This window comes from Pristiophorus japonicus, chromosome 6 (assembly GCF_044704955.1).
Source record: "Pristiophorus japonicus isolate sPriJap1 chromosome 6, sPriJap1.hap1, whole genome shotgun sequence".
In the NCBI taxonomy this organism is placed as follows: domain Eukaryota; kingdom Metazoa; phylum Chordata; class Chondrichthyes; family Pristiophoridae; genus Pristiophorus; species Pristiophorus japonicus.
In genome coordinates this window covers 176,997,411-177,069,499 of record NC_091982.1, presented here as the reverse complement: position 1 = coordinate 177,069,499, position 72,089 = coordinate 176,997,411, and the positions used below count along the sequence as shown (strand labels likewise).

Below are 72,089 nucleotides of genomic sequence, written 5' to 3'. Positions count from 1 at the left end.
TGCTGGGATCCCTTGGGACTTCAGGGGATAAGCTCCCTGGTGGCGGAACATGAGAGTGCATGCTTTACAGATACAGAAGAAAAAGTATTTGCGAATTGCCCATTCAGAACAATGCAATTACGCAATGAAATGTTACTAAGTTCGTCAGATAGATCAGAAATGTATAAAGTGTATATTTTTGTTCAGTGATGAAGATATTTCTGGCTATCCAGCAGCTTAATTTCAGGTGCCTGCAGCATGCCGGTCACATGTAGGCCCAGGCTCAAGCCCAATATTGGGTGGTCATTTGGTCTACCAATTCCGGTACAGGGCTCACTCCCTGTGTCCAGTTTCTTGGCTAATGCTTTTAATTCACCAGTGGTAGTTACCACCAATGTGGAGTGGTTGCAATGCTGCAAAACTCTCCAGACTATTATTTTCCAATTCTAAACTTAAATCATTAGGGGGAAAAAACTGGACGACAAATTAATTGATGCAAAATTAATTGATTTTCAGCAAATTTATGTAAATAGTTCTGACAACAGCTAAGCATGTGTGTGTAGTTTTCTGCTGGTAACTCATACCAACTGGTTTGGGATTAGTGCCAAAATCACTTCCTGTCAGATGCTTAAATAAAGAGTTGCCATGGCGAGGGCAGACAGAAAACACCTTTATCTCCTTCACCTTATCTGTCTGGGCTCAATTTGAACTCTGGCTCTCAAATATATTGTACCACCCAGTCCCTTTCCACTCCCCAAATTCTAAATTGGCTCTGAAGTGGATGTGTGCATTAGTCTAAGGAGATCCGCAGAACACAATTCTATTTGGACGTCTATCTTATTTTGGAAAGGTTCAGCGTGAGTGTAGACCTCCACACCCACCTGCCTTTCTTTGGAGGTTGGTTTCATGCTGCATGCAAAGTATTCAAAACACCAGTGTTGCAGCATGTTTTTGTCTGGCTTTTAAGATTCCTCGGTGGGCCTTTGGGAAAGAATAAGACGACATGTTTGTCATTTTTTGAGTGTGGCGGTTAGGCTGTCATATTTACTTTGATTTCTTTATTAATAGGATTAGGTTTCCTGGCACAGAATTACAAGCTGGGTCTGGTAAAATTACCTGTACTGTGCAGGTTAGAAATCCTTCCTCTATCAGTGAGCAATCACAGCATTCCTCCTTTCTACCAGCAAATCCCTTCACCTGATCCTCTCTGCTTGCCTGCTCCACAGCTCACAACATTTCAAACCATTTACTCCTCCTTTGATTTCTTTAACCCTCAATGTACCAAAGCAGCATAATATCTGTAAAACACAATAAGCAGGAAGAGTTTAACTTTAAATAGGTTGACATTCTAAGATTAATTTCCTATTGCTCCATCTCTACACTCACCCAATTATAATGTGGCAAACTGCATTTTAAAATAAATGCTCCTACTTTTAGCAGTCCCATGGTCTGCAAACTAGTTCCTCTGTCGTCCATCCATTTTCATTATGAATAATAATAATAACATCATTCCTGAAGCAATTAATTCGTTGGATCTATTTGGTTTTCCCATGGCCCTTTTTATTCTGTTTTATAAATATAAGATGAAATCCTGATTCTACTGGAGCATGCAAGTTATTGTACTGTAAGATGGTCCTTTTACTCTGAGATTGCACATGATAACTGTGACTGTGACAATCACACCTATCAGTTTGGTGTTGAGTGGGCTGATGTCAACGGTCATGCAGAAATTCTTTTCTTATCTCCAAAGGTGAGAAATTGTGAATGAAAAAGCACAGAAACTAACCTGGTTATAAAAATGTGCATGTTGAAGAATTAATTACTACGTCCCTTCTGTTGCCTAGCCCCTAAGCTCTGGAACTCCCTGCCTAAACCTCTCCGCATCTCTACCTCTCTTTCCTCCTTTTAAGACGCTTCTTAAAAACTATCTCTTTGACCAAGCTTTTGGTCACCTGCCCTAATTTCTCCTTATGTGGTTCGGTGTCAAATTTTTCATCTCATAATACTCCTGTGAAGCACCTTGGGGTGTTTCACTATGTTAAAGGCTCTATATAAATACAAGTTGTTGCTGTTGCAGAGCTGGGTGTCATCAGCGTACATGTGGAAACTGATGCTGTGTTTTCAGATGATGTCGCCAAGGGGCAACACGTAGATGAGAAATAGGAGGAGCCAAGGATAGATCCTTGGGGAACACCAGAGGTAACGATGCGGGGGTGGGAAGAGAGCTGTTGCAGGTGATTCTCTGGCTACGATTAGATAGATAAGAGTGGAACCAGGCGAATGCAGTCCCATCCAGCTGGACAACGGTGGAGAGGGGTTGGAGATAGATGGTGTGGTCAACCGTGTCAAAGACTGCAGACAAGTCAAGAAGGGCAAGGAGGGATAATTTGCTTTTGTCACAGTCACAAAGGATATCCTTTGTGACTTTGCTGAGAGCCGTTTCGGTATTGTGGCAGGCACAGAAACCTTATTGGAGGGATTCAAACATGGAATTGCGGGAAATATGGGCACGGTCCAAATCCTTCAGTAGCTTAGAAATTGAGTGCTGTAGTTGTCATGTATGTACTTTCTGTTTGTAGCCACCAGATGGTGTAATTGTTGGAGGCCACTGAGCAGCACACACATGATGCTGCTCAGGTATAAAAGGCCAGCCATTTTGAGAGTCAGGCACTTTGGGCCTAAATCAGAGCCAAGGTTGTACCTTACTTAGTTAAACAGTATTCAGTTTGAACCTTTATTGCATTCATAACATTTGGAGACGAGAGTACAAGAACCTTTGTTCACAAAATGAGCACGATTGGATTTTTAGAGCGATTCCTGGAAGGAGATTGGGCAGACTTTGTAAGCAACAAAATGAATGGGGTCGATGATGTAGATCGTCACCGGGCCGTGTTCCTCACTGTGTGCAGTTCAAAGATCTACGGTCTGATAAAGAATCTACTTGTTCCTAGTGACCCAACAGAGAAAACGTACGAGGAGTTGTGCACATTGGTATGGGAGCACCTCAAGCCAGATGACGGCATCATCATCTCGAGATACAGATTTTATAAACGGGTTCGATTGGAGGGCCAGAGCGCGGCAGAATTCGTTGCCAACCTGAGACGTCTAGCGGGGCCGTGCAAGATTGGGACGGTGTTGGCAGACATGCTGCGGGACTTCTTTGTTATCGGTATCAACCATGAGGTGATCCTGCGCAAACTTCTGGTGGTGGAGGAGTTGAATTTAAAAAGGGCCATCCAGATCGCTCAATCATGTATAACGACAGACAGGAGTTTAAAGCAAATATCGGTGAAGAACCGAACCTCGGCAAGTACTGTAAATGCGATTGATTCGGTGCTCGGCAGAACGGCATATGGCAGGGCCTATCCGGCTGCGTTCGCGAAACCTGTGGCTGCCCAAAGTCCACCAATGGAAATGTATCCGACTTCTCCGTGTTGGCGTTATGGGGGAAATCATCGGCACCAGCAGTGCCGATTTAAGCAATATAGTTGCAATGGCTGTCTGAGAGTGGGGCATCTCCAGCACAAGTGTCCGCAGCTGAACAAGCGAGCTGCGACACACCACGTGGAGGATGAGAGTCAGACTAGCGCGGATCCGGATACGCAATCTGAGATGCCAGAGGAGGAAGTGTATGGACTGTGCTCCTTCATAACCAAGAATAAACCAATTTTGATTAATGTGAAGTTTAACGGGATACCGGTATCGATGGAACTAGACACAGGGCGAATCAATCGATCATGAACGAGAGGGCATTTAATAGGCTGTGGGATACTAAGACTGTGAGGCCCAGGCTGAGTCCTGTTAACGCCAAGCTGCGCACGTACACCAAAGAACTGATAAAGGTGATTGACAGTGCACAAATTAATGTGTCATATAACGGTGCGGTTCACGAGTTACCACTGTGGACTATTCGGCAGGAGCTGGTTGGAGAAAATCAGATGCGACTGGAACGACATAAAGGTGTTGTCATCGGTGGAAGATACATGTGCCCAAGTATTGAGCAAGTTCTCCTCGCTGTTCGAACCGGGTATTGGCAACTTCACGGCAGCCAAGATGCAGATCCACGTGGACTTAGATGCAAGACCCGTCCATCATAAAGCTCGGGCAGTGCCTTAAATGATGAGGGAGAAGGTCGAAATTGAACAGGACAGACTCCAGCGTGAAGAGATCATATCACCGGTCGAATTTAATGAATGGGCCAGCCCCATTGTTCCTGTGCTGAAAAGTGATGGCACAGTCAGAATCTGTGGAGACTACAAGGCTACGATCAACAGGGTTTCGAAGCAAGATCAGTACCCTTTAGCGAAGGCTGATGACTTGTTTGCGACGCTAGCCAGAGGGAAGTCGTTCACAAAACTGGACTTGACGTCGGTTTATATGGCACAGGAGTTGGTCGAGACGTCGAAGAGACTTACGTCCAGTAACACGCACAGAGGACTGTTTATTTACCACAGGTGCCCTTTCGGAATTTGCTCGGCTGCAGCAATATTCCAGAGGAACATGGAAAGTCTACTGAAGTCCGTTCCCAGAACCGTCGTGTTCCAAGATGACATCCTGATCACCGGCCATGACTCCAAGGAACATCTGAACATCTGAGGTTTTACTGCATTTGGATAGAGTGGGACTCAGACTTAAACGCTCGAAGAGCGTCTTCATGGCACCGGTGGTCGAATTCCTCGGGAGGCAAATCGCCGCTGATGGCATCAGACCTACTAACGTGAAAACCAAGGCCATCAAGAATGCACCCAAGCCGCAGAATGTGACGGAGCTGCGTTCGTTTCTGGGTCTACTCAACTATTTTGGTAGCTTCCTACGTAAATTGAGCACCTTACTAGAACCAATGCACATGCTATTGAGAAAAGGCGACAACTGGGTGTGGGGTGCATCGCAAGACAGAGCTTTCAAGAAAGCCACCAATCCGCTTTGCTCGAACAAGCTGCTGGTACATTATGACCCATGTAAATGATTAGTTTTGGCCTGTGATGCATCATCATATGGAATAGGTTGCGTACTCCAACAAGCCAATGAGTCGGGGAAACTTCAATCTGTCGCGTATGTATCCAAAAGTTTGTCTAAAGCAGAAAGAACCTACAGCATGGTAGAAAAAGAAGCTTTAGCGTGTGTGTATGGTGTTATAAAGATACATCAATACCTGTTTGGTCTGAGGTTCGAATTAGAGACTGATCACAAGCCGCTCATTTCATTGTTTTCAGAGAGCAAAGGTATCAATACCAATGCTTCACCCCGTATCCAAAGGTGGGCGCTGACATTATCTGCCTATGATTATGTCATTTGCCACAGACCTGGCACAGAGAATTGTGCCGATTCTTTGAGCCAGTTGCCGTTGCCCACACCGGAGGTGGAAAGGCCACAATCGGCAGATCTAATGTTAATCATGGATGATTTTGAGAGTGAAGGAATCCCTGTCACGGCTCAACAAGTTAAGACCTGGACCAGCCAGGGCCCAATTTTATCGGTGGTAAAGGGTTGCATCCTCAAAGGGGATTGGTCTGCCATACCTAAGCAAATGTGCGAGGAGGCCAAACCGTACACTTGTCGCAAGGACGAACTGTCTATTCAAGCAGATTGCATATTGTGGGACAATCGCATTTTAATGCCCAAGAAAGGGAGAGAGAAGTTCATGTGTGAGTTATACAGCACACATCCTGGTATAGTGATGATGAAGGCCATCGCCAGGTCCCATGTATGGTGGCCAGGAATTGATTCTGAGCTGGAAGCATGCGTGCATCAGTGCATCACCTGCATGCAGCTCAGCAAAGCACCAGCGGAATCGCCGCTGAGTCTGTGGTCGTGGCCATCCAAACCTTGGTCCAGGATCCATGTAGATTTTGCAGGTCCCTTCCTGGGCAAGATGTTTTTAGTGGTGGTGGACGCTTATTCGAAGTGGATAGAATGCATAATCATGTCATCCAGTACGTCCAGGGCAACCATAGAGAATCTCAATAGCCATGTTCGCGACACATGGTCTGCCTGACAAAGTGGTGAGCGACAATGGGTTGTGCTTCACCAGTCAGGAGTTTCAGGAGTTTGTGAAACTTAATGGCATAAAACATGTAAGGTCAGCATGGTTCAAGCCTGCGTCCAACGGACAAGCTGAACAAATTATCAAGTAAAGCATGAGGAGAGTAACCGAAGGGTCACTGCAGACCTGCTTGTCCTGCATACTGCTGAGTTACAGGACAAGACTCCGCACACTCACAGGGGTCTCGCCTGCTGAACTCATGATGAAAAGAGGTCTTAAGACCAAGCTATCTCTGGTACACCCGGATTTAAATAATCATGTTGAATACAGAAGACAAAGTCAACAAGGGTACCATGATCGCACAACTGTGTCACGCGAGATTTCTGTTAATGATCCTGTATATGTGTTGAACTATGGTCAGGGTCCCAAATGGATTGCTGGTACGGTCATGGCCAAGGAGGGCAACAGAGTATTTGTTATTAAGCTCAAGAATGGGCAAACTTGCAGGAAAAACATGGATCAGACATAGCTAAGGCACACAGACGAGCCAGAGCAGTCGGACAAAGAAACCATCAATGACCAACCAACCTACCAGCAGTCTTCAGAGGACTCAAGGGTCATCAGTGAACCTGGAATTTCCAGCACGGACCTGTTCAATAAAAATGGACTTGCAATTCCTGACATGGCCACTACCACCCCCAACAAGTCAGTCATCCAGCCATCAGCCACAACAGACCCTGCACACTCACCCAAGACTGGAATCGAACTGAGACGGTCAACCCGGGAGTGCAAAGCACCGGATCATCTCAACCTGTGAAAGACCGTGACAAGATCTCAGAGGGGGGTTATTGTCATGTAGGTAGATTCTGTTTGTAGCCACCAGATGGCGTCATTGTTGGAGGCCACTGAGCAGCAGGCACATGGTGCTGCTCAGGTATAAAAGGCCTGCCATTTTGAGAGTCAGACAATTTGGGCCTAAATAAAGCAGAGCCAAGGATGTACCTTGCTTAGTTAAACAGTACTCTGTTTGAACCTTTATTGCATATATAACAGTAGTGATCTTCACTGACACAGGCAGTGCAGTGGAAGATCAGTGCTGGGATTTCAGGCCTCCTCTAGTAGATGACATTGTTTTCTGAGGACTGTTATGTATGCAAACCTCACCAATGGTAAGAATTGCCACCAGGAGGCACACCTGTGGGAGACCTAAGGGTCACCTGTGCACCCTGGGCAAGCAGGTATAAAAGGCAATCCACCATGCTGCTTCCTCACTTTGGAGTTACATTAAAGAGACCAAACTCACATTGGTTTGAGCTTACAACATACTCTTGTGGAGTTATTCTGAACACAATAATGACCTTCCCACTAAAGCAGAGCTTCTAGAGACATTGCTCCTTACGAAGGTCGATGAATATTCTTCGAGGTCTATGGGCTAGCCTTTCCACTTCATATTGCCCATCTAAGGCCCATCTATCACCCAAAACGGACCTCTATCGCCCATTTTCATGAAAAAGTGGAAACTAGGCCCAAAGCATCGCTGGTAAAAAAGGTGCCCAAGTTTCCACTCCGATCGCAGAAATGATCGCCCACACAAGGCCCATTCCAAGTTTCGGCACCTAGCATGCACTTTGCTGGGCCGATGCAAGGCCCATAAGAGTGCTGAGAAATAGTTGCTTTTACTGGGCTTAACAGAAGGAAATGGGCACTACGGACGCCATTTTGAAGATCGGAGGAAGGGTGGAGGCAACAGAAAAGAAGGAGCTAAATAGTTGTGAGTTATTTAGAGAGTTAATTTAAAGATAATTCTACTCAGAATATTAGATCAGGGTATATAAAGTAGGTATTATCAAGTTATTTTGGAAATAGGTTTTATATCTTGACATTATTTTGGAAATAGCTTTTACATAGTGAAATTATTTACTGATATTGTTGGGGCCTATTAAACTGACTGGTATACAGCATAGAGAGTACCGAGAGTACAGAGTACAGTGATTAGAGAGTGTAGAGGAAAGAGATTATATTACATTAGTGAAAGTAATTATTGATAGTGATTATGGGGCCTATGCTTTCCCTGTCTTTAATTGCAACTGCTCACACACTGGTTACTGAAAGGATCAATCGAAGAGGTGGCAGAGGAATGCGTAGACGGAGACAAAGACAGAGGAGGAGACCATACAGCCAACGAAGGTACTTGGAAAAGCAATCTTACCTGAACTTGTCTGAAAATGCTTGCCTTAGGGGGCTGCGATTCTGGAAGGAGGTCATCGATGAGATATGCCACTCGTCAAGGGTGATTTACAGCCTTCCAACACCATTAGAACCGCACTGTCCGTTGAGATGAAGGTTACTGCTGCCCTAGCCTTCTACGCATCGGGATCTTTTCAGGCTTCAGCTGCCGACATCTGCCATATCTCTCAGCACGCTACACACTGCTGCATTCAACAGGTAACTGAAGCCCTTTACGCTCGCAGGATGGACTTCGTAAGCTTCCCAATGACCAGGGAGGCATGGACCGAAAGGGCTTTGGGTTTCTTCAGGATATCACAGTTCCCCAAGCTACAGGGAGCAATAGACTGTACGCACATTGCCCTGAAAGCACCCTTAAAGAATGCGGAGGTGTTTCATAAAAGAAAGGGGTTTCACTCCCTAAATGTGCAGCTTGTTGTCGACTGCAATCAAACAATTCTGACAGTAAATGCTACATTTCCTGGCAGCATCCATGATGCGCACATCCTACGTGAAAGTGTATCCCTGACTTGTTTGTCAATCAGCCAGAATGTCACGGTTGGATGCTGGGGGATAAAGGATATGGCCTTGCCAGTTGGCTGATGACCCCTCGGCGTAATCCCGTCACTGAAGCACAGAAATGTTATAATGAAAGTCACATAGCGACTCGCAACATCGTTGAAAAGACAATTGGAGTCCTAAAACAGCGCTTCAGATGCCTGGATCATTCTGGAGGCAGCCTACAGTATCACCCTGACCAGATCGCAGAGTTTATTGTGGTGTGTTGCATGCTGCATAACCAAGCTATAAGGAGAGGACAAGTAATGCCAGATCAGGCTGCAGGTCCACCTCCAGAAGGAGGGGAGACAGAAAAGCCAGCCAGTGAGGATGAAGAGGAGGAAGAGGCAGAAGAGGACGCAGGTGAGGACATAGAGGAGTGCAATCAGCCTGGCGATCTATCACCGGGACCACCACCCCCCTCCCGAAGACCAGTAGCCGGGGCAGTTACACGGCCGCTAAGCTGTTGCATCAGCAGCTCATTAATGAACATTTGCATGAACTATCATTATGGATTTTCAAATATTCATTTACAGTTATGGTTAATCAAAAGTTTCATTTGCATGGGGTTTCATTGTTGTCTTGCCTGTACTGGCCTATCATCGGCATTAATGCTTACTTTAAGTAAAGTTTAAGTAAAGTACTGCTACAATAAAAGAATAAACAAGTAAGGATGAACAACTGTAAATTTGTTAACTAAGAGAGAAGGCACAAAATTTGTTGAATTAAAGATTTTATTTTATTAACAAAGAGAACTATTTAAAAAAAACTAACACCCTCCCTCCACCCCGCCCCCCACTCCCAATCCACCTTTCTCTCAAATCCCAATGAACATTGAACAAAACTATATAACAATTTTCCAGCAACAACAAAAAGCAATGCAACAATTCAACAATTCAACAACGATAAACAAACCCCCCACCCTACCTGCAGCCACGTTTCCCTCCAGGTCCTTTCCCGCCCCGTGTTCTTACCCCATCCGCCCATTTTGGTCTATGTTGACTGACACAAAGACGTTGTGCAGTGTGGCATGGCAAGACTTCCTGCCGTGGTGGAGGTGAAGGAGGGGAAGTTGAAGCCTGACGCTCCACTTCCGAGTCCGGAGGAACTGTCTCCTCCGTACTCGCTTGCGTGCTCGGGGTCTCGCTGCGAGCTGACACGACATCTTGGGATACAGCGCCATGTGCAGCCATCAATGCATGCCGAAGGGCTTTGGTTGCTGCGGTTTGCTCATGAATTGCCTCCAATGTCTCCTCTACTGTCTGTGTTTGCACGGAAGACCAGTTGGAGAAGTTCATGCTGAACTCGCTCCAGGTTGCGGAGAACTGACTCCAGTTTGCTGATAAACCCGGGAAACCCTGGATAAGGTCGTGACCGATCTCGACCGTCTCCCTGCATAGGGATATAAAGTTCTCCGTCTGGCCCTCCATGGTAGGCGATTGCCCACCCTGCTGACCCGACCTCCATGGGGTCGGCGTTGGCAATAGTTCGCGCCTTGGCGTCACCACATGCACACCGCTTGGTCCCGGTGCCTCATCCATCTCAATTGAGATGGTCGCAGGTTGTTCCCCTCCACAAAAACAAGATCGTCCTCTTCCTCCTCCTCCTCCTCCTCCACTGCCTCCTCCTGCTCTTCCTCCACATTTGGAAACTGTTCCTCTTCTTCCTCCTGTGAGGTAGTTGACGTTCCAGGAGGAGTGGTAGATTCTAACGACACTTGACCTTAAAAAGACGAATGACATTTCTAAACATTTCTAAACATTTCAAGACAACTTATATGGACATTAACGGTGCTCATTATTATTAAACATACATATCAATACATATCAACTTTTCCATTACATAAGAATACTTTTCAATACCCCATATGCATAAGGGTTCACCAGGGCTGACATGATCTCATTCATGAATAAAAATTACCTCAAAAGCATATATCATATTGCATTATCATTGCAGGACATTACATGCGTAACTAAGATATTTTAAAGATGTATTTGATAATGTTTGATACATTGCATAGTTCCCATTACTCACGAGACTCGAGGGTGGTTGCGGCCACACCACGGGTTGTGACCGAATGGCTGTCAGGCCCCACTAAGGTGACCGCAAGCTCCTCGTATTCAGAAAGTTGTTGAACTTGAGCAGAGCCGCCGCCTGTCCTCCTCTGCTCGGCTCTATTCATACAAATCTTTTGATGTAAATGATAAGGTAACATTGCATGGCATAAGCTAATTGACTTGGTAATAAACATTTAAGATTGACATATTTAAATGTTCGATTAGAACCTTGCATTGCATTGCATATGAACAATATGAACAATATTCCATAATATAAAATTTAACTTAGTGTTAGGATGCATAAATTATTTCATAATTTAATTAATTAATACTATAATGAAATGACATTGAAAATTCCAATTAAAATTTCTATACAGCATTTAAATATTACATATGTATAATTTTAAATATGAAATGCAACTTACTCTGGCTGCTGCCAGCAGGCTGTTCCATCTTTTCCTGCACTGGTCAGGTGTATGCACTTCATTGGATGCCGATGTGACCACATCGGCAATCTCGGCCCAGATTCTCCTATATGCATGGGGTGGAGGTTTCCCATGCCCACCCCATGTTAAATCAGCCCACCTGCCACTCACTATATTCACCAACGACTCGTTGGCCTCCTCGCTAAAGGGTTTAGCCCTTTTACGTTCCATTTCTCCTTCCATTGTAATATATAGTTAAATATATTTTTAATTATATTTGATAATACATTGTATATTGTATATTATCTATATATTGGTCAAAAAATTAGTTAAAACACAACAAAAATGAATAATTAACAACAAGATTTAGATTTTCAATTGAATAGCTACTCCTCCCTTCCTTCCTCTCTTCCTCTCTCTCTCTGACCCTCCCTGTGCTTCTGAGCATGTGTGATGACCCCTGACCTCTCAAAACATGGCTAAGAACATAAGAACATAAGAACATAAGAATTAGGAACAGGAGTAGGCCATCTAGCCCCTCGAGCCTGCTCCGCCATTCAATAAGATCATGGCTGATCTGGCCGTGGACTCAGTTCCACTTACCCGCCCTCTCCCGTAACCCTTAATTCCCTTATTGGTTAAAAATCTATCTATCTGTGACTTGAATACATTCAATGAGCTAGCCTCAACTGCTTCCTTGGGCAGAGAATTCCACAGAATCACAACCCTCTGGGAGAAGAAATTCCTTCTCAACTCGGTTTTAAATTGGCTCCCCCTTATTTTGAGGCTGTGCCCCCTAGTTCTAGCCTCCCCTACCAGTGGAAACAACCTCTCTGCCTCTATCTTGTCTATCCCTTTCATGATTTTAAATGTTTCTATAAGATCACCCCTCATCCTTCTGAACTCCAACGAGTAAAGACCCAGTCTACTCAATCTATCATCATAAGGTAACCCCCTCATCTCCGGAATCAGCCGAGTGAATCGTCTCTGTACCCCCTCCAAAGCCAGTATATCCTTCCTTAAGTAAGGTGACCAACACTGCATGCAGTACTCCAGGTGCGGCCTTACCAATACCCTATACAGTTGCAGCAGGACCTCCCTGCTTTTGCACTCCATCCCTCTCGCAATGAAGGCCAACATTCCATTCGCCTTCCTGATTATCTGCTGCACCTGCAAACTAACTTTTTGGGATTCATGCACAAGGACCCCCAGGTCCCTCTGCATCTCAGCATGTTGTAATTTCTCCCCATTGAAATAATATTCCCTTTTACTGTTTTTTTTCCCCCAAGTTGGATGACCTCATACTTTCCGACATTGTATTCCATCTGCCAAACCTTTGCCCATTCGCTTAACCTATCCAAATCTCTTTGCAGCCTCTCTGTGTCCTCTACACAACCCGCTTTCCCACTAATCTTTGTGTCATCTGCAAATTTTATTACACTACACTCTGTCCCCTCTTCCAGGTCATCTATGTATATTGTAAACAGTTGTGGTCCCAGCACCGATCCCTGTGGCATACCACTAACCACCGATTTCCAACCCGAAAAGGACCCATTTATCCCGACTCTCTGCTTTCTGTTCGCCAGCCAATTCTCTATCCATGCTAATACATTTCCTCTGACTCCACGTACCTTTATCTTCTGCAGTAACCTTTTGTGTGGCACCTTATCGAATGCCTTTTGGAAATCTAAATACACCACATCCATCGGTACACCTCTATCCACCATGCTCGTTATATCCTCAAAGAATTCTAGTAAATTAGTTAAACATGATTTCCCTTTCATGAATCCATGCTGCGTCTGCTTGATTGCACTATTCCTATCTAGATGTCCCGCCATTTCTTCCTTAATGATAGTTTCAAGCATTTTCCGCACTACAGATGTTAAACTAATCGGTCTATAGTTACCTGCCTTTTGTCTGCCCCCTTTTTTAAACAGAGGCGTTACATTAGCTGCTTTCCAATCCGCTGGTACCTCCCCAGAGTCCAGAGAATTTTGATAGATTATAACGAATGCATCTGCTATAACTTCCGCCATCTCTTTTAATACCCTGGGATGCATTTCATCAGGACCAGGGGACTTTTCTACCTTGAGTCCCATTAGCCTGTCCAGCTCCCCTAGTGATAGTGATTGTCTCAAGGTCCTCCCTTCTCACATTCCCGTGACCAGAAATTTTTGGCATGGTTTTTGTGTCTTCCACTGTGAAGACCGAAGCAAAATAATTGTTTAAGGTCTCAGCCATTTCCACATTTCCCATTATTAAATCCCCCTTCTCATCTTCTAAGGGACCAACATTTACTTTAGTCACTCTTTTCCGTTTTATATATCTGTAAAAGCTTTTACTATCTGTTTTTATGTTTTGCGCAAGTTTACCTTCAAAATCTATCTTTCCTTTCTTTATTGCTTTTTTAGTCATTCTTTGCTGTTGTTTAAAATTTTCCCAATCCTCTAGTTTCCCACTAACCTTGGCCACCTTATACGCATTGGTCTTTGATTTGATACTCTCCTTTATTAAAGAAACTCAACTACAAAAAAAAATCTCACACATGCGCACAATAGCGTTGCTAGGGAAGCTTTTTTTTAACTTCTGTTTTCGGTGGGCGATCGTGAGATCGCTGAAAAATCACATCGCCCATTTGACATTGCTGGAGTAAGGCCGAGTGGAGAATCGCAAAAAAAAAAATGGGCGATGTGCCGGCGATCAGTAAGACCGAGACGTCCAACATCGCTGGAACATCGCCCACTTTTTTGGGCGATGGCCCCCTAGTGGAAAGTCTAAGTCTACTCAGCTAGGTACCTTTGAGTTGATGTTCTCCTCGGGTGCTACATTTCTGCTCATGCATCCAAAAGTGCGTCCTGCTCATCTTCATTCTCCTACTCCGGATGTACAGAGGGATTTCCAAATGGGACCCTGACTGGTATCCTCACTGTGGCCAACATTTGTAGGAGACGCAATCCCTTTAATGGCTAGAATAGCAAAAAAGCAAAGGAACTGTAAAATTCCTCTACCTCAAAGGTTTTGCTAACCCAAACCTTGCAGCACTCAAAATGTTCTTTGTTTTTTCACAGCGCAGTTTTTTATATGGGCAATGAGTAGAACATGCGTCCCATGCAAGACCAGGTAAATTGGATTGTAGGTCATTGTGACACCATAAATGTGACAAAATGGATTAATTTAAATACCTGCATCTGCTTCATGCACTGCAATACAGGCCTCAAAATAATATGACAAGAAGTTCCCTAATGCAGTGCGTACCTGGCGTTACAGATCTCTGCTCAAATTACCAGCCTCCCATTCAAACACTCCTGGAGTGCTATACCCAGGAAAATCTGCCCTATAAAGTTTAAATCAATATTCTCATTAATTCGTATATAAATCAAGCTGTGGATACTTCAGATCTCAGTGTTCTAATTTAGGAACTATCCCTCAATGAGAAAATAACACTAAGAACAAACCTTTCTAATCCACCAGGTCCATGAAATTCAAACAAGAGAAAGCAGTGAGTAAGAAATATAAGCAAAACTAGAATGGAGCTGCCTGGATTCTGAAGCCAGTTATAGCCCTGGGGTTATAGTTTGTCGATAATATGACCATTTATCTATTTCATGACAATTTCACTTGTGGTCTAAAGACATAATTCTGGCAGAACATGCACACATTAATGTGAAACTTTACAAACTATTTACTGCCATGGGCTTCAACCACAGTCTGGCTTTGAACATTACAGAAGACAAGGCTTTCAGTGATCTCAAGCTAGGGAGAGATATGAATCAGCCACAGTCCTTGCTCCAGTGACGCCTGCAGGAAAGTGTGTACGTGTGGGCATCAGGTAAGGATAGGATCAGCCTTACTTGCGGTGCCTTTTCCCATAGCTAAATAATCTACCAACACAATATCTGGGTTGTCATATTAGAGTGAGCCTCTGGAGGACTGTTGGCACCCATGTAACTTTATTCCAGCAAAGTTTAGCTCCTTCAAGAAAGGAAAAGGAAGGGGAGAAAATAAGTGAGCAGTACCTAAAATGCAGATCGGCAAGACAGCAGACCGAATGCTTCCAATTAGTTCTTCGAAGCTCTGAGAGATAGTTATCTGCAACCCACGTGAGACAGTCCTCTCCAATCTTTCACTCAGGACTCAATGGCAGCAGTATGAACATCCATGCCTGAACTAACACTGCACTTAGAGCCTCTTTATTGGAGGTGTCCACTGAAAAGAGGCCTGAATCTGCCACAAACACCAAGGTGGACTGCAGTGAGGAACAGTTATGACTGTAAGGGAAGGAACAGTTGAAAGCGAATGTTTATTCAGTATTTCCTGCACATTAATGGTCATATGGTGAAACACGTCAAAACAGTGATGGAAATGGTAGTTCTAAGAACCTTGCTTATTACATTGCTTTCTTACAAGCTGTCACAGCCTCCTCTTATCTTAGCAGCCCTGGTAAGTTCACTGAATTTCTTTTAGCTCTTGGTTGCAATGCAGAGATGGTGGAGATAGCACGAATTGCTATGGCCACCTGTTCCCATTGTGCCTTAGCACACCCTATGGATGGTCTACTGTGCCCATTTGTAAAGAGTAGATTCCTCATTTAATAAATTTGTACCAGTTATTCTCCACTGACAAATCAGAAAATCGAGGGACTTGGAGCATTGAGGCCCTGCTTTCTTGTTCAGGCAAAATGTTCAGCTAAAAATCAAAAAGTATTATTCCTGGGGCCTTCCCCTTAAGTTACTGCAGCACTTGAAATTCTGCAGTTGTGACCTCCCATTGGCAGGTGGTTTAATGCTGGGAGCCTGCCCAATATTATTATTAATGAGCTAACATCTGAAAATGGGCTGAGCTCAGAGCGGGATCATGGCAGCACGTGGAAGTTCGGCCTTGCCACCTTTCTAGGAGATAAAACGCCCCTGAGAAAATGCAGGTCAACTGTAGAAGCCGAATTGTTTTAAAGGACACGACTGCTGCCAGCGAACCGGACGTAGTTGTGCATGCGCAGCCTGTGCTTTTTTTGGTTGCTCGTTTCGGGACTCAGGGGGACTGGGGAAATATGGCAGGAACACGAAGCGGATCTGAAATGTCGGGAACACGGAGCTGATCTGGGGAAAAATGTCAGGAACACGGAGCAGGTCTGAAATGTCTGGAACACGGAGCGGGTCTGGGGAAAAATGTCGGGAACGTGGAGCAGGCCTGGGAAAAAATGTCAGGAACATGGAGTGGGCCTTTTGGTCTCACAGGCTCTGCAAAAAAAAGCAGAAACATCACAGAAATTTCCAGATTAATGCGCAGAATGCTTCTGCACAGTACATTGGCAGCAGTCACTCCGTTTTTTAAAATACGAAAAATGCCTCATTTTTTGTCTGAGATTTACCAATTCAAAGAAAATTTCAGAAATACACCATTTTTAAAAAAAAGTGCAATATCTGAACTGCAAGAAGCAAGTAGCAGCCAAACATGGCACACCTGCGATAATGATCCTTTAACCTTTCACCAGAAACTGATGAGCCAGTTAACCTGTGTAAATGTCAGAAATTCATTACTCTAGATGTGGAGTGTGTAATTGGAATAGAGAATGGCACAATGCCAGCAGAAAAAAATCTTTTAGTAATGAAGAGTTACAATTCCATATGGACTCCCGAAATTGAGGAGGTAAGTGTCGGAGTAAGACACAGAAATGATGAATGTGTTGTCATCATTTAGAAGGACCTGGACAGAATTGAAAAAAAAAATTGCACTATAAAGAGCACAATGATAAGGAATGAGCAGAGTATTAATAATCATGAAGGAAAATATTTGTATAAAGAAATGCAAAAAAGGATGTGCTGAAACAAATAAATGTTAGCAAGGATATATTAAATAAAGAAAGCACTTGCATTTAGATAATACCTTTCATGACCTCAGGACGTCCCAAAACACTTTACAGCCAATGAACTACTTTTGAAGTGTCGTCACTGTTGTAATGTAGGAAACATGGTGGCCAATTTGTGCATAGCAAGGTCCCACAAATAGCACTGCGATAAATGACCAGATCATCTGTCCTTAGATGTTGTTTGAGGAATACAATGTTGACCAGGCCACTGGGAAACTCCCCTGTGCTGTGGGATATTTTATGTCCATCTAACTGGGCAACTGAGGTTTTGGTTTAATGTCTCATCCAAAAGAGGCCACCTCCACCAGTGCGGCACTCCCTCAATGCTGCACTGAAATGCAAGCTTAGATTAACTGGTCATGTCTCTAGAGTGGGGCTTAATCCCAGGCCTTTCTGACTAAGAGGCAAGAGTGCTACCACTGAGCCAAGGCTAACACCTAAAAAAGGCACTGAAATGAAAATAGCCTGGTTATGCAAATTGCATTATACATTCCATAATGGGAAAATCAACCTGGCTCAGTCCTTATAACTCTTCTGTTTAAAGGCAAAACACACATGAGACAGGAGGGCACAGCATGGAACAATGGTGGACCCATGACATTTACAACTCACTGATATGAAGAAGCTAATGTTGATTTATTAGGCGAGGAGAGTCTGGACAGCATTATGACTGTGAAGATTGGAGGGGAATGTAGAACTATTGTCATATACTGTATTATTCATATAGTTATATACTTATATACATGATTTACTCCATTAACATGTCCATACACATTTATTGTGTATGTTTGCATAATAGTGCATGTACTATCAACACAGTACCAAAATTGATAAGTATGCTTATGCAATCATAATGTTCCTCTGCTCTCTTTCTAGAGCAAAGGGAGTCCAGTGGTCTACAAGATGCAAGCAAAAGCAGCGCTCACCAGAACACTAACATTATCACTTCCACTTGAAACATATACCAGACACAGATACAAACACTTGGAAGAAATAGAGTGTTACACCAAGCTGTGAGGCAAGTATAACCAGCTGTAAAAGGCAGGGGTCACTTGCCCCCCTGCATTCATTGGAAGGTGGTATGGATAGTATGGAGATGTTCTGTGCTAAGATATTCACTGCAACTCTCACATATGATGACATAAAGTACTGCAATCTGCCGTTGGATACTAGGATCTCAGCTATGTAAACCATTGGCACATTAGGACCATCCATCATGAATGTTCCTGCACTGCTATAGAGGCTTTTGGGTCCAAATTACAACTGTCGTCATGCCTAGCATCACCTCACTTGGAGAATTGTTACAAACAACCACGAGGGAAGTTTTCAAAATCTTATAGGTGCCCAGAGTGATCAATGGGCTTTATAAGGAGATACCCTTCAGTAGTGACATGCATGAAGCAGCACTGCAACAGCCAATTGGGACTCCTATTGGGAGCAGTTTTGTACTATCACGTACCCTTGTTTGAGTAGTAAGTTTTGCCAGTGTCAGCTGTGGCTCAGTGGGTAGCACACTCGCCTCTGAGTCAGAAGGTTGTGGGTTCAAAGGACTTGAGCACATAAAATCTAGGCTGACACTTCAGTGCAGTACTGAGGAAGTGCTGCACTGTCAAAGGTGCCGTCTTTTGGATGAGACGTCAAACCAAAAAGCCCATCTGTTCTCTCAGATGGACAGTAAAGATCTCATGGCACTATTTCGAAGAAGAGCAGGGTGCGTTATCCCCGGCGTCCTGGCCAATAGTTATCCCTCAATCAACACAGCAACAATCTGGTCATTATCACATTGCTGTTTGAGGGAATTTGCTGTGCGCAAATTGGCAGCCGCGTTTCCCACATTACAACAGTGGCTACACTCCAAAAAGTACTTCATTGGCTGTAAAGCACTTTGAGACGTCCAGTGGTCATGAAAGGTGCTATATAAATGTAAGTCTTTCTTTCTTTCTATCTCTGAAATTAATGAACCCACAATGACTCCAGCAAAGGTCCATCATATTTAGTCGCAGAATACAATGAATTCACTTTTTGTATCTCTTCCAATCTGCCATTCTTTCATTGCGCAGAAAGTAAATGTCAGTTGTCCAAAAGCCAAAGAAACAATGTTTGACTTATGTGAAGGTCCCTATCCTATGGCATAAATATTAAGTGATCACCATCATTGTCGATGGCCATGCATGGCAGATGATCAAACATCTGTGCAGGTCTTTGTGGTTCAGGCAAGTCTGAACCTCCTCATGTACTGCTCCTCTGTTGTTCCAAGGCAGTTTGATCTGTTGTGGTAGATGAATTGCCTGAGTCAGTGGTGTGGTAGATGAATTACCTGAGTCAGTGGTGTGAATTATCAGGCCTCCTGGGAAATGGGGTGGTAGAACCTCAAAAATGGTGGGCAATGACCTACCTCCCATTGCCGCCTTTGCTGTGGTCATGGCAAAGTTCTGCTGAGCTTCCCGCTGGGTGGGTGGGGCTGCCTCTGAATCAGGGGCCTATGATATATCTAGGACCCCGATTAACATTTTTCGACTGAACTGGACGAAGTGTGCTCTGTGCATTTTCCTCCCAGTATCAGCTGGCAGTCTAGCCTAAGGGAATCCCAAAGGTAAGTTCCTTCTTATTTTTGTGGGGCCACAAATCTAGCCTGGGCTCCACAAAAGTAGCCTGGGCCACTGCCCTCTCCAGACATCGAGCCCCCCACCCCCACAAACCTACTGTCCTCCCACCCACATGCCAGCTGGTGGGCTGCCCAGAGCTTGATCTCTGGCCGCAGCCCACTGTCCCTATGCTAATGAAGCCCAGGACTCAAAAGAGACTGGGCCTCCCACCGGGTCCACCATGTAGCCATGTTCTGCCATCTGAAGTCTGTTTGGGGGAAAATCCACCTATAAGAACATATGAATTTAAGAAATAAGAGCAGGAGTAGACCATTTAATAAGATCATGGCTGATCTGATCTTGGCCTCAACTCCACTTCCCTGCCCGCTCCCCATAACTCTTGACTGCCAATGTCTGCTGCAAGTCATTCTGTGCTGCAGGCCATCCTCACCTTCTGCTCTACTGTGATAGATGCACCACTGACTACAACACCCTCTATAAAACTCCTCTATATTTTGACTATTTTTACTTCTCTACTGATCTTTCAAGCTTTCCCCTTTGTTAAATTCATTGCATTCAGGATCAACCATTGGATTTAGCTCTTACAGTTGCAGAAAGTTGCATGAGTTTATCATTAATGATTTTTATCACGGCATTAGTGAGTGAAGATCAGCTATTTATCTGCCTTTTTGCTAACATTTTATGCTCCTTTCTTAGAAGAGTAGGAATCCTCGGTCCTGAACATGCCTAGTAGTTCACTTCTTATTCTCATCTTACTATTATCAAAGGTACAAATGTTGGGCCCTTTTAAAGATACCTTAACACGAAAAAGTCAATAAGTTTAATCTACTCAATCAAAACCGTACAGCATTCTCAAAAAATGTTAAAGTTCTAATCACGTAATAGTTATAGTCCTAACTTGAGGTAGGGGCAACAGAGCTGTTGCTTGATCTTTGCGGAGCTTTGATCCCAAAAAAAGCATATAGAGCATCCCCACTTAGGGGCTCCATTTTCCCCAATTTGGCCATTTTTAAAGAGCCAGTTGTGTGTGAGAACTTTAATTCTCAGTGGAAAAATTGGAGCTGCAATACAATATGCAACGCGGCTCAGGAACCAAAAATTTCTCACAGGATGAAGTGGAGACACTAGTTACTGTAATTGAGGCTAGATGGCATGAGCTGGACACCAGCAGAGGTCACATAAAAGTTTCACCAAAAGAAATGAAGAAACTCTGGAACCAACTTGCATGAGATTACTGTGCAATGGTGACCACCCTGAGGTCTGGAGGCCAGTGCAAAAAGAAATGGCAGGACCTTGGTCAAGTAGTTAAGGTAAGTAATATTTTCATTTATTTACTGGAATTGTATCTGTATGTCCCACCCAGCAGAAAGACACCTTCTCTAAAAAGTTATATTTTCATCTTTGCAGAGGAAGGTGGCACACAACAAAAGAGAAAGAACTGGGAGGAGGTCCGGCAAATCGGCACCCACTGACACCCTTGGAAGACAGGGTCGCTGCTTTGATGGGTCCTGCCTGGAGAAAAGCAACCACCACTGCACAAGCTGGGCCCACACTCAAGGGAGAGGGTAAGTCCTGAAAATTCCACAGTCTGGCTTTGCTAAATGTTAAGTACTGCGCGGGCTAGCCATGCTTCGGTTCATGGGGATGTCTTCGACAGCTACGCTTCGGTTGATGCAATGTGCTATCATTCATCGCGGTCCTTCAAATGAGCCTGCTGCCTGTGCTGTGTGAGCCTACTCATACCACCCACCCTGCCCCCTCCTCTGCTGCTAACCATTTGTCTATTCTGTTATGTTTTGCAGAACTTGAGGCCAACCCTAACGAGGCTGAAGCCGATGCAGAAGAAGATTCAGACGCGGACGAGCCTTAAGAGGAGAACATCTTCCAATCCCACCTTCCAGACCAACAGCATGGGGGTGAGGGGGAGGGTGGGGGGAAGGATGAAATCCCCACTCATGTACTCACTGTGGAGGAGGTGCAAGTGCCGCCCATTGAGGTGCCAGGCCCTTTCCTGAAAGGTGGAGTGTTGGGATATTCCATGGTTTCTCACAGTCCAAGGCTGGGGATTCCAGTGGGGTGCAGTGAGGTTCACCCAGGGCCCCACCGTCCGAGGCTGCAGGTCCCAGTGGGATGCAGTGAGCCACACCCAGGGTGAGGAGGGGAAGGAGAGCTCGACAACGCTCTCCTGAGGTGCAGGATCTAACAGATGTGGTTCAGATAATGGCAATGAGTGCAGAGAGCATTGATCTTACGCGATCACTCCTGGACGCCATCAGTGGGGTGGGTGATGAGGTATCAGAACTGTCAGGAGAAGTAACATCACTCTCATGTGAAATGGGAACACTGTGCGGGCACATAGGGAGGGAATGTCGCAAACAGTTGATACAATATTGGTGCATATGAGGGAGGGAATGTCGCAGATAGTTGAGACATTGTTGGTGAACATGAGGGAGGGAATGTCACAGGTAGCTGATACATTGTCAACGAACATGAGGGAGGGAATGTTGCAGGGAGTTGAGACACTGCCAGCGCACATGAGGGGGGGAATGTTGGAGTTAGCTGCTACAATAAGGGAACACGCCCAGACTCCGCGGCCATTGACAGAATCAACTGCCACCCCAACTCCAATCCCCAGACCAGCCTCTGGAGAGGCCCAAGCCGGGCCCTCCAAATTACCACCTGCCCATGCCCCCCCATCAAGAAGTGCGCATTACCCAAGATGCTCGAAAGAATAAGCTTGGTACCAAGCCGAGAAACGCTGCGCCACCGCCTGCGGGTAGAGGTGGAGTCAACAAGACCAAGCGCAGCGGGCGGTCTTAGAATAAGGTGGAGGAGAGATGGGTGCAGCCTTTCTTTGCTGCTGTTGTTGTTATTATTAATGTTGTTACTGTTGTAACTGTTCTCAAATTAAACGTTTTTTTAAGTTATGTAAATTTACAAGTTTAAAAGTTTGTAAGTGATCTTAAAGTTTTTAAGTGATCTTAGAGTTTGTAAGTGATCTTAACTGAAAATTTAAAAGTTTAATACAAGAATATTTTTATTAAAGTTAAGTACAAACAAGTGTTAAACTTTTGAATAAAATATATTTTAAATTATAACTAAATCATTTCCATTATTTGTTCCAGTATTAACACAATTTTTTGAACTAAAGAAGAATCATTTCCATTATTTGTTCCATTAACACTACACAATATTACGGAATAGGTCCAAACAGTAAACATGGCCCATTTGGAATAGTTGCCACTGAGCCTTCAGGTAGCAAAGCATTCACGAATGAACTGCTGGCGCAAGGCTCGAGCAATAGTTAAAGGGGCATGACGGCCCACCCTCTTCTGCCGTTGTGCTTCAGGTTCAGGTAATTGCATAGCTTCCTCCTCTTCCTCCTCATCTGCATCTTCCTCCTCAACATCAGCCACCCTCACCTCAGGGGGGCCTTCTACTACCAGCTGCTGCCTCATGATGGCTAAGTTATGCAGCATGCAGCACACAACAGTGAACTGACCGACAATCTCAGGGGAGTTTTGCAAGTAGCCTCTGGAATGGTCCAGGCATCGTAAACGCTGCTTCAAGATGCCAATGCTCCTCTTTATTGGGCTGCACGTCGCAATGTGCGACATGTTGTATTCCCAGTCAGCTTCCTTCCAGGCTACGCGTTCCTGGTCAAGAGCCAGGTGGCGAGGCTGTACTCTTTGTCTCCCAGTAGCCAGCTCTACCCTTCAGGCTGCTGCTGAAACATTGCAGATATCATCATCATCATCATCATAGGCAGTCCCTTGAAGAGAGGATGACTTGCTTCCATGCCAAAAAGGAATGAGTTCACAGGTGTTTCAATGAAGGGCCTAATAGTCCAGATCTCGAACTACATCGAGAGGTGGAAGACTTCCGGGCCGGGCTGCCACACACAATAATAGTACTGAACAGCTAAATCGCACTCCATTTCACTATTACCTCTCATCTAAGTTGGCTATTATATCATATTCATGTGTCAAACAACTCTGTCATGCCTCAAGCAGGAAATTTGCCATCTGTACAGCAATTATTGTTACAATTTCAGATACAGTGCTCTCGCATAGGATGAACGCATCATGGGTGCTCCCAAGATATCTCACATCAACTGACATGATACGATGCATGTTGTCACACACGAGCTGCACATTAATGGAGTGGAAGCCTTTTCTGTTCCTGTATATCTTGGAATCCTCCAAAGATGCTCGCAAGGCGATATGGGTACAATCAATGTAGCCCTGTACCTTTGGAAAGCCAGCAATCCTGGAGAAGCCCACAGTCCTGTCATGGATTGCCTGGATGGTCATGGGGAACTTTATGTCATCATGTAGAAATGGCGCACACATCCCCAGTTGTGGCCTGGAACGATCCAGATGCATAGAATGAAAGTGCAGCTGTAACCTTCACTTCAACTGACAAAGCAGTCCTCCTAACCCTTCTAGGTTGCAGGTTGCAGGGAATAGAATATGGCTAGGGTGATCTCCTGGACTAGTTTCGATCGCCTGGATGGGTCGGGAAGGAATTTTCCCGGATTGTTTTCTCCCTAAATTGGCCTGGGTTTTTATCTGGATTTTGCCTCTCCCAGGAGATCACATGGCTCTGGTGGGGGTGGAGTGTAGAATGTTTCAGTATAAGGGCTGTCGCAGTTGTGTGAGGCAGACTGGTTGGGCTGGGCGCTCTTTGCCTTTCTGTCATTGTTCATAGGTTTATATGTAATCTTTAGGGCTGCTGACCAAGGACCGTGCAGCTCTTAGTGTGGACACAGTGGGCCGGAATGGCCTCCTTCTGCGGTGTAAATTTCTATGTTTCTATGGGCCCAAGTTTCGGGCCGTGCCGCGAACAGCGCACCCTGACCTGGACGCCCATTTTTCGCACCCGAAGGTGCGCCTAAAAAATACCTGCAGATTCTCCGGCTCCCTGCAGGTCCTTTGGAGCTTGGCGTGGCACAGCACGAGCTGTGGGGGTTGGAGCCAGGCCCCTGCGCTGAAATCAGTGCCGGGACCTCTGCACAGGCGCACTACAGTGGACGCGCAGTAGCTGCAGGCGCCTGAAACTGTGTGGGAGGGGCCCGAAGCACGCAGCCCCTAGCCCTGGCCAAATGGGCTCACTGGGGCAGCGAAGATCAGGCTGCACCTCCCTCGTCCAGCTCCTGCTCTGGCTCCAGCTTCCTCCCCTGTTCAGCTGGCTCTCTCAACCACCCCACACCACCCCCCCCACCCAGCTCCCGCTCCTTTCCCCCTCCCCCCCCGCAGCTCCTGCTCCACTCCCCCCCCCCCAGCTCCCGCTCCGACTACCTCCCCCGCCAGCTCCCGCTCCGATGACCCAACCCTCAGCTCCCACTCTGACGACCCCCGCGCCCCCAGCTCCCACTCCGACGACCCCCCCCCACCCCCAGCTCCCGCTCCGACAACCCCCCCCTCCAGCTCCCACTCCGATGACCCCCTTCCACCCCCAGCTCCCACTCCGATGACCCCCTTCCACCCCCAGCTCCCACTCCGATGACCCGTCCCCTCCCACCCCCAGCTCCCGCTCCGACGATGCCCCCCGCCCCGCTCTGGCTTCCCCCGGCCACCTACCTTCAACTCCGGTCCATTCCCTCTTCCTTCGTTGGGGCCCGCCCGCTCGGCATCTTGCTGGGGGCGGATCTCACCCGAAGTCTTGGGCCTAGCTTTTTCACATTGGCCGGGCCTGTTCAGCCTCCTCCATCTCCCCCTCCCTCCCTCTCCCTCCCTCCCTCTCCTCTCCCCCTCCATCCCTCTCCTATCCCCCTCCCTCCCTCCCTCCCTCTATCCCCCTCCCTCTATCTCCCCCTCCCTCCCTCTCCTCTGCCCATCCCTCCATCTCCTATCCCCCTCCCTCCCTCCCTCTAGCCCACTCCCTCCCTCTTTCCCCCTCCCTCTATCTCCCCCTCCCTCCCTCCCTCTCCTCTTCCCCTCCCTCCCTCTCCTCTCCCCCTCCCCCTCTCCCTCTCCTCTCCCCCTCCCCCTCCCCCTCCCTCTCCCCCTCCCTCCCTTTCCTCTCCCCCTCCCTCTGTCTCCCTTCCTTCCCTCCCCCTCCCTCTCCCTTCCCTCCCCCCTTCCCTCCCTCTCCCCACTCTCCCCACTCCCCCCTCCTCCTACCCCTCCCCTCCTTCTCCCCCTCCTCCTCCCCCTCCTCCCCCCCCTCCTCCTCCCCTCGCTGTCAGAAACACAGACACTGACAGACACAGAGAGACACACCCTGGGGGGGTGGGGGGGGGGGGGCCGTCCCAGCACGCTGTTGGAGGGCTTCCGGTGCTGCAGTCGGTGAGTAGAAAATGTTTTATTCATTGATTTAAAAAAAAAATTTTTTCGATTGATTTATTGGTTGATTTATTGATGTATTTATCATTTATTATTGATGATGGGTCTTTATTTGTAAAACTGAAGTGTTTAATGTTTGTAAACTTCCCTTTCCCCCCCCCCCCATTCCCTACGCCTGATTTGTAACCTACGCCTGATTTCTAAGTGTAGGTAAGGTTTTTCTGAGCGTACAAAAATCTACACTTACTCCATTCTAAGTTAGTTTGGAGGAAGTTTTCACTGCCTAAACTTTCAAAATGGGCGTAAGTGGCCGGACACGCCCCCTTTTGAAAAAAAAAATCTGTTCCAAACTGAAACTGTTCTAACTGACTCGAACTGAAGCAAACTAAATGCCGAGAATTGCAATTTCTAAGATACTCCATTCTAAACCAGTTGCTCCAAAAAAAACAGGAGCAACTCAGACCGAAACTTGGCCCCAAAGTTTCTATGTCTGCTTTTATTAACTCACAGATCTTGGTTACAACGTCTTTGTGGAAACACAGCCTTCTCACACAGTCTGTATCACTCAGGTGCAAGTATGAACGCCTGTCTCAAGATACCTGATGTGGGTAAGGCCCCCTGCCCATCATCTTACGTGCTCTGAGGTTCCTCATGCAATGATGTCAACTCAATCACCTCCTCCGTAGCACCATCATGCAGATGGCTTGCACGAGGTAGGGCATTGGCAATATTGCCCCCATAATTAAATTGTAGCTTTGCAAGACGTTCAAAACAGCAGGACAAGGCATTAAAGCTTCTCTCCTCTCTCACTTCCCAAGGTCAACACCCTAGTATGGACCACACCTTGGTCTGCTCATGCGCAATAGGCTTGCTTAGAACAAGAAGCTAGGCATTCAATGAGGACATTTGGGGCAACGAAGTCTAATGCAATTCTTTCATTTTAGATTTTTTCAAAGTACCACCCCACCATTGACCGAATATCTCCTCACTGGGCTCGTGGGTCAGCCAGCAGAATCGCTCCCTCGCCCAGACACAGGGGTTCGGTGTCCACCCCCCCCATTCCCTCCCAGGCTTCTTTTGAAGCTGCTGCATAATGTAAGGCTTCTCATGCCTTCAGTTTGGCTTCCACCCCCACCCACCCCCGGGTTTCTTTTGAAGCCGAGCCCCTGTGTGTCCAGGCGAGAGAGCAAATCTGCCGGCCGATGCTCTGACCCTCGAGCCCGGTGAGGGGATGTTCGGTGGTGGTGTGGCACTTTGAAAAAAATCCAAAATTAAAGAATTGCATTAGACTTCCATTTTCTCTGTTTTGCGTTTGAAAAAAATTAAGCTTCTTGATGCATATTTAATGTCTTCTTGACTCCCTCCAAAACTTTGCATAAAAACAATGGCGTCTTTCTGCGTTGATTTTTTTAATGTGCACTGGTTTTTAAATGCCCAGATGGTTTTTTGGGAGTGGTCACATACGTTGTCCTAGGAAAAATGTAAATCGGCCAAACCTGTATAAATCTGAAAAACTGGCGCAGACATCAGATTACGCAAAAAAATACTAACCTAAAAAAATCATAACTAACTGAGTTACGCTGCCGCAGAAACTTTTGGGGAAACTTGGACATTTTAATTTACGCCAAAAAAAGCAGTGTAGATAACATGGGAAAATTGAGCCCATAATGCTTTCATTTTTGACTTTTCCGAAAAAAACAAAATTTCCACCTTGAATGTCCATCCCTAGAACCTTATTCTGCTGTGGTTGCACTTTACAGCTTTTGAAAAGGTCATGCACAACTCAAAGACCATTGACAATCTTAAGAACTGTGAGGTTTCAACCTAGGACCAGACTGCAGGAAATGTCCGTCTCCTTCATTACACAAAATCCATGTTCATTTAATTGGTTAAAAGTCAGTTGTAATCTACACAGGCTGGTTAGATGAGTACCCGTTTGTATTTCATCTACTGAGATCAAGATTCAGGTTGATTTATTTAAAGAAATGTTTTCCATTCCTTCTACCACTTAATAATTGATAAGAACAGGACATATTCAGCAGTGCGTGCAGTCAAGACAGTTGTGTTAGCTGTCATGGACCAGTCACCAGAATCAAATTGATCATTGGAGAAATGCTAATCATAATCTTATATAGAAGCTAAAGTATCACTTACTGACTAAAATAATATTGTGACAGAATAATTTAGATAGAAAACAACTAAGTGTATTACCTCATGCATGTTGTTCAATGCATACCAGATCATCAGGTTTTCACTGTAACATGCAATTCAAGTAATTTTTGTTTCCTTTCCCTCATTTTTTTGTAGGTTCTTTCTTAATAGTAGAATCTTGAGGAGGTATATTCTACACAATGACCAGATTGTACAGAATTGGGAAATCAGCTTATTTTAAAGATAGTCAGTCTTTTTCTGGCTGTAAGCCTGGAACTTATTTTTCAGGAATCCTATTTTCAGCCCAGTGCCCCTACAATGCATTCCAATGTCAGGACAAACAGCACAGGTCAGACACAGAGTAAAGCTTTCTTTACCTTGCCTCCATCAACGTGTCTGAATCTGAAGCTCAGTAGAACACCCCCTGTTACTGCAGCGTAATATCTTCATTTCTCACACCAGCCTTTCTTATTGACCTCTTTTAATGGACGGGGTAGGTTAATTTTAACTTTTATCACTGGGCGAAGAACAGGTGGTAGCGAATCAGCAGCCGCTTCCACACAACAGCCGATTTGAAAAGTGGGCGAGCTGTAAAACCGGCGGCTGCTTCACAATTACCTGTTTTTTGCCTCATGTTAAAGTTAAAATGATCCCAAGCGAGATTCGTCAACGTAATGAAAATAAGAAAATAAGTCATTTTGTACTTTGGAGATGTATTCAGTAAATACTGTGTTAACACTACTCAAACCTATTTCACGTAAGTCCCTTTCAGCTGGCAGAGAAAGATTTTCATCCCATTAGTCTGGTCCCAGAGGTGAAAGGACAGTGTGTTAACTTGCTGCATCACTCCATCCTACAGATTACTTTGCTTTTGGCATATCCTTTGTTCCAATTAACAGTCCTCACATTTCCTTTAATTGTTTCATTAATTAACAAAATATTTATTGACAAACAAAAACATGAATTCATCGAAACACTAGATCAAGCTGCAAAGGAAGCAATGCCCAATATACAGTTATATTTTGCTGTTTACAGTTAGGCTCTGATAGCACTAGCTGTAAAACACACAGATAAAAGGTGGCATCAGAGCATTTTATACCGTTATAGTAGCTACCAGTAATTGTTCAACACTGACAGCAGCAATTCAACTGATTATTTCTTTTTGCCCGAGGCTTACAACAGACACACACAATAGGCAAGCATTTTCTCTTACAGTTCTAAATTGTACTGAAACTCTTAACTTATTCATAACAGATAGATCTCCAGCTGAGACAGACACTTTACTATTGCACTGCCTGTCAGTTTTCTGTGTTCTTTTCAAACACCAGGGGATTTAATAAACATATCTGATAATCTCTCCTGCGCTAGAGGAGAAGATGACACTGTATACAAAATTATCTTACTTCCACGCTGAGGGAGGCAAAACTATAGAATCATTCAATCAAATCTTTTTCAAAAAATGAATACTGTGCTGTTCTTGTATGATGCATGCCCTTTCCACTTCTCACTAAACTAATACCATTTCCTAATATGAATAAAAAGTGCAATTGTGGCATGGCAATTAACAAAGAAATAAGTGATTCTTCCATAATATAATCCTGCTTTGGTGCTCAGTTTGTTCATGGATGCCAAAAGCCTGTTTATATCCTGTTGGTTTTCCATGAGTAAAGTTAGCCCACAGATTTATGGTTTTCGTGGAGATATGGATGAAATTGCAGAATAAAATCCCCAAAACACTAATTCTATGTAATAAAAATTTAATTTAATTTAATCAGTAATTGTAAAACAACACTAGCCAAGGAATGAGTGGGAAGGATTCATCGTTTAGAATACCTTTATTTGTCTTTTTCTTTTATTTGATTCCAAAACATAAACCAGAGCATCATGCTGATTATGTCAGTAGTGTAACAGTTTGTGTTTTGTTTTCAGCGCGGAGTGGCCACTGGAATCTTGTAACAGTCATTTCACTTTCATCCAGTTCAATACTTTGAGTATTTCCTTTCAGTTTATTTTGATCAAAACCCCATTAAGCTAAAGATTATAGCGCACAGCACTTGGATAAGGTATTCCTTTTCCTCCATTTTTCTGCTCTCTTGAAGGCACTAACTCATGCTGTGATGTCTCTCCATGGGGCACCTCACCTGTGTGTACCTGGATTTTGAAGGGTAGAATTTCTGCAGGAGATCCCTGATCTCCCATTGTAACTTTGATGGCAGACCAGCATAAACCCCACAAGTGCCACTCTGTAACTAGTTGAGTGTTGGAGCTAAGTCAGTTGTCTGTTCTGATTGTACTTTACTATATGCAGGGCAATGCCTGACCTCTATGTGGCACCTCCCCATGTGGTTGCAGCTGAGATTGATGAGTTACTAAATGGGGTGACCTAACTTTGGTGCAAGGCTGAGTACCTCTGTTCTGTGGCAATTCGTGTTTGTACACAAGACAGCTGAGCCACTGGACTGAGCTGCAACTACAGACCAGAAGACCAGTCTCTACAGCTGAAGAAATTATAAAAGCAAGACCATCATATTTCTTCCAATTTGCCTGAATAAAAATAAATACATTTTATGATTTGTACCCACACTAATGAGTTAACTATTAACATTCAATAACATTTAGTGAACTAGAACAATGGACCAGGATTAGTCCAGGAGAAGTGATGGGGAAACAATGGCGTGTGTGAGATCCATGCACTTCCCGTTGGCCACATTGAGTTCTAGTTTCTGTTAGCTTAATAATTTTAGAATTCAAAAGGCTGAAACATCAATGAATCTCCATGTAGGCAATGCCTGGGATTATTAGTGACAAAAAGTACTTGAACTGCCCACCACTGTTTAGTTGAAGTGATTACTTTAGTAGTTTCTGAGCGAATGGTAAACATCATTTGGAAATACTCCCCAACAGCTGTTCATATTCACTGCACTTTATATATATCCCACTCTAGAGGCTGACAGATGGGTGGAATCTTGTAATCATTTATGAAGGACAGGGTAGACAAAAGACGGCTAGTTCTGCTGCTCACGATGATTTGTGAAGGCAGTCAATTGCCGGCTTCTGTTGATGATTACAAGATTCCAACCATCTGCCTGCCATTGTGGCCTGTGAGTATCAGCCGCAGCTCACACTACCTTAATAAACAAGTGTAAGCCAAGTTGTCAGTGTCAAAGGCACGGACTAATTTAATTGTTAAAAGCTACATGATATGTCAGCAAATCTAGTGACAATGTTTTTATTTACACTTGCTGATTCCCCCTTCCACTGCTTCCATGGCCTCTAGCCTCTAGCCTCCGTGTGACTTTTCTTCAGTGAATGAATGGATGAATCCACCTTGGCTTTCTCCATGACATCATCACTTGTGTCACTCGATGACAGCCTATATCGACGGCTCTTTCCCAAGGCTGTTGCTCCACCTGTGACAGGTCCTATTCAGCAAGCCTGACCAAGAACTGATGGCTCATCAGATATGTGGCCAATTGATTCAAACAGCAGGCTCAGTGTGGGTCTAACACTGGAATATGGCACTTTTCAGTGTCGCTAATGGACATTACTTTTTAGTTATCGCATGAATACCCAGCATTTAGCCTGGCAGGTAGATACAACATGAACAAAAGCCTCCCTTTTCAGCTCGATCTGCCAGTGAAGCTGCTCTGATATCTCGTAAAAAGCATTAATATTGTATGCTTAGGTACTAGAGAAGTTAATACAGGTCAAATTGCACTGTGCAAGATTGGCATACTGCCACTTAACACATACGTTAAAACAGTGGACAAAGAATATCCAAGAATTTGTGTGGCAATATTGTACAGCAAGATTTCATCCTATAAGTATCAGATTATACCGAGTGTCAAAGCTTCATTTCATTTGTTAATGAGCTGTGGTAAACTGTGCTCATACCTAAAGCTTGTTGGTGTATTTGTGAGTAACTGCCACCAATCTGGTTGTGACATATTGGGGGCGACTTTCATTTTGAGTGTCATTTGGGTGGGTGGTGGGCAGGACATAATAGCAACTGCCCAAAAGGAATGCGAATGGTACTCATTCAATTCTGGTCTGAGGTCCTGATTAGAATGGCAAGCTGACAGTGCGAAATACGCTCACCAATAGGCAGCTCATCATCTGAAGACAGGTAATCAGGCAGGGCAGCCGAATGTGAAAGACCTGCAGCAGTAACTTAAAGGGGAGGGCTATTAGCAATGGGAATAAAGAGAGACAGCAGGTTACAGCAGCAGGCAACATGTGTGAAGAACAAACAGCAACAAATGCATTCGATTTGAAACCCTTTAACGCTCAGAACTCAAGTGTCTGCCATAAAAATGTCTCCCAAACCTCCATCCGGCTTTCCCCAACTGCAGCTGAGGATCCCTTTAACTATCGTTGGCAATGGTCATCTCCCGACTTGTATCACCCATGTTGGTGAGCAGGAGCAGACTGTGGTGACAGTCAGGCGGACTGAGGTGAAAATGACATTAGTGGTCTTAACTTCCTCAATTGACCCCAATATATTTATGAGTCTCCCAACAGTTTCCGATGGGAGTTCTGACTACCAGAATGGAGGTCCACTCAATAATTAGGACCGACAGAAACTTAGTGGCAAATTGGCATTTCAACCATTTATGTCATTTCCTTCCCACTACGACACCAATTTTAAACACACATGGAACGGTAATGACACGAAAGTATTGCCCACTGCATTCTTCTGAAAGCCATTTAATAAATGTTAAATATGGTACAGATGCCTTTATGGACTTGGGTCTCACCAGTGGCACAAATCTTCATAGCTTTGTTTAACGCTGTATTCTAAAAACATGAAAGACTGTCACGAAGTCTTTTCAGTGTTCCATCACCATGGTAATCAATTCCGCACCATCACACAGTGAAATGGCAGTTTCTGACTGAATTATTGACACTTAACACTTGAAGGGACACAAACTACTTAGTGTCACTGTCACTACATCCTATACACTGGGTGTGACATCAAAACTCAACACTGTTGTGAACAAGGGAACTGAAACAGTTGGATACAACACAAAGAAAATAAACAGCACCATATGCTGGACCAACACTTCACAATTGTTACTGTCATGAAGCAAATAGAATTTTCTGGGTGAAGAGTTTTTTGACAGTGGATCCTGGTTTTCCCCATCTGATTATTGATTTACAGCTTTAGCACAGTGGAAATGTTAGCAAGGCACTATTCTGGTGCAAAGGAAGCACCAATATTTTACTTGTTATCCATACAAGTTGATGACAGTTGTCAGAAACACTTCCAAAGTGTTAATATTGTAATTGTTTACCTTTTGACGTTATCAAAAAATGATATGATTTGAGTTTTATCTGCAAGTTTTGTTCGAAATGTTTCTGCTGTAGAAGTTCAATGGTCAGAGTAGTCTGGAGGCACAGCATGTTAGTACACTTCCATGTTGTGCCACTGGATAGAAGGCTGGGTTCTTTGTCCCTGCTTCCTAAACAGTGCATTGTTGACCTCAGCTTGGCTGATGCATGGAGGAGAGGAGGCATATTCCCACAGGGAGAGAACATCCAAAGTTAACCACATTGTTTGAATCTTTGTGAAGCTAGTTATAGAGAGCACCACCAGTAGAAACCAATGGAGCAGGTTGCCAACCCTTCCAAGACAGAGATAGTCCTAAGGGGTTGGAGAAAAATAATATAAAGCAGGGAGTGAACAACAAGCTTGACAATTGGCTCACCTTTGCTATTACTCTGAGTATAGAGTTATTCATTTTATTCGTGACTTTTTGGGGGGTTTGATTAAAATTTGTGTGTTTATATGGGTAAAGGTGCCCAGAAACTGCTTTTAATGTTTAAAATTGTAAACCTTTATTGATTTTGTTCATGCTGTAATAATACTACTATGGGTGGTTTCCACAGCTGTGAGGTTTTGGGATCAGTTATGGTGTAGGGTGTTTAACAGTCAGGGTGCCACACATAAAGAGTGAAGCACACATTACTGTGCTTCAACACTCCCAGAAAGTGTGAAAATAACAGTAATAACATTTTAACAGAAAACAGTATTTTTTTCCCTGTCTTGTCATTTCATTTTTGGACTCGAAGCACTGGGACTGCATCACTGTAGCATTTGTTTTGTCTTCTGTTACAGATTTTAAAAGATTCCTAATTGTTTTTTTCTTTTTACACTGACAAACTTGTTAGTTGATGAAGAATAACAACAGTATGTGTGGGATCACACGTTTTAATTACAGGTTGCTGGTGCCTAGTACAAATGACCTAACTGCAGTTATTTAGGAAAGGTTTTAATAACAGGTTGTGGGAGAACCAGTGGGATACTTTTCCCTCTGGGGCATCTGGCCTAGACCTTTCTGTTGTTATACTGTGGAGAGGAAGTGGTCAAAGGCAGTTGTACAATGAGAAATAACAAGGTAGGAAAGGCCAGCTTTATTATTCCACTTTCACCTCCTGCCTTCAACCAACTTGCATTGTGGGGGGAATAATAATCCATGCTGGAGGCATGGAGACTAGCAAGAGTAAAGCAGAAGTGAATCAATGAAACACTGTGACCAGTAAAAGGAACAGCCACTAATAAAAAATAATTTAATTTTCAAACACTTATTTTTCTGCAAATATGTTTTTCACAAGACTCCATCTGTCATTTCACACACATTGTAAGGGGCTTATTTTTTGCCGAGGTCCTGCCCTCCTTCTCTCCTGAAGGCAATAACAGCTCCATGGGTTCTGTGCACCTTCTGGCACCTTGCCCAGGTGACCATGCTTCCTGCATGAGCGTAGAAAGTGAGTGTTTGCAGACTAATCATGGAGGCATCTGATCCTGCCTCATCTGATATCTAGATAAGCACATTTGTCAGCAGAGTTAATTGCATAGTGATCAAGAACAACAATATCTTGTATTTACATAGCACCTTTAACGTAGCAAAATGTCCCAAGGCACTTCACAGGAGTGTTATGAAACGACATTTGACACTGAACCATATGAGGAGATATTAGTGCAGATGTAGGTTTTAGGGAGTGTCTTAAAGGAGGAAAGAAATGTAGAGAGGCAGAGAGGTTGAGGGAGGGAATTCCAGAGCTTAGGGCCTAGGTAGCTGGAAACACGGCCCAATGGGGCTGCGATTAAAATAGGAAATTCACAAGAGGCCAGAATTGGTGGAGTGCAGAGTTCTCAGTGGATTGTAGGGCTGGAGGAATAACGGAGTTAGGGATGAACCCTGGCTGATATTCCTCCTGCCTGGTTGTATTTATATGTTGCCTTTTATGTTGAAATGTCTCAATAGTACTTCAAACAAAGAATTACTTTTTACAGTTTTATTTTGTAAGCAAACAGCAATTATTCTACACCAGTAACATCCCATAAACAGCCAATTGATGAACCACTAGTCGGTGTTGTTGGTTGAAGGATGAATGTCCACCAGGACATCACAAGAATCAGCTGTTCTTCTTTGAACAGCCATGGGATTTTTAACTATATTAGGACAGGCAAACATGATCTTGGATTAACACATCATTTGAAATCAGCACCTCCGATTATACAGCACTCCATCACTACTGTACAGGAGTGTTAATAACAACTTACACTTCCAGGGCTCAATTTTCCCCAGTGATTTGCGCCGTTTCTTTTGCGCAGGCCGCTTTTTATGGCCTAAGTTAAAAAAAAACACAGTTTCCCCGATCAATTTTCACCAGCGTAACTCAGTTAGTAATGATTTTTTTAGCCAAAGGGGACGTAACCTGCCACCGGTGCCAATTCTGGCCATTTAGGCAAGTTTGGCAAGCTGAGAGTTACTCCAGTTCTTCTTAGGCCAGCATATGTGGCCTTTGTAAAAAATACCTGGAGAGTTAAGGAAATTGGCGCAGGTAAGGAAATCGGTGCAGGTAAATGCAGCAGATGCCTGGACAGAAGCAGCAGGAAAGTTAAGAGAGAGGGGAGAGAGTGGGGAGAGAGAGGGGAGAAACCTTTTGGGTATAGTTAGGTGCGGGGACCGGGAGGGAGGAGGCTGTTCGGCTTGGGATAGGGGCGGGGGAATGGACTGGGAGGCCGTTCGGCCTGGGATAGGGGAAGGGGAGTGGACCAGCAAGCCACTCGGCCAGGGCTAGGGGCGGGGAGTGGACCGGCAAGCCACTCGGCCAGGGCTAGAGGCGGGGATCGGCACCGGCATCGGGAGGAGGGGGGAAGGGACTTTAATCATTTAATGAAGGTAAGTTGCTGCAATGTATTTTAAGGTGCTTGTGCAGGTTGCGAGCTGAGCTGTAAGTGTCACTTGCCAGCCTCAGACCACATTGTGTCCCTGGTTACCCTGGCAACCCAATCTTTTTGCCGCAGATCAAGGCTCCACCCGCAAAACTAAAGGACAGGTTCGGCCTGAAGAAATCAAACGGGGAAACTTAGAACATTTATTTTTGGTGTACTTGGGCCCCCAAGAACGGGTGTAAATATTCAAGTACGCCAAAAAAAAGCTTTGGAGAAAATTGAGCCCATATTCTTTTTCTTTATTCATTGGATGCGGGCATTACTGGCAAAGCCAGCGTTTCTTGCCCATCTTTAATCACCCTTGAGAATGTGGTGGAGAGCCGTCTTCTTGAACTGTTGCAGTCCATCAGGTAGTTGGATACTGAGTGGCTTGTTCAGCCATATCATCATCATCATCATCATAGGCAGACCCTCAAACTCGAGGAAGACTTGCTTCCACTCTAAAAGTGAGTTCTCAGGTGACTGAACAGTCCAATACGGGAATTACAGTCCCTGTCACAGGTGGGACAACCAGTCGTTGAATGAAAGGGTGGGTGGGACTGGTTTACCGCACGCTCCTTCCGCTGCCTACGCTTGGTTTCTGCATGCTCTCGGCTTTGAGACTCGAGGTGCTCAGCACCCTCCCAGATGCACTTCCTCCACTTAGGGCAGTCTTTGGCCAGGGACTCGCAGGTGTCGGTGGGGATGTTGCACTTTATCAAGGAGGCTTTGAGGATGTCGTTGAAACATTCCCTCTGCCCACCTTGGGCTCGCTTGCCGTGTAGGAGTTCCGAGTAGAGCGCTTGCTTTGGGAGTCTTGTGTCAGGCATACGAACAATGTGGCCCGCCCAATGGAGCTGGTCGAGTGTGGTCAGTGGTTCGATGCTGGGGATGTTGGCCTGATCGAGAACACTGACGTTGGTGCGACTATCCTCCCATGGGATTTGCAGGATCTTGTGGAGACATAGTTGGTAGTATTTCTCCAGCGATTTGAGGTGTCTATTGTATATTGTCCACGTCTCTGAGCCATACAGGAGGGTATCACTATAGTCGTGTAGACCATGAGCTTGGTGGCAGATTTGAAGGCCTGATCTTCGAACACTCTTTTCCTCAGGCAGCCGAAGGCTGCACTGGCGCACTGGAGGCGGTGTTGAATCTCGTCATCGATGTCTGCCCTTGCTGATAATAAGCTCCCGAGGTATGGAAAGTGGTCCATGTTGTCCAGGGCCACGCCATGGATCTTGATGATGGGGGCGGGGTCAGGTTGGTGGAGGACCTTTGTCTTACGGATGTTTAGTGTAAGGCCCATGCTTTCATATGCCTCAGTGAAGATGTTGATTATGACTTGGAGTTCAGTCTCTGAATGTGCACAGACGCAAGCGTCATCTGCGTACTGTAGTTCAACGACAGAGGTTGCGATGGTCTTGGATCTGGCCTGGAGATGACGAAGGTTGAACAGGTTCATACTGGTTCTGTAGTTTAGTTCCACTCCAGCGGGGAGCTTGCTGACTGTGAGGTGGAGCATTGCAGCGAGGAAGATTGAGAAGAGGGTTGGCACAATGACGCAGCCCTGCTTGACCCCGGTCCGGACATGGATTGGGTCTGTAATGGATCCGTTGTTCAGGATCCATTCATATCAGACCCACAGTGGATTACTAGTCCAGTAACATAACAACTATGCTACCGTTTATCTCTACACATGACTTCGGTGTTTTCTTTTCAATATTAATAAGAAGCAGCAGAAATGTTATGGCAAATAGATGATTTTTAAAATACTAATTATTCCATATGAGTATTGATTGCATTGATGATAATATTCCAAATGATTTTGTAATTTCTACCAAATGTACCCTGCTCACCACTGTTTTAAATTGGTTCCTTTTACCCAACCATCCCATAAGCTGATGAATGCTCCTTGGACTGTTACTTCTGATATTAACACCAGCTTGCTGATAGAAGATAGACCGTAGTAGAGGATTGTTCTGTTGGTCAAATGATTAAAAAAAAGTACTAACTATAGTAATTTAGTAAAGATCTTAGGATTTTTAGAGAGAAAATATCTAGTATGAAGTGGCATTAGTAATTTAATATAATATATATATATATATATATAATTCAGACAATTCCTCTATACAGTCAAATTCACCATGATGTCTGATCTGCAATGGCATCCTACCCAAGTTTTCCGATCAGAAGCAGCACCACCAATAAGTAAGACAAATCAAAAAATGTTGTTGTGGAGCCAAGAGGAGCAAGAGTGCTCCTGTGATTCCACAGTCTTCGTGATCACCTCATGTTGCTGCTGTACTCTCCCCCCCCCATCATCTCTCCTGGGACTTACCTTCATTGCCTTCTGGAGGCACAGCAGGTGTTGGCAGCTCATGCACATAATGTTAATGATGCACGAGGCCCAATTGTGAGAATTGACTAAGTGGCTAGCTCTTACAGAGAGCTGGCGCAGGCATGATTAGCTGAATGGCCTCCTTCTGTGCTGTGAAATTCTATGATCATAGGAAGTCTAATCACAAAAGGCACCAAACAAATTAGAAAGGAGATTTACTACATCCTACCTTGACTCCATGAACATTTATCAAAAGTTAATTAAGAATAGATTTAAAATTGACAGTTGCCCTCCTGTCTTAAAGTAGCTGTTTAAATCAGATGCGAATTGGTTTTAATATTGCAGTGAAGCCTTAAATAATTAACATTCTGAACCTGTCTGAATGGTGTCAAATTTTTATCACATTATACTCCTGTGAAGTGCCTTTGGACATTAAAGGCTCTATATGAATACAAGTTGTTGTTGTTGTTATTGTCTTAAATGGCCAAGTAATAAGATCTTAGAATGGGGTCCTGCTAATTGTAAACAATCTTCGGCAAGCAGAATGGCATCATTCTAAATTCCCATCCTCCAAGGCGTTACTTTCAGAATGGCAAACTCTGCATGAAACACACAAAGGGGTAGAGTTTCTGCTTTGGGCACAATCGGCGATCCGGGAGTAAATTGCGGCAAAATGGGGCAAGTTTTGAGAAGTGTTTTTATTTTCAAGTTCATGCTCAAACTCATTTGCATTCCGCCAAATGCAAACTCTGCCATGGATCAGCACAATCGGGCCAACATTTAGAATGTAATTTTTAAAAAATATTTTGCTTTAAAATATAAGAGTGATAACTTGGTCCAGTTTGATTAATATAGGAACATAGGAACAGGAGTAGCCTATTTAGCCCCTAGAGCCCGTTCCGCCATTCAATGAAATCATGGCTGATCTGCAACCTAACTCCGTATACCCACTTATGCCCCATATCCCTTGCAGCAGAACTGGTCTCCAGTCATCTTGGTTAATCCTTGCCATTGGACCAAGACCTAGCTCTGTCAAGCCCGTGTGGTGGCTGGTGTGCAACGGCCACCACACATTAAAAAAATCCACGCACAGACATCTTCCACCTTTCAAGATGTAGTTCGGGACCTGGAACATTGAAACACCTGTGAATTCATCCCTTTTTGGCGTGGAAGCAAGTCATCCTCGCTTCAAGGGACTGTCTATGATGATATCCCTTAATACCGTTGGTTAACAAAGATCTATTAATCTCAACTTTAAAATTAACAATTGATCTAGCATAGAAACATAGAAACATAGAAAATAGGTGCAGGAGTAGGCCATTCGGCCCTTCTAGCCTGCACCGCCATTCAATGAGTTCATGGCTGAACATTCAACTTCAGTACCCCATTCCTGCTTTCTCGCCATACCCCTTGATCCCCCTAGTAGTAAGGACCTCATCTAACTCCTTTTTGAATATTACCGTTTGCGGAAGAGGGTTCCAAACTTCTTTTTTTTTTATTCGTTCTGGGATGTAGGCATCGCTGGTAAGGCCAGTATTTATTGCCCATCCCTAATTGCCCTTGAGACGGTGGTGGTGAACCGCCTCCTTGAACTGCTGCAGTCCTTGTGGTGAAGATACTCCCACAGTGCTGTTAGGGATAGAGTTCTAGGATTTTGACCCAGCGACGATGAAGGAGTGACGATATATTTCCAAGTCAGGATGGTGTGTAACTTGAAGGGGAACTTGCAGGTGATTGTGTTCCCATGTGCCTGCTGCCCTTACCCTTCTAGGTGGTAGAGATCGTGGGTTTGGGAGGTGCTACTGAAGAAGCCTTGGCGAGTTGCTGCAGTGCATCTTGTAGATGTTAGACATTGCATCCACAGTGCGCCGGTGGTGGAGGGAGTGAATGTTTAAGGTGTGTTGCCTACCCGGTGCCAGGTTAAAGGACATCTCCTCTGGGCTGGAGAAGAACTTGGAGTGGGAGGAGAAGGATCCAGTTGTCGTGGTACATGTAGGTACCAATGACATAGGTAGGACTAAGAAAGAGGTACTGCTGAGAGAGTTTGAACAGCTAGGGACTAAATTGAAAAGCCACGAGCAAATTGGCATAGGGTCAATAGAATCACGGAGATGAATGCGTGGCTCAGAGGTCGGTGTGGGAGAAGTGAGTTTCGATTCATGGGGCACTGGCGCCAATACTCGGGAAAGAGAGAGAGAGCTGTTCCGTGGGGACGGACTACACCTGAACTATGTTGGGACCAGAGTTCTAGCGAACCGATTAACTAGGGAGGTAAACAGGGCTTTAAACTAAATAAGGGGGGGGCGGACAGGGGGGACGGTCGCAGTAGAGAGCAATCTAGAATGCTAAAGAGAAAAGAAAAGGAAGCAATGCAGGTAAGGATAACCAGATTATGTCAGGAAGATAAAGAGCATAGAAACAAAAGAGTGCATTAACAAATAAGGTCCAGGTAAGAAAAAATAGCGATAAGACAAATAGGGCTATAGTACAAAAATAATATTAAGATGTCTAATGTTAAAAAGACAAATTTAAAAGCACTGTATCTGAATGCACGAAGCATCTGTAATAAGGTAGACGAATTAACAGCGCAAATAGATGTAAACGGATACAGTATCGTTGCAATTAGGGAGACATGATTGCAGGATGATCAGAGTTGGGAACTGAATATCCAAGGATAGTCAATATTTAGGAAGGACAGGCAAAAAGGAAGAGGGGTTGGTGTGGCATGTTAGTAAAGGATGAAATCAGAGCAATAGTGAGAAAGGATATTGGCTCAGAAAATCAAGATGTAGAATCAGTCTGGGTGGAGCTAAGGAGCACCAAGGGGCAGAAAACATTGGTGGGAGTTGTCTATAGGTCTCCAAACAGTAGTGGTAGTGTAGGGGATGGCATCAAACAGGAAATTAGAGATGCATGTAGCAAGGGTACTACAGTAATCGTAGGTGTCTTTAATCTACATATAGACTGGCCAAACCAAATTAGTAATAAAACGGTGGCAGATGAATTCTTGGATTGCGTACAAGATGGTTTTTTAGACCAGTATGTTGAGGGGCCTACTAGGGAACTGGCTATCCTAGATTGGGTATTGTGTAATGAGAAGGGGTTAATTAACAGTCTTGTTGTGCGGGATCCTTTAGGGAAGAGTTACCATAAAATGATTGAATTCTTTATTAAAATGGAAAGTGAAACAGTCTAATCCGAAATTAGGGTCCTAAATCTAAACAAAGTTCCTTTCTGGCGTAAAAACACAAAAGGAAAAGTGGCCCAACCATGGCTAACAAAATAAATTAAGGATATTATTAGATCCAAAGAGGAGTTATACAAAGTTGCCAGAAAAAGTAGCAAGCCTGAGTTTTGGGAGCAGTTCAGAGTTCAACAAAAAAGGACCAAAAGATTGATTAAGAGGGGAAAAATAGAGTATGAGAGTAAACTTGTAAGGAACATAAAAACGTACTGCAAAAGATTCTACATGTACATAAAAAGAAAAAGATTAGTGAAGACAAATGTAGGTCCTTTACAGACAGAAATGGAAGAATTTGTAATGGGGAACAAGGAAATGGCAGAACAATTAAATAAATACTTCGGTTCTGTCTTCACGGAATAACGTTCCAGAAATGTTAAGGAACCAAGGGTCTGGTGAGCAAGAGGAATTAAAGGAAATGATTATTAATAAGAAAATAGTGCTGGAGAAACTAATGGGACTGAAGGCCGATAAATCCCCAGGGCCTGATGATCTGCGTCCCAGAGTACTAAAAGAGGTAGCCATGGAAATAGTAGCTGCATTGGTTGTCATCTTCCAAAATTCAATAGATTATGGAATAGTTCCTGCAGATTGGAGGGTGCAAATATAACCCCATTATTTAAAAAAGGAAGGAGAGAGAAAACAGGGAACTACAGACCAGTTAGCCTGACATCAGGGAAAATGCTGGAGTCTATTATAAAGGATGTGATAACGGCACACTTAGATAATATCAACGGGATTAAACAAAGTCAACATGGATTTATGAAAGGAAAATCATGTTTGACAAACCTACTGGAGTTTCTTGAGGATGTAACTGATAGAATAGATAAGGGAGAACCAGTGGATGTAGTGTATTTGGATTTTCAGAAGGCCTTTGATAAAGCCCAACATAAGAGGTTAGTGTGTAAAATTAAAGCACATAGGATTGATGATAATGTATTGGCATGGATTGAAAATTGGTTAACTGACAGGAATCAGAGAGTAGGAATAAACAGGTCTTTTTGGGGTGGTGGGCAGTGACTAGTGGGGTACTACAGGGATCAATGCTTGGGCCCCAGCTATTTACAATATATATAAATGATTTGGATGAGGGAACCAAATATAATATTTCCAAGTTTGCTGATGACACAAAACTAGGTGGGATTTTGAGTTGTGAGGAGGATGCAAAGATGCTGCATGTTGATTTAGATAGGTTGAGTGAGTGGGCAAACACATGGCAGATGCAGTATAACGTGGATAAATGTGAAGTTATCCACTTTTGTAGGAAAAACATAAGGACAAAGTATTATTTAAATGGTAATGGCTTGGGAAGTGTCAATGTACAGAGGGACCTGGGTGTCCTTGTACACCAGTTATTGAAAACAAACATGCAGGTGCAGTAAGCAGTTAGGAAGGCAAATGGTATGTTGGCCTTCATTGCAACAGGATTTGAATAAGGAGCAAGGATGTCTTATTACAGTTATACAGGGCCTTGGTGACACCACACCTGGAATATCGTGTGCAGTTTTGGTCTCCTTACCTCAGAAAGGACATACTTGCCATAGAGGGAGTGCAGCGAAGGTTCATCAGACTGATTCCTGGGATGGCAGGACTGTCGTATGAGGAGAGATTGGGTCGACTAGGCCTGTGTTCACTTGAGTTTAGAAGAATGAGAGGGGATCTTATTGAAATGTATAAAATTCTGACTGGGTTGGATAGACTGGATGCGGGGAGGATGTTTCCCCTGGCTGGGAAATCTAGAACAAGGAGTCACAGTCTCAGGATACGGGGTAGGAAATTTAGGACTGAGATGAGGAGAAATGTTTTCACTCAGAGGGTAGTGAACCTGTGGAATTCTCTACCACAGAAGGCTGTGGAGGACAAGTCACTGAATATATTTAAGAGGGAGATAGATAGATTTCTAGAAACCAAGGGCATCAAGGGGTATGGGGAAAAAGCAGGAATGTGGTGTTGAGATAGAGGATCAGCCATGATCATATTAAATGGCGGTGCAGACTCGAAGGGCCGAATGGCCTACTACTGCTCCTATTTTCTATGTTTCTATGTCGATGGGGTGCCAATCAAGCTGGCTGCTTTGTTCTGGATGATGTCGGGTTTCTTGAGTGTTGTTGGAGCTGCAGTCATCCAGGCAAGTGGAGAGTATTGCATCACATCCCTGACTTGTGCCTTGTAGATGGTGGAAAGACTTTGGAGAGTCAGGAGGTGAGACACTTGCCGCAGAATACCCAGCCTCTGACCGCTCTTGTTGCTACAGTATTTATGTGGCTGGTCCAATTAAGTTTCTGCTCAATGGTGACGCCCAGGATTTTGATGGTGCGGGATTCAGAGAGGTAATGCCGTTGAATGTCAAGGGGCGGTGGTTAGACTTTCACTTGTTATTGATAGTTATTGCCTGACACTTGTGTGGTTCGAATGTTACATGCCCCTTATCAGCCCAAATCTGAATGTTGCCCAGGTCTTGCTACATGCGGGCATGGACTGCTTCATTATCTGAGGAGTTGCGAATGGCACTGAACACTGTGCAGTCATCCCCACTTCTGACCTTATGATGGAGGGAAGGTCATTGATGCAACAGGTGAAGAAGGTTGGGCCTAGGACACTGCCCGGAGGAACTCCTGCAGCGATGTCCTGGGGCTGAGATGAATGACCTCCAACAACCACAACCATCTTCCTTTGTGCTAGGTATGACTCCAGTCAGTGGGGAGTTTTCCCCCTGATTCCTATTGACTTCAATTTTACTAGGGCTCCTTGATGCCACACCTTCATCACTTTGCTGATGATTGAGAGTAGACTGATGGGGTGGCAATTTGCCGGATTTGATTTGTCCTGCTTTTTGTGGACAGGACATACCTGGGCTTTACACATTGTCGGGTAGATGTAAGTGTTGTAACTGTCCTGGAATAGGTTGGCTAGAGGCGCAGCTAGTTCTGGAGCGCAATTCTTCAGCACGACAGCCAGGATGTTGTCGGGGCCCATAGCCTTTGCTGTATCCAGTGCTCTCAGCCGTTTCTTGATATCACATGGAGTGAATCAAATTGGCTGAAGACTGGCTTCTGTGATGGTAGGGACCTTAGGAGAAGGCCGATAGGGATCATTCACTCGGTACTTCCGGCTGAAGATGTCTGAAAATGCTTCGGCCTTGTCTTGTGCACTCGTGTGCTGGGCTCCACATCATTGAGGGTGGAAATATTCATGCAGCCACCTCCTCCCATTAATTGTTTAATTATGCATCATCAGTTGTGTATAGAACTGTTGCCTAATTTCACTCCTGAACGATCTGGCTCTAATTTTTACACTATGCCCCCCCTCGGCCTATACTGCCCAACCAGCGGAAATACTTTCTCTCTAACTACCCTGTCTATTCCCCTTGCGATCTTGAAAACTTCAATCAAATCACGTCTTAACATTCTAAATTCTAGGAAATACAATGCTAATTTGTGTAATCTCTCCTCGTAATTTAACCCTTAGAGCCCGGGTATCATTCTGATAAACCTGCGCTGCACTCCCTCCAAGGCCAATATATCCTTCCTAAAGTGTGGTACCCAGAACTGCTCACAGTACTCCAGGTGTGGTCTAACCAGGGTTTTGTATAGCTGTAACATAACTTCTACCCCCTTGTGTTCTAGTCCCCTAGATATAATGGCCAGCATTTCATTAACCTTTTTGGTTATTTTGTGTACCTGTTCATGATATTTTAATGATTTATGTACCTGGACCACCACTGTTTTTAGCTTTTCACTATTTAGAAAGTGCCCTGTTCTATCCTTTTTAGATCCAAAGTGGATGAACTTACATTTGCCTGCATTGGAATTCATTTGCCACAGTTTTGCCCTCAGTCTATCAATATCCCTTTGTCATTTTATGGTTTTATCTACACTGCCTACAATGTCGCCTATCTTTGTGTCATCGGCAAATTTGGATATGTGGCTTTCTGTGCCATCATCTAAGTCATTAATAAATATGGTGAATAGTTGAGGCCCCAACACAGATCCCTATAGGACACCACTAGTCACATCCTGCGAGTTAGAGTACCTGCCCATTATCCCTAATCTCTGTCACCTGCCACTCAGCCAATTTCCTAACCAGGTCAATAATTTGCCTTCAATTCCATGGGCTTCAACTTTACTTAACAGTCTCTTCTGAGGGACTTTATCAAATGCCTTTTGGAAGTCCATATAAATAATATCCATAGACATTCCCCTGTTCTCCACTTTAATCAGCTTTTCAAAAAATTCAATCAGGGTCATTAGGCTGACTTGCCTTTTACAAATCCATGCTGGGTCTCTCTGATCAGCTGAAAATGTTCAAGATGTTCTGTCACACTATCCTTAATTATAGACTCAATAATTTCCCAACAACAGATGTTAGGCTAATTGGTCTATAGTTCCCTGGTTTCTCTCTCTCACCATTCTTAAATAGCAGAGTGACATGTGCAATTTTCAATCTAAAGGAATGCTTCCTGAATTGAGAGAACTTAGGATATCTGCAATGTGCTCATCTACTTCCTTTAAACTCTGGGATGGAAACCGTCTGGTCCTGAGGATTTGTCACAATTTAGTGCCATTCATTTCTTCATAAGTGTTATTTTGCTTACGTTAAATATCTTGAGTCCCTGTCCTTGATTCAATATTAGTTTCCATGGGATTTCGGCATGGTACCCTCTTCTTCTACTGTAAATACTGACGCAAAGTAATTATTCAACATGTTCGCCATTTCCTTATTATCATTGACAATATCACCGATATCAATTTTCAAGGGGCCCACATTGCTCCTGACCACACTCTTTTTCCTAATCTGATTGTAAAAAGTTTTTGTGTTAATTTTGATATCCCTTGCAAGTTTCTTGTCATATTCCCTTTTCGTAGCTCTCACTATCTGTTTTGTCACCCTTTGTTTTTCTTTGTATCTTTCCCATTTTCAAGGGTTTGTGCTTTTTTTAGCATTTTATTTTGCTTTTTCTTTTAGTTTTATGCTGTCACTTACCTCTTTAATCGTCCATGGCTTTTTTTTGGCAAGTAGAGCTCTTGCCCCTCAGGGGTTCTGAATCACATGAAATTATTTTTTCAAAACCTCCCACTGATCTTCTGTCATTTTAGCCATTAACAGATTTGCTCAGTTTACTGTGGACAGTCTCTGTCTCATCCCGTTGAAGTCAGCCTTACCTAACTGAAATACAGCTGAAAATAGAGCTAACACAAAAAATAAGCATTTTAATCAGTGTCCAGTTCCCCATCTGTGAGTAACCCGATTTTAAATAACTGAAAATGACTTTAAAAAAACTATACAGAACCATTCACTAGTTATATTAGGATACAGTAAATTAAAATCATTATTCAAAAGCTTTTAAACATGCCTATTAGCGTCCTTGTGCATAAAATAATTTGATTTGAAGAGCTTCCTTGAAGGCCCACAAATGGGCGCATCCGCATCGGAAGCTCGCCATGGTGATTAATTCAATCTGGGGGGTGTGGCCACTTTTGTGGGCGGGGCTTGCTTTGAGCATGATGTTTTTAAACTAGCATAAAGGATTGCGGAAGCTCAATTTGCACTGAACGTAATTTGCGCTTGAAACTCTGCGACCTTTTATGCAGGTTTGGCTGATTTTGGGTGAATTGCACTGAAAAAACAGCCCAACCTAGCGGAAACTCCAATTCTTCCACTATTTCCAGAAAGAATAGCATTTAAAACTGAATGAGTTGCCAAGGACGAGCTCTATTGAATCATATTTAATGGTCCAGACTATCATTAAGGCAGAATTTAGTGTGTGGAACAAGTAATATCAAAGAACCTGAGATTTTGGACTGCTTTCCAAGATGTGCCTCACAATGCCCACAGTAACCTTTGAAAATTGAAGTTTTACTGAACCACAATGTAAACTTTCCCTATTTTTAGGATGAAATGTTGCTTTTCTTCTGGTTTACTACTTTAAGCACTGAATCATAATTTTTAACGCAAATGCTTGTATCAGTTTGGAGAAACACAAAAAACGATTTTCACTATGTTCATAGCATAGTTGTTTATATCATCAGTGTGAAAACAAATGTTCTGTGAGGAGGAAATATGGTTAAAGATGTGTAGAAAAAGAATTAAAAAGACTACAGGAAATTTCTTTGCAGAAAATTACTGTTTTTGATACCAAGAAATATAGATTAAGGAACAATGCACTCCTTTGTAAAAATCTTATACCTAGTCATCTTATTTGAGATAAAAGCCAAAAATGCTGGAAATACTCAGCAGGTTATGCAGCATCTGTGGAGAGAGGATCAGCGTGAACATTTCAAGTTGCTAACCTTTCATCAGAACTCAAAAATGTTAGAGGTGTAAGAGAGGCTGGCTGTATTTAAAGTAGATAAGTCACCAGGACCGTATGGGATGCATCTTAGGATGTTGAGGGAAGTTAAGGTGGAAATCGTGGAGGTACTGGCCATAATCTTTCAATCCTCCTTAGATACAGAAGTGGTGCCAGAGGACTGGATAATTACAAATGTTACACCCTTGTTCAAAAAATGGTGTAAAGATAAACCCAGCAACTGCAGGCCAGTCAGTTTAATCTTGGTAATGGGGAAGCTTTTAGGAATGATAATCAGGGACATAATTAACAATTACTTAGACAAGTGTGGATTAATTAACAAAGCCAGCATGGATTTGTTAAAGGCAAATCGTGTTTAACTAACTTCATCGAGTTTTTTGATGAAGTAACAGAGAGGGTTGATGGGGGCAATGCAGTTGACGTAGTGTACATGGATTTCCAAAAGGCGTTTGATAAATTACCACATATCATTATCAGCATAGGCAGTCCCTCGAAATCGAGGAAGACTTGCTTCCACTCCGAAAGTGAGTTCTCAGGTGACTGAACAATCCAATACAGCAATTACAGTCTCTGTCATAGGTGGGATAGACGGTCGTTGAAAGAAAGGGTGGGTGGGGAGTCTGGTTTGCCGCACACTCCTTCCGCTGCCTGCGATTGTTTTCTGATTGCTCTCGGCGACGAAACTGTTGGTGCTCAGCACCCTCCCGGATGCTCTTCCTCCAGTTATGGAGGTCTTGGGCCAGGGACTCCCAGGTGTCAATGAGGATGTTGCACTTTATCAAGGAGGCTTTGAAGGTGTCCTTGAAACGTTTCCTCTGCCCACCTGGGGCTCGCTTGCCGTGTAGGAGTTCCGAGTAGAGCGCTTGCTTTAGGAGTCTTGTGTTGGGCATGCGAACAATGTGACCTGCCCAACGGAGCTGGTCGAGTGTGGTCAGTGCTTCGATGCTGGGGATGTTGGCTTGATCGAGAACAGTAATGTTGGTGCATCTGTCCTTCCCTTGCCAGCAAAGTTGAAGCTCATGGAATAAAAAGGTCATTGGCAGCATGGATACAAACTTGGCTAAGTGCCAGGAAACAGAGAGTACATTTTGGTAGGAAAGAATGAGGAAAGGCAATATAAAATAAAGGGTATAATCCTGAACAGAGAGACCTGGGGATATATGTGCACAAATCGTTGAAGGTGGCAGGGCAGATTGAGAAAGCATACGGGATCCTAGGGCTAGAATTTCCACAAAGAAGGATATCACTGTTTTTTGGCGTTATTCATTATTAATTACCTTTTTTTCGTGCTGAAATAACACCAAAAAATAAACGTTTAAATTTCCCCAAATGGTTTGCAACTTTTGGTGAAGCGTTAAAAAAGCTTCGTTTTTAAGAATAGAAATTACATTTTTTACGATAAAAAAACACCCATTCTGCACATGTGCAGAAAAAAAACCATTTCGCCCGTTTTTCACGTGATGGGTGTGCTCGTGCATGCGCAGTACACCTCCTGGTCTGATTTAGCCATTTTTACAGGGAATTGAAAGTTCCCGAGAGTTCTCAATACATACACACAGGTGCTGCAGGAAGGAAGAGGGCTAGGAAGTTTGGCCAGGACACAAATGAGGCCCTGGTTGGCACAGTAGCAAGAGGATGGGCCAGATTGGGAAGAAGGGAACTGGGAAACTGCACCCATCTGCGATGGCTGAAGCTTGGTGACGTGTTGCGGAGCAGTTTTCCTCAGTGGACTTCATCAGGAGGACCTATCTGCAGTGCAGGAAGAGGTGACATGACCTTTGTGGGACAGTTAGAGCAAGTAATATTTTTATTTATGCATTACAATTACTTGAATTGTAAATGTGACCCATCTTGGTATCACTCGGCTTCTGATCGTCACAAATTATAAAGATGGCTTATTTTCTGCACTGCACTTCGATGTTTTCATGATGAACAACATGCAAGTAAAGGGACATTATACTGATCACTTAATTAAATGCACACAGTATGATATAAGTACTTTGATGACTATCTGTGTGTGCCACAACAGTAGAAGGCCTCTCTCTTAAAAATGTCTATTGCCATCTTTGCAGAGAAAATTGTCCAAGAACCAGTGACAGCAGCGGAAAACTGGTGGCGGTCCAGCAAGACTGCTCCCGCTCACAGCCCTGGAAAATCGGATTGCAGGTCTGATTGGTACATCACAGCGATTGACCACCTGTGCGGATGCTGAGCCCAGATTCAAGAGAGAGTGGGTAAGTCCTGCAAAATCCACAGTCTGGGTTGGCTCAATGTTAAATACCGTGTGGGCTAAGCTTCGGTTTATGCGATGTGCTCTCTGTTGGCTAGGCTTCGGATTATGCAATGTACTATCATTCGTCGTGGTCCTTTAAATGAGCCGGCGCTATGTGAGCCACATGTCACACTGCCCCCTCCCCTGCTGCTAACCAGTTGTTCTTTTATATTTTGCAGATGTTTCAGATGCATCCAATAATGGAGAGGGCCCCGCCAGCTCGCCACAAGCAGAAGTGGATGACACCGAACAGCCATCCTGCAGAACCTCCACAGGACGATCAGGAGGAGGATGAGGAGGAGAATGAGGAGGAGGAGGTCGATGCTTCAATTGATGTTTTTTTTGGGGGGGATGTGATCAGACGGTGGTATTGAATTTGGAGGAGGTCGACGCCACGGAGGTCGAAAGGGTTTTAGCCTGCCCTTCGCAGGAGGGGACATATGTCGGTTATGCACCATCTAAGGTCCCGGGTCCCAGTGGGTTGCAGGAACCCGCACCCAGGGCCATCTGTATGTTGGCTGAGATGTGAAGAGCGCTCTCCCAAGATGCAGGCTCCATGGGAGGTGGTAGATTTGATGGGAATGACTGGGGAGAGCGTCCAGCTCGCCAAATCGCTCCTTGAAGTCATGGGTGGGATCTCGGGAAGCATTGCAGTACTATCTGCTGACATTAGGTGGGGCATGTCGGGAGCCATAGCAGTACTATCTGCCAACATTAGGGAAGGCATGTCTGAGATAGTCGCTGCAATGCGGGAAACACCGAGGCTGCCATTGCCCAGCAGCAATTGACAGTCTCGAGTGATGCCACTCTAATCCCCAGACCAACCTCACCAGTCAGTGTGCAGGTCGATCCACAGGCTTTAGAATCTAAAGCCAGGCCTTCCACAGCGAGAGGTTTTCAGGGGCTTCCATTGGCGTCTCCTTCGTCTGTCCCCCAACAAGCGGAGCCCCGTACACGAGAAACTAATAAGAACCTTGGGCTCACCGGGAGTAGGGCTAAGCCTGCAGTAACAGGCAAGGACAAGAAGGGCGGCCGGCACGGCGGTGTTTAAATAAGGGGGGGGTGGCTGCAGCTAAACTTTGTTTGCTACTGTGGTTGTTGTTGTTGTTGTTGTTTTGCTGTTCTTTTGTGTTTCTTTTGTTGTTGTTGTTGTGGTTGGTTGTTTGCTTTATTGTTAGTTAAGTGACATTAATTTAAAAGTTTAATATAATACCAAAAATTTTTATTAAAGTTAAGTACAAGTGTATAAATGTTTAATAAATTTCAAATTAATTTTTTCAACTAAACTAAACTTATGCAGTGTCTCATTCGCAGAATAACAGGGGGACATAGTCAACATGGTGGGATACAGTGGCCAGTCAATGATGAAACGTGCCCTTCAGCCTTCATGCAAAGCGGTGCAGTATCAGCTGCTGACGCAAGGCTCTTGTAATGGCGTAAGGTGCAGGAGGCCTCCTCCCCTGGTGTCCTGCGGGTGGTACTGGTGGCATAGATTCCTTGTCCTCCTCGCCCTCCTCCTCCAGCCACGCCCCCCCTCCCCCCCGGCCCCCTCACCTGAGGTGGTCCTGCAATCCCTATTGGCAAATCCTGACCCCTCATGATGGCTAAATTGTGTAGCATGCAGCACACCACAGTGAACTCACTGACCTGCTGAGGGGAGTATTGTAGGGAGCCTCCAGAGTGGTCCTGGCATTGGAAGCACTGCTTTAACACTCGAATTGTCTTCCCGATGATGTTGCATGTGTCTATATGGCAGATATTTCTCACTTTCTGTCTGCGTTTTGCAGAGGGAGACATGGGCCTGGTGGCGAGCCCAAAACCTTTGACCCCCAGCATCCAGCTCTGGCCTTCTGGCTGCTCCTCAAACAGCTGTGAGGCACTGCTCTCACGCAAGATGAACCATCATGGATGCTTCCTGGAAATTTTCCATTTACTGACATGATACGCTGAGTATGGTTGCAGACGATCTGTATGTTCAGCGAGTGGAATCCCTTTCGGTTTCGGTAAATTTCTGGATCCTCAAAAGGTGCTCGCAGGGCAATGTGCGTACAGTCAATGGGAGCCTATACCTTGGGGAAGCCAGCAACTCATGCAAAGCCTATAACCCTCTCATTCTGTGCCTCCCTGGTCATTGGGAAGTTGATGAAGTCCTTCCTGTGAGGAAACAGTGCAATAGTCACCTGGCAAATGCAGCGATGTATAGCGGCTGCAAAATGGAGCATATGTCCCCTGCTATGCCTGAAAGAAGCCGGAGGCTTTGAAGGCAAGTGCCGCAGTCACCTTGACCTCGACGGTCAGTGCAGTCCTGTTGCCACTGGTAGGCTGTATGTCTGCCTTTATGAACTGGCATATCTCTGTGACCACCTCTTTTCGAAAGCGTAGCCTTCTAATGCACTGTGCCTCAGTCAGATGGAGGTAAGAGCAATGTTCCCTATAAACTCATTGGAGATAAGGCCTCATCCTGCGTAACTTTGCGACCTCTGTGATTACACTAATAATGCTGCCAAATAAGCCTTCTTCCATGATTATCTTGGATAGCATAAGCAGTCACCAAATATGGCACAGGTAGAATAGGCCCCATTCTTAAAATGCCCGTAAATGTCCTTAAATGTACCTAAAAACGAATGATAAACTCACTAATCTCAAAAAGCAGCCTTCCCTCCAAAACCTTTAACTCAGTTCCGTTTTCCAAGATGGCACCATTATCGCCAATTTTGATCTGACTTGACCAGGTAAGACAAGCTTTTTCAGTTCGGTATTCATCACTGTCTTTAAAAATGGCGTTATTGGCCAAATTCACAAAAACAGTGATATCGTTGTTTTTGACATCACAAAAATGGTTTGTAAAAATGGCGGACATTATTTTTCAACGACGGCATTAAACCACTGGCCAAATTTTTTCAACAACCAAAAACAAATTTAACACGTAAAAATGGCGTTAAAACTTGTGTTAGGCTGGCTAATTTCTAGCCTGGCTTCATAAATAGAGGCATAGAGTTCAAAAGTAAGGAAGTTATAATGAACCTGTATGAACCATGGTTCGGCCTCAACTGGAGTATTGTGTCCAATTCTGGGCACCGCAAAATAGGAAGAATGTGAAGGCCTTGGAGAGGGTGTAGAAAAGAGTCACGAGAATGGTTCCAGGGTGCCACAGGGATCGGTGCTGGGGCCTCAACTATTTACAATTATTATTAATGATTTGAATGAAGGGACCGAGTGTAATGTAGCCAAGTTTGCTGATGATATAAAGATGGGTGGGAGAGCAAATTGTGAGGAGGACATAAAAAATCTGCAAAGGGATATAGACAGGCTAAGTGAGTGGGGAAAAATTTGGCAGATGGAGTATAATGTGGGAAAATGTGAGGTTATCCACTTTGGCAGAAAAAATAGAAAAGCAAATTATAATTTAAATGGAGAAAAATTGCAGAATGCTGCAGTAAAAATGGACCTGGGGTCCTTGTGCATGAAAAGTGAGTTTGAAGGTACAGCAAGTAATCAGAAAAGCAAATGGAATGTTGGCCTTTATTGCAAGGGGGATAGAGTATAAAAGCAGGGAAGTCCTGCTACAACTGTACAGGGTATTGGTGAGACCACACCTGGAGTACTGTGTACAGTTTTGGTCTCCGTATTTAAGGAAGGATATACTTGCATTGGAAGCTGTTCAGAAAAGGTTCACTAGGTTGATTCCAGAGATGAGGGGGTTGACTTATGAAGATAGGTTGAGTAGGTTGGGATTATACTCATAGGATTTCAGAAGAATGAGAGGTGATCTTATCGAAACATATAAGATAACGAGAGGGCTAGACAAGGTGGATACAGAGAGGATATTTCCACACATAGTGGAAACTAAAACTAGGGGGCATTGTCTCAGAATAGGGGGCTGTCCATTTAAAACTGAGATGAGGAGGAATTTCTTCTCTCAGAGGGTTGTAAATCTATGGAATTCTCTGCCCCAGAGAGCTGTGGAGACTGGGTCATTGAATATATTTAAGGCAGAGAAAAACAGATTTTTGAGCGATAAGGGAACAAAGGGTTATGGGGAGCAGGCAGGGAAGTGGAGCTGAGTCCATGATCAGATCAGTCATGATCTTATTAAATGGTGGTGTAGGCTCGAGGGGCCAAGTGGCCTACTCCTGCTCCTATTCTCATGTTCTTATGAGGAACTTCAGTTATGTGGATAGATTAGAGAAGTGGGAGGTGTCATGCTCCTCCTGTGCTATGTGGGAAGTCAGGGATGCTTCCAGTGTCTCTGACTACTATGTGTGCAGGAAGTGTGTCCAGCTGCAGCCCCTGGCAGACCACATTGCGGCACTGGAGCTGCACATGGACTCACTCTGAAGCATCCGCGATGCTGAGGATGTCGTGAATAGCACATATAGTGAGTTGGTCACACCGCAGGCAGATAGGGAATGGGTGACCATCAGGCAGAGTAGTAGAAGGAAGGTAGTGCAGGGGTCCCCTGAGGTCACCTCCCTCCAAAATAGATATACCGTTTTGGGTACTGGTGGGGGAGATGACTCATCAGGGGAAGGCAGAAGCAGCCAAGTTCATGGCACCATGGGTGGCTCAGCTGCACAGGAGAGCAGGAAAAAGATTGGGAGAGCTATAGTGGTAGGGGATTCTATTGTAAGGAGAATAGATAGGTGTTTCTACACCAACAATCGAGACTCCAGGATGGTATGTTGCCTCCCTGGTGCAAGGGTCAAGGATGTCTCGGAGAGGCTGCAGAGCATTTTGGAGGGGGAGGGTGAACAGCCAGTTGTCATGGTGCATATAGGTTACCAACGATATAGGTAAAAAATGGGATGAGGTCCTACAAGCTGAATTTAGGGAGCTAGGAGATAATTAAAAAGTAGGACCTCAAAGGTAGTAATCTCAGGATTGCTACCAGTGGCACGTGCTAGTCAGAGTAGAAATAGCAGGATAGTTAAGATGAATATGTGGCTTGAGGAGTGGTGCAGGAGAGAGGGATTCAAATTCCTGGGACATTGGAACCGGTTCTGGGGGATGTGGGACCAGTACAAACTGGATGGTCTGCACCTGGGCAGGACCGGAGCCAATGTCCCAGCTGGAGTGTTTGCTAGTGCTGTTGGGGTGGGTTTAAACTAATATGGCAGGGGGATGGGAATCTATGCAGGGAGACAGATGGAAATAAAATGGGGGCAGAAGCAAAAGATAGAAAGGAGATAAGGAAAGATGGAGGGCAGAGAAATCAAAGGCAAAAATCAAAAAGGGCTACATTACAACATAATTCTAAAAGGACAAAGAGTGTTAGCAAAACAAGCCTGAAGGCTCTGTGTCTCAATGCGAGAAGCATTCGTAATAAGGTGGATGAATTAGCTGTGCAGATAGCTGTTAATGGATATCATGTAATTGGGATTATGGAGACATGGCTCCAGGGTGACCAAGGCTGGGAACTCAACATCCAAGGGTATTCAATATTCAGGAAGGATAGACAGAAAGGAAAAGGAGGTGGGGTAGCGTTACTGGTTAAAGAGGAGATTAACGCAATAGTAAGGAAGGACATTAGCTTGGATGATGTCGAATCTGTATGGATAGAGCTGCAGAACACCAAAGGGCAGAAAATGCTAGTGGGAGTTATGTACAGACCACCAAACAGTGGTAGTGAGGTTGGGGATGGCATCAATCAGGAAATTAAGGATGCGTGCAATAAAGGTACAGCAGTTATCATGAGTGACTTTAAACTACATATAGATTGGGCTAACCAAACTGGTAGCAACACGGTGAAGGAGGATTTCCTGGAGTGTATAAGGAATGGTTTTCTAGACCAATATGTCGAGGAACCAACTTGAGAGCAGACCATCCTAGACATAGAAACATAGAAACATAGAAAATAGGTGCAGGAGTAGGCCATTCGGCCCTTCGAACCTGCACCACCATTCAATAAGATCATGGCTGATCATTCCCTCAGTACCCCTTTCCTGCTTTCTCTCCATACCCCTTGATCCCCTTGGCCGTAGGGGCCATATCTAACTCCCTCTTGAATATATCCAATGAACTGGCATTAACAACTCTCTGCGATAGGGAATTCCACAGGTTAACAACTCTCTGAGTGAAGAAGTTTCACCTCATCTCAGTACTAAATGGCTTACCCCTTATCCTTAGACTGTGTCCCCTGGTTCTGGACTTCCCCAACATCGGGAACAATCTACCCACATCTAACCTGTCCCGTCCTGTCAGGATCTTTTATGTTTCTATGAGATCCCCTCTCATCCTTCTAAACTCCAATGTATAAAGGCCCAGTTGATCCCCAGTCTCTCCTCATATGTCAGTCCAGCCATCACGGGAATCAGTCTGCTGAACCTTCGCTGCACTCCCTCAATAGCAAGAACGTCCTTCCTCAGATTAGGAGACCAAAACTGAATACAATATTCCAGGAGATGTCCAGAACCAGGGGTCACAGTCTAAGGATAATGGGTAAGCCATTTAGGACCGAGATAAGGTGAAACTTCTTCACTCAGAGAGTTGTTAACCTGTGAAATTCTCTTCCACAGAAAGTTGTTGAGGCCAGTTCGTTAGATATATTCAAATGGGAGTTAGATTGGCCCTTATGGCTAAAGGATCAAGGGGTATGGAGCGAATGCAGGAAAGGGGTACTGAGGTGAATGATCTAGCCATGATCATATTGAATGGTGGTGCAGGCTCGAAGGGCCGAATGGCCTACTCCTGGACTTATTTTCTATGTTTCTATGTTTCTCCTTGGAGCAGAGAAGGTTGAGAGGAAATTTGATAGATGTGTTCAAAATAATGATGAATCTGGACAGAGTAGATAGAGGGAAACTGTTCCCATTGGCAGAAGGGTGAAGAATCAGATGACACAGATGGGTAGGAGATCCAAAGGCCATATGAGGAAAATCTTTTTTACGCAGTGAGTGGTTAGGATCTGGAATACACAGCATGAAAGGGTGTTGGAGGCAGACTCAATCATGGCTTTCAAAAGGGAATTGGATAAATACCTGAAAGAAAAAAAATTGCAGGGATACGGGGAAACAGCAGGCGAGTGGGACTAGCTGAAGTGCTCTTGCAGCGAGCCAGCACAGGCTCGATGGGTGGAATGGCCTCCTTCTGTGCTAGGTTCTAAGCAACTACAGAGGCAGGGAAAGGGTTAGAGGGGAGGACAAAACAAAAGAGAAGGTCTGTGATTGAATAGAAGGCAGGAGGGATTAAAAATAGCAAAAGGATGCAAAACAAATGGAAGTGGTAATGGGACAAGTAAAGAAAGAAAAGATGGGTCTAGAGGTGCTGAAAATGAGAAAAGCAGAATCATTACTAACAATTGCTATCCAAAAAAATGGGAGAAATGGTTATGATCTGAAATTGTTGAACTCAATGTTGAGTCCAGAAGGCTGTAAAGTGCCAAAGATGAGGTGCTGATCCTTGAACTTGCATTGAGCTTCATTAGAACACTGTAGGAAGCCAAGGGCAGAGAGGTCAGTGTGGGAATGGGGCAGAGAATTAAAGTGACAATCAACCTGAAAGCCCAGGGACAAGCTTGCGGGCTGAACAGAGATGTTCCGTAAAGTGATCACCCCAGCTACGTTTAGTCTCCCCACTGTGACCACGCTGTGAGTAGCAAATACAGTACACTAGATTGAAAGAAGTACAAGTAAATCACTATTTCACCTGGAAGAAAGTTTGGGGGCTTGGATGATGGGAAGGGAGGAGGTGAAAGGACAAAAGCAAAATACTGTAGATGCTGGAAATCTGATATGAAAACAGAAAATGCTGGAAATACTCAGCAGATCAGACAGCATCTGTGTAGAGAGAAACAAAGTTAGTGGCCAGAAATTTCAGGGGAGGGGTCAACGAGCGGGACTGGTGGCGGGTCGGAAATGTAATATTCTTGACAGACTTGTCGACTCACTCCCATGCGGCTTTTAAGATGTCGGGTCTGTCAGCACTGAGCAAAACCGATAGGCAGCGGCAGGGGACCCAATTCAGGTAATTAGTGGCTTGTTTAGAGCCACTTAAGAATGATTTTCAGTTTACCTTTTGCATTTTACCGTTCGTCCACAGGGTCCATGCTGGTCGTGGCCCACGTCTGTCAAGCTGAGGCGGGAGTTCAGTGGCCATTGAATCAGCTGATGAGTTGACAGCTTCAAATGTACAGTAAAAGCTCCCACCTTAGAGAGATATCTTCCTCAGCCAGAAGCCATTCCTCACTGCATTTCCACAACAGATTCACTATGCTGCAAGTCTTTACACAAGTCTACATCTAGTCTTACCTCATTACCTCTCACACCATTGACAGATCACTTCTGTCATCTCTGCTTCACCTGCCATCTATTCCATCAGCCTGAGTGCCCTTTATACTCTTTCACCTTGGTCCTCAGATGCCTACCATGACCAGCCCCAACACAAGAAGCACCAACAACCTTTTCCACAATCAACTGATGCTGCACAGGACACAGGGCATCAGCACATGACCACATTGCTGCCCGGGAGGCCAGGGATGGCCTCACCATGGCCAGATTTATTTCACTTGATGCTGATCATCCTGGCTGTCACATGATGTGCCAGGTTGGCATCACCCTTCACCAACACCATAAAGCATCCCTACAATGCTCAAGTTATTCCTTTCACACTCATGACCATTGTGGGAGGTACCGTTATGTCCCATGATTCACTACAACTCACTGAGCCACTTACAAAGGTGCACACAAATCTGTCCAAGAAAGCAAAGTGTTGAAAATAAAGGTTTCAATGTGTGGCACCACATTAACAGAAACTTTACATGAACATTGCATAAAACACCCAAGTGGCTACCCTTGTGTGTTGTTAGTTGGTATGAATGCACTAGAATGAGGGAGAGTGTGAGGGGTGGCTAGTGAGATAGAGATGTTATAATGTAGAGAGATAGAGAGGGATGGGTGGAGGTAAGGTAAGTTGGCGTGAGTAAGGATGTGCAGGAGTAGGGTGGGGAAGGCAGAGTGATAGGGATGTGATGAGAGGCACAGCAGGATGAGGTTGAGTGTGGCTTTGTGCCAACATTTCATGATCTACTGAGATAATTAAAATGTTTGTGGCACTGCACACAGGTCCTCCTGACCACATCCCTTCTTGTGCCCTCCTGTGCAATGTGCACCCAGGTTGTGTTGATTTCCTGGGGAGGTCTCTTCCACCCATTTGAAGGGAAGAGAATCTCCCTGTGTGCTGTGACTCCCTCCATGAGCATATGGATGGAATCATGCGAGAGCCTGGGTGCAGCCCTGTGTCTTTGTGCAGTCATTGTCAATGTTTGCAGCATTTCAATGCTGTAGAACACTGACAGCACAAATAAATTTAGCCATGGTCCCTTATGTTCTTATGTAAGTAAACTGGCTGATGACGCATCATCAAATGAAATCACCAGACCCGCTTCCTCTAATTGACCGGGAAACGCTCTGGCGGGCTTAACAAGCCCTAATAATGGAAAGTAATTTCACAGAGCGGGATGGAGCCAAATGTGGGGTTGGGACCCACCACCGAGGTTTGTAAAATGCCAGCCACTGTTTAAGGTCGATGTCCTTTCACTAGAACTGGTAAAAAGGGCAGGTGCGCTTGCACGGGAAGGTGCCGTGGGATGGGGCTGTGGATTTAAACCTCATCCCCATCCCACAGCATGGGGGTTATCTTATTTTGAGCATTCAAATAACTAAATCTTTAGTTGTATTTTATATATAAAATAAAATTTTTCACAGAAAAAAGATGGAAAAATACTAAGTAATATGCCAAAACTCTGGCGAATGATACATAAAGTATTGACGGTGAATAGGCAATGACAAACATTTAAAGATCACATGGATGAATGTCAACAATTGTACATCCCTGTCTGGAGTAAAAATAAAATGGGGAAGGTGGCTCAATCGTGGCTAACAAGGGAAATTAAGGACAGTGTTAAATCCAAGGAAGAGGCATATAAATTGGCCAGAAAAGGCAGCAAACCTGAGGACTGGGAGAAATTTAGAATTCAGCAGAGGAGGACAAAGGGTTTAATTAGGGGGGGGGGGGGGAAATAGAGTATGAGAGTAAGCTTGCAGGGAACATAAAAACTGACTGCAAAAGCTTCTATAGCTATGTGAAGAGTAAAAGATTAGTGAAGACAAATGTAGGTCCCTTGCAGTCAGATTCAGGTGAATTTATAATGGGGAACAAAGAAATGGCAGACCAATTGAATAAATACTTTGGTTCTGTCTTCACGAAGGAAGACACGAATAACCTTTCGGAAATAGTAGGGGATGGAGGGTCTAGCGAGCAAGAGGAACTGAAGGAAATCCTTATTAGGCGGGAAATTATGTTAGGGAAATTGATGGGATTGAAGGCCGATAAATCCCTAGGGCCTGATAGTCTGCATTCCAGAGTACTTAAGGAAGTGGCCCTAGAAATAATGGATACATTGGTGATCATTTTCCAACAGTCTGTCGACTCTGGATCAGCTCCTATGGACTGGAGGGTAGCTAATGTAACACCACTTTTTAAGAAAGGAGGGAGAGAGAAAACGGGGAATTTTAGACCGGTTAGCCTGACATCAGTAGTGAAGAAAATGTTGGAATCAATTACAAAGGATGAAATAGCAGCGCATTTGGAAAGCAGTGACAGGATTGGTCCAAATCAGCATGGATTTATGAAAGGGAAATCCTGTTTGACAAATCTTCTGGAATTTTTTGAGGATGTAACTGGTAGAGTGGACAAGGGAGAACCAGTGGATGTGGTGTATTTGGACTTTCATAAGGCTTTTGACAAGGTCCCACACAAGAGATTGGTGTGTAAAATTAAAGCACATGGTATTGGGGGTAATGTACTGACTTGGATAGAGAACTGGTTGGCAGACAGGAAGCAGAGAGTCGGGATAAACGGGTCCTTTTCAGAATGGCAGGCAGGGCTCAGTGCTGGGACCCCAGCTATTTACAATACACATTAATGATTTAGATGAAGGGATTGAGTGTAATATCTCCAAGTTTGCAGATGACACTAAGCTGGGTGGAGGTGTGAGCTGTGAGGAGGATGCTAAGAGGCTGCAGGATGACTTGGACAGGTTAGGTGAGTGGGCAAACGCATGGAAGATGCAGTATAATATGGGGTTATCCACTTTGGTGGCAAAAACACGAAGACAGAATATTATCTGATTGGCGGCAGATTAGGAAAAGGGGAGGTGCAACGAGACCTGGGTGTCTTGGTACATCAGTCATTGAAAGTTGGCATGCAGGTACAGCAGGCAGTGAAGAAGGCAAATGGTATGATGGTCTTCATAGCTAGGGGATTTGAGTATAAGAGCAGGGAGATCTTACTGCAGTTGTACAGGGCCTTGGTGCGGCCTCACCTGGAATATTGTGTTCAGTTTTGGTCTCCAATCTGAGGAAGGACGTTCTTGCTATTGAAGGTTCACCAGACTGATTCCCGGGATCGCAGGATTGACATATGAGGAGAGACTGGATCGACTGGGCCTGTATTCACTGGAGTCTAGAAGGATGAGAGGGGATCTCATAGAAACATATAAAATTCTGATGGGACTGAACAGGTTAGATGCAGGAAGAATGTTTCCGATGTTGGGGAAGTCCAGAACCAGGGAACATGGTCGAAGGATAAGAGGTAAGCCATTTCGGACTGAGATGAGGAGAAATTTCTTCACTCAGAGGGTTGTTAACCTGTGGAATTCACTACCGCAGAGAGTTGTTGATGCCAGTTCATTGGATATTTTCAAAAGAGAGTTAGATATGGCCCTTACGTCTAAAGGGGTATGGAGAGAAAGCAAGAAAGGGGTAGTGAGGTGAACGATCAGCCATGATCTTATTGAGTGGTGGTGCAGGCTTGGGGGCGAATGGTCTACTCCTGCACCTATTTTCTATGCTTCTGTGTTTCTATGTTTCTTTAAAAAATGGAGAAAAAGGAATCCTACAGTATTTTCTGAAAAGCTGCATAAATTCTAACACAGAAAATTTGAACGACATCCTGTTTGTTAACAGTTTCATTTTATGAATGTTTAAATTTCCGTTTTGTGATTTCACATTGAAGAAAGGAATCCCAGAGATATGCCAATCTATAATATTATATTTTTTTCTTTAAAAAGTATAAACCCCAAATTTGTGTTCTTATGTGATTAGCTCAAACAAATATTTTGAAGATGTTGAAAGTTTATTATGTTTTATTTGTGTATCAGGTGATTGAAGGTATCTTGACTGTGATCAGAAAAGCATCACCAGATCCATAGATCCTGAGGTAACAAACACAATGGGCTAGAAATTTGTCTGGGCCTGTTTTCGGCAGCGTGTGCTCCAACCAGGAGGCCTGAGGCCAGCCTGAAATCTTTACATCCAGCCTCATTTTAATAAGTTTGGCAATCTGCTGGTGCCTGTCATGCCTGCACAGGTAGCTTACCCAATTCAGAAAACAAATGTCAGGTCACTTGTCTTATCAGCAGCAGCCCTCCGGTAAGTGCCAGGGTCACATGACGGCAGTGGGAGGGGGGCGCGATCGAGGCTGGCTAAATGTAAGCTTAGGGGGCGAAATTCCCTAGCACCCCCATTGGGGGCGGTAATCGGCTCGGCGCGGAAGTCCCTCGCTGGCCGCAAAATTGCGGTTACTGCCCCTCAGAAAAAGTGGAGTGCAATCTCATGCGCTCCACTTCCTCTTGGGGCAGGTTCTGGGGTGATATTGGGGCGCGATCGGCAGCGCTACGCGGATGCTCTGTGTAGCGTCGACACGGTTCAATGCCCCTCCCCTTCGCTTAAAGGGGAGGGCTGCTGCGCACTCTTCACGGCCTCTGATGGCCTCTACTAGGCCACCAGGGCAGCGTGGTACCAGGGCTGCAACCCGCACCCAAAACGGAGTGCCAAGCTGCACGATGGTGGCCCGGACCACGCAAAACCGCCACGAAGGCGGCGCAGGGCACTCACGACCTCCCCTTTAAATTCCGCCCTGCGAGCGGATGTCAGCCCGGTTCACGATCCGCGAGGTTGGCGCTGACACAGCTCGCAGCATGCCTCGTGGGGCGCAGGGCAAAATCTGCCGCGAGGCGGAAAGGAGTCTGCACATGGCGCTGAGGGTTCGCGGCACATGGCGATGACGCTACCATGGCAGCGCTTCCACTAACTTCCCGAGCAATTTTGCAGGAGCCGGTAGCGCCTCCCCCCCGGGGTGAAAAGTGTTTCGTGCCCTATTAGCGTCGCAAAAAGGGGCAATTTCGGCCCATTAGTTTTTTGGTGGCGACTGCTTGCTAGGCTGCAGTCACACCTGGAAATCCTGAGCACAGCAGGCCTGACTCCTGAACCACTCAAGGTAACCCAATTTTCCCAAGGGATCCTCAAACAGGCGTTAGGCCACTCATTTGCATATGTAAGGGGCCTAATACCTGCTTTAGGCAGCCAATATGACGTTGAATGTTTTTCAGGCATCCTTGGCGCAGGGCATAGCCCTGCAAAATTGGTCATTTTTGCACCCATTTTCCATCCAGATAATATGTATGAGGACTACTTTCTACCCTGTTCAGAGCGCATATTTAATATTTTAAAACATGTTCAAAATTAGACCAATAAGTTTTGTATTAAATTTTTATATTAAGTACTCCTACAAATAGATAAATATTAAGCAATTCTGAAACTGGTCATCAAAAAGTTAAGAATCCTATCGGCAAAACACAAGGGACATGTTACAGACTTCAACAGACACTTGCTGTCATGGACGAAAACAATGCTTTTCTTTTATGAAGACTTTCACGGTTTAACATTAACAAGTTGGGTGGCTGGAGATGAAAAGAGTTTCTGTTGAACTGTTCAGCTCCCAACTCCTTTGGTCCAAGGGACTACAACCGTTCTGCTGCGCCAACTTACCCTTTTGATCTGAATTTTGCACTGATAATACTATCTCTTAATTTTCTCAGCTCTCTAGGTCTTGCGAGGCGGTGCTTATTTCAGCATTAAATCTGAGGGTCTAAATAACACTTGCTTTCATGTCTTTTTTTACTGTTAATGCACATTATTATCACATCACGAAGACACATATGGAAAAATTAAGGTGAAATTATACCACTGCAAAACTGAAATATTGATTCTTTGCTGTATTTGATTTTAACATTTTCCATTTATTCCGATAAATACATTTATGATAATGTTTCTACCCATTAAGGGAGATTTCATGACATGTAGCTTTGTAATATTGTACAAATGGTTATATTCTAAATGTTTCATGATAATAGCGGGTATAATTAATCTCTTTTGAGTTTAAATAACTGAAACTAAGGCATCTTTACATTGTGCGACTTTGTACAACTTTGACATGTATTATACTGACGGTTCTCTACAGCTCCAATAAAATTATTCTCATCATTGTTTTGCTGAATGTTAGTCTGACAGGCCTCTTTGAAGAAACCATGACAACAGTACAGATTAAAATAGTTAGATTGAGCCATAGGTATCAGCACCATATGGGTGCAGTGGGCAATGAGTTACTTCTAATCACAGTTAAGAAAATTATGGGAGTGAAATTCAACTTTAGTGGGGGCTCAAAAAAGGCAACAACAGATCGTTTATACACCATGCTTGATTTTCCTCTACTTAAGAGGAAATGGTCTTTGTGACCAGGTACATCTCCAGTGAACAACAACAACAGCAAAAACTTGTATTTATATGCCTCTAACACAAGAACATAAGAAATTGGAGCAAGAATAGACCATAAGGCCCCTCAAGCCTGCTCCGCCATTTAATACAATCATGGCTGATCCGATCATGGACTCAGGTCCATTTCCCTGCCCGCTCTCCATAACCCCTTATTCCCTTATCGTTTAAGAAACTGTCTATTTCTGTCTTAACTTTATTCAATGTACCAGCTTCCACAGCTCTCTGAGGCAGGGAATTCCACAAATCCCTCTGAGGAGAAAAAATTTCTCCTCATCTCAGTTATAAATGGGCGGTCCCTTATTTTAAGATTATGCTCTCTAGTTCTAGTCTCTCCTACCAGTGGAAATATCCTCTCTGCAACCACCCTGTCAAGCTCCCTCATAATCTTATACGCTTCAATAAGATCACCTCTCATTCTTCTGAATTCCAATGAGTAGAAGCCCAACCTACTCAACCTTTTCTCATAAGTCAACATCTCCGGAATCAACCTTGTGAACCTTCTCTGAACTGCCTCCAAAGCAAATGTATCCTTTCGTAAATATGGAAACCAAAACTGCATGCAGTATTCCAGGTGTGGCCTCACCAATACACTGTACAACTGTAGCAAGACTTCCCTGCTTTTATACTCCATCCCCTTTGCAATAAAGGCCAAGATTCCATTGGCCTTCCTGATCACTTGCTGTATCTACATACTAACCTTTTGTGTTTCATGCACAAGTACCCCCAGGTCCCACTGTACTGCAGCACTTTGCAATCTTTCTCCATTTAAATAATAACTTGGTCTTTGATTTTTTTCTGCCAAATCTCACACTTTCCAACATTATACTCCATCTGCCAAATTTTTGCTCACTCACTTAGTCTGTCTATGTCCTTTTGCAGATTTTTTGTGTCCTCCTCACACATTGCTTTTCCTCCCATCTTTGTATCATCAGCAAACTTGGCTACGTTACATTCAGTCCCTTCTTCCAAGTCGTTAATATAGATTGTAAATAATTGGGGTCCCTGCACTGATCCCTGCGGCACCCCACTGGTTATTGATTGCCAACCCGATAATGAACCATTTATCCCGACTCTCTGTTTTCTGTTCATTAGCCAATCCTCTATCCATGTTAATATATTACCCCCAACCCTGTGAACTTTTATCTTGTGCAGTAACCTTTTATGTGGCACCTTGTCAAATGCCTTCTGGAAGTCCAAATACACCACATCCACTAGTTCCCCTTTATCCACCCTGTTTGTTACATCCTCAAAGAATTCTAGCAAATTTCTCAAACATGACTTCCCTTCATAAATCTATGCTGACTCTGCCTGACCGAATTTTGCTTTTCCAAATGTCCTGCTACTGCTTCTTTAATAATGGACTCCAACACCTTCCCAACCACAGATGTTAAGCTAACTGGTCTATAGTTTCCTGCTTTTTGTCTGCCTCCTTTTTTAAATAGTAAAAACTTAATGTAGTAAAACATCCTAAGGCTTCACAGGAGAGTTCTCAAACAAAATTTGACACTGAACTATATAAGGAGATATTAGGGCAGATGACCAAAAGCTTGGTCAAAGAGGTACTTAAAAGAGAGGTGGAGAGGTTTGGAGAGGAAATTCCAGAGTTTAGGGTCTTGGTATCTGAAGGTACGTCCATCAATGGTTGAGTGATTAAAATCAGGGGTGCTCAAGAGGCCAGAATTAGAGGAGCGCAGATATCTCAGATGGTTGTAGGACTGGAGGAGATTACAGAGATAGGGAGGGGCGAGGCCATGGAGAGATTTGAAAAGAAGGTTGAGAATCTTAAAATCGAGATGCTGCTTAACCAGTAGTCAATGTAGGTCAGCGAGCACAGGGCTGATGGCTGAATGGGACGGCGCGAGTTAGGACATGGGCAGCAGAGTTCTGGTTGACCTTAGGTTTACAGAGGATAGAATGTAGGAAGCCAACCAGGAGTGCATTGGAATTGTAAAGTCCTACCCCTGCAGTACAGATTCACACATACTGAAGTCAAGGTCAATCAGGACCTGCACCTTTATTACACAGCTTTCGAATGCCACACTTGCCTGAGACCTGTCCTTATATACCTGTCTGGGACAGGAATCCAGTGTCTCCTGCAAGTGCACCCCTGATCGTAAGGTAACCTAGTGGTTACAGGTCATCTCTAGTTACAGTCATTAAAGCATGGTAAGATACAGTTATGTACAGTAGTGTGAGATACATGACAGGAATAGTCAAGTCTAGAGGTAACAAAGGCATGGATGAGGGTTTCAGCAGCAAATGAGCTGAGGGGAAAAGTCAGGTGAAGTTACAGAGGTGAAAATAGACGGTCTCAGTTAAGCTGCGGATATGTGGTCAGAAACTCAATTCAGGGTTAAATATGATACCAAAGTTGCGAACAGTCTGGTTCAGCCTCAAACAGTTGCCATGGAATCAGTGGCTAGAGAACGGAGTTTGCGACAGGGACTGAAGACAATAGATTCGATCTTTCCAATATTTAGTTGGAAGAAACTTTTGCTCATCCAGTACTGGATGTCGGACAAGCAGTCTGACAATGTAGAGACAGTGGAGGAGTCGAGAGAAGTGGTGGTGAGGTAGAGCTTGGTGTCGTCAGCTTACTGTGAAACAATTTATACCATAAGTAAAAAGAGAACAACCATCTTACGCATGCATCAAAATAAGAATATATATATTTTTTTAAATGATCAGCTTCCTAAATGGTAGAGTGGGTCAGCTGCACTGCCCGGCATGATACAAAGTCATACAAAGAGGCCCCCAGGTTACAATCCACTTCTGTGCGGAATAGCTGATCTCAGCCTGGCATCACCTAGTATTATACGATTAGTCTTAATACATCTGGGTTAAGGAGGATAAAATTTGCCAGGCTTCCTGCTCCTGATTGCTGTCTTGTGACCTCTGCTGGAAAATATGGACCCAAATTTGGCCCACCCATTTTTTCAGCGCACTCATCGGAGATGCGCCGACTTCCTAGGGTGAAAACGGCGCTGAAAAGATCTCCCCGGATTCTGGCCACTCTGTGGCCTCTCCCATGGCTTGGCACGGCGTGGTCTGTCCATTAGGGGGTGGAGCTAGGGTCCTGCGCGAAAAACAGTGCCGGCAACTCAACGTATGCGCACTGGAGGTTTCGCGCATGTGTAGTAGCTCCTGCCCCCAGCCGGAGGTCCCTCGGAGAAATCCTCGGAGAAGTCCCTCAGAGAAGTCCTCGGAGAAATCCCTCAGAGAAGGCCTCAGAGAAGTCCCTCAGAGAAGTCCCTCGGAAAAGTCCAATCCTCAGAGAAGTCCTCGGAGAAGTCCTCAGAGAAGTCCCTCAGAGAATCCTCGGGGAAGTCCTCAGAGAAGTCCCTCAGAGAATCCTCGGAGAGTCCTCGGAGAGTCCTCGGAGAGTCAGAGAGTCCTCGAGAGAGAGTCGGAGTCCTCAAGACAGAGTCGGAGTCCTTGAGAGAGAGAGAGAGAGAGAGAGAGAGAGAGTCGGAGTCCTCGAGAGAGAGAGAGAGCGAGAGAGAGAAAGAGAGAGAGAGAGAGTTGGAGTCCTCGAGAGAGAGAGAGAGAGAGAGAGAGAGAGAGAGTCGGAGTCCGAGAGAGAGAGAGAGAGAGAGAGAGAGAGTCGGAGTCCTTGAGAGAGAGTCGGAGTCCTAGAGAGAGAGAGAGAGAGAGAGAGAGAGAGAGAGTTGGAGTCGGAGAGAGTCGGAGAGGAGTCTGAGTCGGCCTGGAGACCTCCCGGGCCGAGTTAGGAAGGTAGGACTTAAGTTTTATTTTCTATTTATTATTGATGGTTTTTATGCTTTTTGAATGTTGTTGTGAAGGTGTTTAGTGCTTTGCAAGGTCTCTCTGCTTCCCTTCTCCCCCATCTCTGGCTACCTGCGCTGATTTCTTAACTCTCTGCAAGGGTTTTCTGTGCGGCCACAAATGACCACATACCCTGGTCTAAGTTAGTTTGGAGCAACTATTAGCTGTTCAAACTGGCTTAAATGGGTGTAGGTGGCTGGTAACGACCCCTTTTGAACAAAACTAAACAAAACAAAAAAAATCCTAACTAATTCTCTTACACTGGCACAAATTGAATATGCAAAATGGGGATTTTTAAGGTACTCCAGAAAAATCAAGTTGCTCCAAAAAAAAAATGGAGCAACCCCTGGGCAATTTTGGGCCCAATGTTACTGGGGCTGCCAGGTGTGGATGGGATTGGGCTGTAAAGTGATGTCTCCAAATTTACCATCTAGACACAAGCATGAGGAATGACCACTTGGGTAGGTTAGGAGAGGGCTTCCTGCATCTGTGGAACTGTGGACAAAGAGGCTGAAATAGAAGAGATTTTGTTTTTAATAGACTGATTGGCTATAAAAGAAAAACTACCCAACTGTTGATATTGCCCAGCCCACTCGCTCCTCCATGCAAATCATTCATTCCGTTCCCACAATGAAACACAAAATAGGAACAACTAAAATACAGAAATATGTTCTAAAATTCAAAATCCACTAACAGAGTACAACACAATGAAAAATGTTTACTCTCCTGGTCTAACAGCCTCACTTGTGGAATAAATCCCTATCAACTGCTTCATCATACAGCATCCATTATTTGCTACGGGTTGTAAGAGACTAAATAAGCCTCCTGCCTCTCTGTGGATTAAGATATCCGGATCTCCAAGATGTTTATTAACCCCCCCCCCCCCCACAATGCTCTTTAATATTTTGTATCAAGTCAAAAATACCCTTAATTCAGAAATTGTAGCAAACTCTCAGCATTCAATGCGATGTTGAACAATCTCCAGTGATAAGAAAGGACGTGTCCTACAATGATCAGCCAAAGGACAATCAGTAACATGCAGGCAATTACTGCAATAAGAAAAAACACTATCCCTGCTAGAAGCAACTTAAATTTTATCAAATGAGGGATTTTTTTTTTTTTTTTTTGAAATTCGTAGCCAATCGTTCCAATTCTTTGTCAAATCACAAACGCCAGAGGTCACCTTGGGCCCATTCAAGGATCACTCTGCGCCAATGCTCTTAGCCAAAAGGCCTAGAGCCACTGCACCGTTCCTGGAAGTACTGCAATACCAGGTTCGTGCCATGGAGGTGGATGGGTCAGGTCCCCCACACACCTCCGTGGAGGTGGATGGGTCAAGCCACCCCACCCACCTCCTATTTCCAAAAAAGCAAGCATATACCTTCCTGATCCAGGGAGAACCACCTTGGGGTTATGGTGGTTACTCCCCTGTCAGGTCAGTTACGCATGATCTTAGCCAAAAGGATGAGGGATTTTAATACTGCTCATCCAGGAGACCCCCATATTAACTGAAGAGAGAATCCACCTTGCATGGAAACAAAGCACACAACCCAATACCCTTTGGGTGAGAGTGGCAAGTGGTCTAATAGGCCTAATGCTGCATGGTTTACTTTTCAATGGAATCACTTCAACAGTAGCTCGTAGGCGAAGCGAAATGTACAGGAGCCACCACCCATGTGTCACCAAAGAATTCTATAGCACTTAAATAATTTCTTGCTAGTCCTCTGAGTACTCCCATCGATGAGTTTCAGGTTCAGTACATAAACAATAAAAGTGACATTTATAAATTTTAGCCATTTATGTGTCATTAATGCAACAGCAAGGACATTTCCTAAGATATTAGCATGATAAGCAAACAGACAGTGACCCCTGGAATACTCTGTTTCAGTCCTAATAGCATCTAAAGGGCTTAATAAGTGTTTGCTTGAAGTTAACCAGTCACCAAGGTAATGACAGATGAGCTGAGGAACTATGCAGTTCAGGCAGTAATCAGGTTATAGCTGGGTGATGATATAAATAATCTGATTACCTTGCCAAACACTTGTAGTGATCATCTCTGTGCCAACTTGTCCAGAGTTTTCGACTGCTGTTCAAATATTTAACACTCTTATTAGATGGACTGAAAGCAATAAATACAAATAAAATTGACACCCGTATACGATCAATATGAATGGCTGATCTTTTGATTTTAACATCTATACTGGGGGGAAATAGACAAAATGTGAAACTCCCTGAATATACTGTGCCCCAAGTGAGTAACACACTGCATGGCTTGCAGTCCTGGCTATGGTATTCTGGATAATTACTCCAGACTTAAGTGAGACCACACCTTAGATAAACCCGTAGTGCTGGAGTTTTTGCAAATAGTTCTGCTGTACAAGCTGTGGCTTGCCTGTCACACGCATCTGAGTTCTGTTTTTAGCTTGCATTTCTTTAGGATTATTTGTTCCGGCAGAGACCAACAAAGCACAATCGGTTGATCTGTTTTATTTATTTCCTGGTCAATACTTGTGTGAATTGGCACCGTCAAAATGGATGGAAGCAATAATTGTGTGAGGGTGGGCTGAGAATAATCTTCAGCATTTTGCCAAAAATGTTCGAATAAAGCAAAAGCTGCAATGTTCACAGGTGGATTATTTGAACTAATGCACTAATGTCACTCAAACAGAAAAAGTGCAAATAAAAAGGTAAACAAATATATAAATAGGATTCACCACCCAAAGGGGTAAAATGATAGAAATGTATCTATCTTTCAGTGGTTTTACTCTACATGCTGTGTATTGTTAGCTGACATTATTAATGGTTCTCTCTCCTCAGGTACTGTCCCCCTCTCCCTCAAATCTGCCATCATTGCCCCTTTTCTCAAAAAAAACACCCTCGATCCCTCTGTCCTTGCAAACTACTGCCCCATCTCCAACCTCCCTTTCTTCTTTGAACATGTTATCGCCTCCCAAATCCGTGCCCATCTTTCCCGCAATTCCATGTTTGAATTTCTCGAATCCGGTTTCCGCGCCTGCCACAGTACCGAAACGGCTCTCGGAAGACTGAAGCCATTGTTTTCGGTCCCTGCCACAAACTCCATTCCCTAGACACTGACTCCATCCCTCTCCCCAACTCCTGTCTGAGGCTGAACCAGACTGTTCCCAATCTTGGTGTCATGTTTGACCC

General features: G+C 44.4%; 1 long non-coding RNA gene across 1 annotated transcript; it reads left to right on the top strand.

Moving 5' to 3' along the window:
• Positions 1-17,981: 17,981 nt before the first annotated feature.
• On the top strand, positions 17,982-51,194 carry LOC139265309 (uncharacterized). Its single transcript, XR_011593524.1, has 3 exons — positions 17,982-18,112; positions 50,324-50,485; positions 50,703-51,194. It is a non-coding gene; the product is annotated as an uncharacterized lncRNA (long non-coding RNA).
• Positions 51,195-72,089: the final 20,895 nt, after the last annotated feature.